Here is a 60,948-nt window from a genome sequence, read left to right on the forward strand (position 1 = left end):
TCAGGAAGGAATATATTCCTTCAAATATTAGTTAAGGGAAGTCCCAGAATGGCAATTGTATAGACTTGGAAAACAGTCAAAATTGGAGCAGAGAGATGGAGGGTTCTTCAGGAATTTGTCTAGAAAAAAGTGTAATAACTAGAAAAGAAATATGACTAAGTACTTGAAAAATTTTTTATTTATTTGATTTTTTTGTTTTAAGTTCTGGGGTATATGTGCAGGATGTGCAGGTTTGTGCAAAAATTTAATAATGTGCAGAATGCAGTTAGTGGGCTGTAAAAAAAAAAAGAAAGAAAAAACTCATCCAACTGAATTTAATGTTAAGTACATTCTCCACTGAATGGCTCAACTATGTAAACATTGTATGATGATGTTAATACTGCATATTCAACTTTAGAGGATCATTTTTAAAAATCTTGACAATGCCAAAACAAATGCAAAGCTGACATAGGTTGAGAGGTAGAAACAGTTGAGTAGAAATGAAACCAAGAGGTAAAGACTATTGTTGATAAACAAGAAATGAAGGTTCAAGTATGTTTTTTGAAGCTGTTGAGGTTACCAGTAGAAGGAATGAGAATAATGTTCACTATTTGGGGTGGAAAGGAAAGGGGCAGCGGGAGATATTTAAATAAAATAATCCCTAGCTATTATAACAATCAATAGAAAATGTCTACGTTTTTTAAATCAAGAAATAGCAGAGTAAGTGAACTGGGTTGAATAGTGTCCTCCAAAATTTATGTGTACCCAGAACCTCGGAGTGACTTTATTTGGGTCTTTATCTGCAGAGTCTTTGCCAATGTAAGTAAGTTAAAATGAGGGCCGGGCGCGCTGGCTCACGCCTGTAATCCCAGCACTTTGGGGGGCCGAGGCGGGCGGATCACGAGGTCAGGAGATTGAGACCATTCTGGCTAACATGGTGAAACCCCGTCTCTACTAAAAATACAAAAAATTAGTGGGGCGTGGTGGCGTGCGCCTGTAGTCCCAGCTACTCCAGAGGCTGAGGCAGGAGAATGGCGTGAACCCGAGAGGCGGAGCTTGCAGTGAGCTGAGATCATGCCGCTGCACTCCAGCCTGGGCGACGGTGGGAGATTCCGTCTTAAAAAAAAAAAAAAAAATCATGTTGGACTAGGGTGGGCCTTACATCCAGTGAATGATTTCCCCACAAGAAGACCCTGTGAAAACACAGACACACAGAAGACACACACAGAGGAAAGTCAGTCTGTAAAGATGGAGGCAGAAATTGGAGTGATGGAATTGGAGGGTAGGGAGAGGCAAACAAGGATATTTTTCCTTAGAGCCTTCAGTGGGGAGCATGACCTTGCCAAAACTTGATTTTTGGATTTACAGCTTCCAAAACTGTGAAAGAATGAATTTCTGTTATTTTAAACCTCCTGGTTTATGTAATTTGTCATAGCAGCCCTAGACAACTAATATAGTAATCATAAATATGTTTTTTAAATAGATATGAGAGTAACCACAAGAAGAAACAAAACCAGTTAAAAGTCACTGCTACTGGGAAGAGCATTTGTAAGGAGGGAGTGATAGAACAGATTTCTCTTATTTTTCTTCATCAAATTATCTGCACTTGAAATTGAATACTTCAATGTATTACTGAATTAGAAATTTTTTTAAAAGTAGCTAAATTAAAAAGTTTCCAGGTCAAACATAAGTGTGTGGATAATTAGGTAGGGAGTTTAGATGACTGAAAATAGGTCAAATTCAATGTGAACACAAAGATTTGAACTTCATATAGGACTACGTATCCCAAAGGGCACAATTGTGTGAGGTGATAGGTCTAGTAAAAGACTCAATAACTAAGTTGAATTGCTCTAAAGACTCGTTTTGTAATAATAAAAAGAACTGACCTTGATTTATGTTACTAAGCGTATAATGTGGTAATGTCTCCTCTCTAAGAAACAAATGAAAGGCCAAAGTTCTGAGATCTCCCTCCCTTATGATTCAGCTCTTTTACAGAGGAAATAAAAAGAATTGAAAGTAGGAGGAGAGTGCCTAGTGTTTAAGCACATGGAGGAATCAGCCTAAGTAATGTTCTTTTTGCCTTTGCTGGCTCCAAAAGAGTCTGTAGAGATTGTAGATGTCTCCTGTCTAGGAGTTTCCTCACCTTGATTTTGCTCCACCTCAGAACGTTTCCAATAATCGCAAACCCAAGTCAGTTTCAAATGGCTTTACATGAATCAGAAAGTGAATGACTGATATATACATGTGAGGTAGATACATGTATAAAAATTAGTAGCTGATGGGTGACAGAATCACTGACTAAGCCTGATTACCACCAGAGATTCTGATTCAATAGGTATGAGATGGAGGCAGAGAAGCTGTATTTTTTTTTAAATGTCATAAGCCATATACAAGTAACCAAAGAACAGATTTTAACTGTCGTTTTGTTTTTTTTTTGTTTGTTTGTTTGTTTTTTGAGACAGAGTCTCTCTCTATTGCCCAGGCTGGACTACAATGGTGCAATCTCAGCTCACTGCAACCTCCGCCTCCCCCGTTCAAGTGATTCTCCTGCCTCAGCCTCCCAAGTAGCTGGGATTACAGGTGCCTGCCACCATGTCCAGCTAATTTTTTCTATTTTTAGTAGAGACGGGGTTTCGCCATGTTGGCCAGGCTGGTATTGAACTCCTGACCTCAGGTGATCTGCCTGCCTTAGCCTCCCAAAGTGCTGGGATTACAGGTATGAGCCACCACGCCCGAACTTTAATTCAGTCTTTATCAGTCCTGCAACTCCAGGCAAGAGCTCTGCTTCAGTTCTCTCACTTTTGGAAAATCAGCCAATCCCTAAACTGCTCGCTTCCCCCAAGTGTGACATATTAATAAATTGGCTTTTGGCTTTGCTCAGAGGGACTGTGTTCTCCAAGCACGGTTTTCCCTTAGCAAGTAAGAAATTCAACTTTGTAATAGATACTATGAGAGGTGTAGTCACTTCCCCTGACAATCGTCAAATGATTCTGACCTCTGCCTTCATGTTTTTTCCAGAGTTGAAATGTAGTGCAGAATCACCTAGACAAATGGTCTCCAAGCCAAGCCCGTTTTCCTTTCCTGATTTTGATTCAATGGACTCACTTTACACTCCCATGTGGTAGCTGCCCAGGGTTGGTCTCAGCACCTATCTCTTTACATGGCAAACCTTGTGTTGGTACATGGAGAAATGAGAGAAATAAGGACAATATTCATAAATCAGGTCAAGTTTATTGAAGTAAATAAAAATGATCCCCAGAGTGTGTAATATAAGGGGTTATTTTCTGGAAAAATTCTATGAAACCATCACATTTACAAGGTATTGAAAGTTAAGCATTGAATACAAAATTCAAGGGATTTGTTGAAAGAAAATATTTTTTCTTAAAGCATAACTTAAAACCGTGCATTGTTTTGTAAGTAGAAAATGTCCTTAAAAGCATTTAGAGAAATTGGACTTTATCAAAATTAAAAACTTTTGCTCAGTGAAAGATCCTGTTAAAAGAATGAAAAGGCAAGCAACAGACTGGGAGAAAAAATATATTTGACAAAAGTCTTGTATCTAGAATATGTAATTTTGAAATGACTTTCAAAATTCAACATTAATTCAAAAAAACTCATTTAGAAAATGGGCAAAAGATAGGAATAAATGTTTCACCAAAAAGGATATACAGATGGCAAATAAGCACATGAAAAGATGTTCATCACTAGCCATTAGAAAAATGCACGTTAAAACCACAGTGAGATATCACCACACACCTATCGGAATGGTTAAAATCAAACAGTGGCCCACCAAATGCTGGTGAGATTGCAGAGTACCAGGATCATTCACGCATCACTGGCAGGACAGTACCAATGACATAGGCGTTCTGGAAAATAGTTTAGTAGTTTCTTTTAAAGCTGAAAGTGGATGTGCCATAGAGCCCAGCCATTTTCCTCATGGGTATATATCCTAGAGAAATGAAAACTTATTTTCACATAGAAACTGATACGTGAATGTTCAGCTTTATTTGTAATAGCCTAATACTGGAAACTACCCGAATGTTCTTCAATAGGTTAATGGTTATAGAAACTGTGGTACATCCGTATTATGGAATACTAATCAGCAATAAAAAGAAATGGTCTGTTGATACATATAATAATCTCTATGAACTTCTAGAAAATTATGCTGAATGAGAAAAGCCAATCTGAAAAAGTTACGTACTACATGGTTTACTCATATAATAATTGCTAAATGACATAATTACAGCTCTGTGCCCCAAAACAATGATTCGATCAGTGATGGACTGCATATATGATGGTGGTCCCATAAGATTATAATGGACTTGAAAAATTCCTGTCACCTACTGTCATCATAGCCATGGTATTGTCATAGTGCAATGCCTTTACTCACCTGTTTTTTGGTGATGGGGGTGTAAACAAACCTACTGCTCTGCCAATCCTATGAAAGTCTAGCACATACAATTACGTACAGTATATAATACTTGATAATGATAATAAAGAACTATGTTACTGCTTTCTGTATTTGCTACAGTATATTTTTGTGGTTATTTTAGAGTGTACTCCTTGTACCTATTTAAAAAAAGGTAACTGTAAAACTGCCTGAGGCAAGGCCTTCAGAAGTTATTCCAGAAGGTCTTGTTATCATAGGAGATGACAGCTCCATGCACGCTATCGTGTATTGTGTATTGGACAGTATGTTCTAGTCTTTCACATTCACTCACCACTCACTCATGACTTACCTAAGGCAACTTCCAGTCCTGCAAGTTCCATTTGTGGTAATTGACCTCTACAGGTGTACAATTTTTTATCTTTTATATCATATTTTCACTGTACCTTTTCTATGTTTAAATATATTTAGATGCACAAATACTTACCATTGTGTTACAACTGCCTACAGTATTCGGCACAGTAACATACTACACAGGTTTGTATCCTGGAAGTAATAGGCTGTACATATATAGCCTAGATGTGTAGAAAACTATAGCATCTAGGATTGTGTATGCACACTCTATGATGTTCACGCAATGACAAAATCTCCAAATGACACATTTCTCAGAACATATTCTCGTTTTAAGTGACATATGACTGTGTATAAAGAGAGAGAACAGATTAGTAGTTGCCAGGGTTTAAGGATGAGGGTGGTGGGTGTGGCTATAAAGGGTAACACAGGGGCGTTTTGTGGTGAAGGAACTGCTTTCTATCTTGACTGTAGTGATGGATGCATGAATCTACACACATGCTAAAAGTGCATAGAACCAAATACATACACACACAAGTGCATGTATAACTGGCAAAATCTGAATAAGCTCTATGGTTTGTACCAATGCGAATTTATAATAATATTGTACTATAGTTATGTAACATGTTAACACTGGGGTAAGGTTTATGCACCCGAAGGGCACACATGATCTTTCTGTCCATTTCTTTGCAACTTCCTGTGAATCGATAATTATTTTATTTTATTTTATTTTATTTAGACGGAGGAGTCTCGCTTTGTCGCCCAGGGTGGAGTGCAGTGGCATGATCTGAACTCACTGCAACCTCTGCCTCCTGGGTTCAAGTGATTCTTCTGCCTCAGCCTCCCAAGTAGCTGGGATTACAGGTGTGTGCCACCAGGCCCAGCTAAGTTTTTTTGTATTTTTAGTAGAGATGGGGTTTCACCATGTTGGCCAGACTGGTCTTGAACTCCTGACCTCAGGTGATCAGGTGGCCTTCCAAAGTGCTGGGATTACAGGCGTGAGCCACCCTGCCCGGTGTATAATCATTTTAAAATAAGAAGCTAAACATTAATGATGTAGCTCGTTTCAAAGTCTGAGAAGTCATTTATAATTATTGGAAATTAATTAATCCATGTTTAAAATGTATTGCTTTGGGCAGGTTATGATTCAGTAGCTTAAAAAAATAATCCATTACCTCTCAAAAAATACCACTCCGAAAAACTGAAAGATAGACATCAGCTGGTAGAGATCTTATAACATAGATCAAATATATTAGAAAATAAATTTTAAAAAAAATAAACAGTTCAAGGTAATAGTATAAAATAAAATATTATTATTTTTGTCTATCCAAAACTTAAAAGAAAATATTTTGATTTAGACATCTTGGTTGCCAAATATCTTCTCAGAAACCACTATCTGTTATTGTAGATTGTATCTTTGCAAATTCAAAATTTTACTTTAAGGCAGAGTCTCCCTCTGTCACCCAGGCTGGTGTGCAGTGGCACAATCTCGGCTCACTGCAACCTCTGCCTCCCAGGTTCAAGCGATTCTCCTGCCTCAGCCTCCCGAGTAGTTGGGACTACAGGCGCGTGCCACCACGCATGGCTAATTTTTTGTATCTTTAGTAGAGACAGGGTTTCACCATGTTAGCCAGGATGGTCTCTATGTCCTGACCTCATGATCTGCCCGCCTTGGCCTCCCAAAGTGCTGGGATTACAGGCGTGAGCCACCACACCCGGCCCAAAAATTTTAAATATTTTATTTTTTGTTTGATTTTTATTCCAATTTAGTTTTTTAAAAACATAGTTTAAAAAATAATTTTTATTAAAATTCAAAAATCAGGAAACTGCTGCTCTATCTAGTGCACGTAAAATATAATTTTTTTTTTTTTTTTTGAGACGGAGTCTTGCTCTGTCGCCCAGGCTGGAGTGCAGTGGTGCGATCTCGGCTCACTGCAAGCTCTGCCTCCTGGGTTCATGCCATTCTACTGCTTCAGCCTTCCGCGTAGCTGGGATTACAGGCGCCTGCCACCATGCCTGGCTAATTTTATATATATATATATATATATATATATATATATATATATATATATATATATATATATATTTTTAGTACAGACGGGGTTTCACCATGTTAGCCAAGATGGTCTCAATCTCCTGACCTCGTGATCCACCCGGATCAGCCTCCCAAAGTGCTGGGATTACAGGCGTGAGCCACCACGCCCAGCCAAAATATAATTTTTTTTTTTTTTGAGATGAAGTCTTGCTCTTGTTGCCCACGGTGGAGTGCAATGGCGCGATCTCAGCTCACTGCAACCTCCGCCTCCCCGGTTCAAGCGATTCTCCTGCCTCAGTCTCCCGAGTAGCTGGGATTACAGATGCCTGCCACTGTGGCCCGCTAATTTTTGTATTTTTAGTAGAGATGGTGTTCACCATGTTGGCCAGGATGGTCTCGAACTCCTGACCTCAGGGGATCTGCTCACCTTGGCCTCCCAAAGTGCTGGGATTACAGGCGTGAGCCACCGTGCCCAGCCTATAATTTTTTATTAAAATACTTGATTAATAATGTGAGAAATACATTTGCTATAATGAACAGGGTACAGCTGGGTTTAAATTTTATTTTTATGTACATGGAATTCTGTTGAAAGGAGAAATAAAAATGTCGGTTCTTATCACACAGACAGCATGAAGAAATGATACACATTTTTCTACTTCTCTTTGTGTTTTTGGTTAGAATTTCTAAACGCTTGTCTTTTCTTGGGCCAAATCAGAATTGCCTCGAAAAATTCCGTGCTGACAGATTTTCCAGCAGTGGCTTGAGTTTCAGTGTGGCAAGTGGAGTTGATTTCTGTTCTACAATTAAAATGTCACAGTTAAGAAAATTGATTAAAAAGGGAACACAAGGCCGGGCGCGGTGGCTCATGCCTGTAATCCCAGCACTTTGGGAGGGGGCGGATCACGAGGTCAGGAGATCAAGACCATCCTGGCTAACACGGTGAAACCCCATCTCTACTAAAAACACAGAAAATTAACGGGGTATGGTGGCGGGCGCCTGTAGTCCCAGCTACCCGGGAGGCTGAGGCAGGAGAATCGCTTGAACCCAGGAGGCGGAGGTTGCAGTGAGCTGAGATCACGCCACTGAACTCCAGCCTCGGTGACAGAGCGAGACTCTGTCTCAACAACAACAAAAAATATAGGAACACAAGCATGTCCTAAGGAATTCTTTGAGCCTAGTTGTTGTTTCTTATGTTTTAGTTTTCAAAATGAAACCAGATTAATGTATAAATTTGAAATTAGTTTTCCTATCTATGATATATTTTGTAATTATGAAAATTTTAGGGTGCCATACATTTATTTTAAACTGTTTATTTTCCAGCAGAATTTTTGGGTCCCAGTGTTTTGTAGACTTTATTTAGGATGCTCATCGTCCTCACGTCTCCTATCTGAAAGCACCAGCAATCATCTTAGTGTCAGCTTCTAGTTAAAATTTCCCCATAATCCACTCACCAGAATTTGTTGCATGACTTCTAGTCCTTCTCGGAGAATGCTGAATACCAAAAGCCATAAAGCTCACTGGTAAAACCATGCCTTTTTCTGTTTCTCTTCTTTAAAGAACTTTCTCCTCTGGTTGTTCTGTGTGCGCAAAACTTGTGTATCAGGTCTTATTCTCACTCAACCAGTATTTTTAAATATGCCTCAGTCATCTCGAACATAGTAATATAATGTACTAAAATTACTAAATTTATCGCTTAGGTTAATATTCCAGGCAACATGCAAATTGATATATTCACATGTACCTCAGGCCTGGAAAACAAGTTCCAGCTTAAACCTTAAAAAGAAATCTCATAAATTTTAATTGTACTTTCTATTAACATGTAATTAGCGTTCTTGATATTTCTGGAGCTGAAGGGGTATATGATTATGGATTTGCTATAGGGAGACTTGTGTGTTTTCACACAGATAAGCCATATGGCCAAGAAGCCATCGTGTACTGTTTACTGTATGTTAGAATCAGATGAATTTAATTGAAAAGCACAGTTATCTAGGAGCTTTGACAATTACTTGGAATTTATTTAGTGGCTCAACTCTGGCCTTCATAGATGTTACATAGCTATGGTAAATGTTTGCAATAAACTCAGCAGCATATATTTCTGGGTGATGAGGACAGCCCATTAGTGGAAGACTCAGGATCATTTTCTATGACAACTCTAGAAACTTAATCAGTTTCAGCCAATGCTTCCTTAAGAATGTGCTTATACCTCCTTGGCGTGGGAGATGCCTTTAGGTGTTGCATTCATAAATTTTTTAATAGTTATATATTTATGTTAATGTTTATTACAATTAACATAATTGTAAGCCCACGATTTCACATATATTATTTCTTAAGGTAAACAAAGAAAAAACTGTAAATTTACTTAAATAAAATATTACATAAATAAAACTACATAATATGGGCCGGGCGCGGTGGCTCACGCCTGTAATCCCAGCACTTTGGGAGGCCAAGATGGGTGGATCACGAGGTCAGGAGATCGAGACCATCCTGGCTAACACGGTGAAACCCCATCTCTACTAAAAAAACAAAAAAATTAGCCAGGTGTGGTGGTGGCAGGTGCCTATAGTCCCAGCTACGCAGGAGGCTGAGGCAGGAGAATGGCGTGAACCCAGGAGGCAGAGCTTGCAGTGAGCCGAGATCGCGCCACTGCACTTCAGCCTGGGCGACTGAGCGAGACTCTGTCTCAAAAAAAAAAACAAAAAAAAACAAAAAACTACATAATATGTTAACATTATATGAAAATGGCAAAAAATTTTGAACAACTTTTTTGAGGGAATGAATTTTGTGAAATGATGTTTAAGATGTGGAGAAGAGTGTTAACACTAGAAGGAGGCAGAAGAAAACAGAAAATATAGTAACGCTTATTACTATAGGTACCATTTTATTGATGGTTATCTCATTTAAACAACTTCAAACATATGAGGTAGGTATTATTATCATAATTTGCAGGTTATAAACTCTTAAGTAAGTAGTGGAGTCAGAATTCAAACACAAGTCTCTCTGCTTCCAAAGCCCATACATTTTTCTCCTCAAAGAAAGAGAAAATAGAGAATCAGGCCAAATAGACATTTAGGAAGCTGTGTTTGATTTCTGGGTCTGGTACTGACTGAATAGCTTATTAACAAATTGTTGCCTCCTATTTTTCATCTTTAATGGGCACAAGGACTGACCACTTGTAGTTTGCTTTGCAAATGCCAGAAGCCAATACCTGTAATATATACAGAGGTTTTCAAGTGAAAGATAAAGGCCGATTACTATATTATTATTTAAAAAATTTTAATTTAGCTCAGTAGTTCATCAGATCAAAGTATATTTAATAAAATATACAGGTGTTTCGGTGAAACCCCGTCTCTACTAAAAATACAAAAAAAATTAGCCAGGTGTGGCGGCAGGCGCCTGTAGTCCCAGCTACTCGGGAGGCTGAGGCAGAAGAATGGTGTGAACCTGGGAGGCAGAGCTTGCAGTTAGCCGAGATCGCGCCACTGCACTCCAGCCTGGGCGACAGAGAGACTTCGTCTCAAGAAAAAAAAAAAAAAAGGTGTTTTATAAAAATAAACAGATGTTTATGGGCGGTGTCATTCTAACTTTATTTTGTTGTTTTGATCAACAGTACGGTTCTTTGAACTTAATTGTAAGATTTATGTTGGGGAAAACTCAATAGCAACTAATCACAAAAACCTGGCAATAAACAGAAATGTGGATAAGGAGGAAAAGCAGTATCAATTTTAAAAATAACTCTTAATAAAGTCTAGTTCAAAACTCCTCTTCATTACTTCTCTCAGAAAAGAGCCATACATTTTCAGTACAATTGAGAGTCTTGATTTTTCAATATATTCATTATATTAGTCTGTTCTCAGTCTGTAATAAAGACATATTTGAGACTGGGTAACTTAATTGACTCACAGTTCAGCCTGGCTGGGTAGGCCTCAGGAAACTTACAATCATGGCAGAAAGGGGAAGCAAATATGTCCTTCTTCACATGGCGGCAGGAAGGAGAAGTGCAGAGCGAAGAGGAAGAAAGACCCTTATAAAACCATCAGATCTGGTGAGAACTCAATCACTGTCATGAGAACAGCATGAGGATAACTGTACCCATGATTCAATTACCTCCCACCAGGTCCCTTGCAGGACACATGGGGATTATGGAATTACAATTCAAGATGAGATTTGTGTGGGGACACAGGCAAACCATATCACTCATTATAAACATGCCAGTGAAATTGAGGTGTTCTTCCTCTTCTCCCTCAGGCCTCCAACAAGAACCATTCCACACATCCCCAAACACTTTCACATGCACCACACATACACATACCACAAATGCATAAAGAACATGTGCTCCTCACACACACCACACCTATACAACTCACACACACAAACCCCACACATACAACTCACACACACAAGCCCCACACATACAACTCACACATGCAGCAAACACACACACACATACACACACCACTGTACTGACACCAACACCATTTGTGCCACACAAATGTACACACCACTCCATACATACCACATCACACACCAAAGGCACTATACACATACACACACTACTCCACACACCACACCTTGAACAGGTACCACGCGTATACCACAGGCACCACACAAATGCACACACCACTCCCAATACACTCCCACACACACCACCACCATCCATATGTACAACCCCACACAGTCACGCCTTAGAAACCAGGAAATGAGAGAAATAAGATTGCTTATTGACATTTAAAATTTTAAACCTATGTTTAATAAATCAAAGTTGAAGTACACTAAATTGCCTTAAAGCTCTGTTTTCAAAATGCAGGAGAGTTTATGAGTAACCTGGGATGCTTACTAAAAATACAATAATGGCCCTGCCCCAAATTTGAAGTAGAATCCCCAGGGAAGAACTTGAAATCTGTGTGTTTAATGCACCTCTTAGGTAAACCTTTTTGAGAAAAGATGATTCCCTAGTAAGACTTGTTTGTCACATGAGCGGGGCAGGGATGGATTTTCCTGAAACTGATGACACTTCAGGCCCCCCAAGTCCTAGGCTCCTCATATTCAAAACATCTGTGAATAATATCTACATCATACGTTTGAAGAAGGTGTTCTCTCGGGTAGTAGGAGGGGACAGCAGCCTCTGTCCCAAACTTGGGGTAAGGGATCCCTTCTAAACGGAGTGAGGTCAGTCCTGGGGCTGAGGGCAGGGCTCCTGCTACCAGGGCTACCTCCACTTTCACCTCCATCAGCAGAAACCTGACCCTGGTCACGTGGAAATATGCTGTTGCTATTTGACCCCTAGGAAATTATCTGGACCAGAGACTGAAACACAGCTTGGAGGCTGCTAGGACCACTGCCTCCCTGCAGGACTGCTGTTCTTACTGGAGCAACTGCAGTAGCAGAGGGCCTTGCAGGTGACATCAGAGATATGGGCTTCTCCATGGGACCCTTGCCCTGCTATTTGTCCCCTAGTGCCTGAGGAAGAAACAAGGGAGGAAGAAACAGATGTGGCATTACAAAACAACTTGAGAAGCTAAACTTCTCTAAACCTCTATAAAAAAAGACAAAAGACTGAAATATCTTTCCATTCTCTCTATAGAAAAAATTGTAATTGTATGAATAAGGGATCAAAAAATGTAGTAAAAATATTACATAGTGCATTAAGCAGTTAATATTAATATTCATGCAAATATATGATTTCTCTTTATTTTGTGTTGCTTTTCGTATTAGTCTTCTACATTTGTAAATGTTAGTGATTTGTCATTCTAAATTAATGACCACTTTTATACCAAATTTTGTATTCATGTTTTTCAGAGAGATCCAAGTTATATAAACTTCAGTGCCAACCAAACCTGGATCTATCAATGGAATTATAGAAAATAAACAATCACACCAACATTGCCAAATTTTATTAATGAACTCATTATCTCAGGGAGATGCTGCTTTGCCCAGCTATGCCAGTTTCCTGCTTACTTCTCAGAGATACCAATTGTGTAGATTGAAACCTGTGTCTGTCAGTCAGAATCAGATTCCACTAAATATCTAAATCATATCCCACGATCATCAGCCACTTCCTGATGACTTGGCCTTCCATATAGATTTTTAAGAAGAGAGGATGTGCTGATCAGTTCTAGTTTCATTGGCTGACGTGTGCTGGCACATTAAGAACCTGGTTTATTTATCAGTCCCTTGTGATCTGTTAGTGTGAATCTATGCTTTGGAAAGTAAGTCACTCTGGGACAGGAAATCAAACTTTTAAACTAGAAAAACTACTGAGAGGCAGATGCTGGACCTTGCTGTATGCACCAGGGCAAACATTTCCTATGGAGAAGCGTTCATTATACCAACTGCTAAAGTCTCACATCTGAGTACCTCTCAGGGCATTGCTCTCTGCTAATGAAAGCTGCCTCATCCAAGTTTACAAATGCTCACTAGGGGTAGATAACATCCAACGACTGCTGAATGTGGGAGATTAGTGGAGGCTTGGCCTTTCTTGTCTAATCCAAAATAACTCTGAAGACCCATTCTTGCTTCATAGCTCCCTGTGAGATCTTGTGAGGCTTGTTGCTACTGCATTGAAATTCTATCCAATCCTGCCTCTCTCACTCCCTTATAGGTGTTTGTCCTAAGATCATTTCCCAATAAGATTACTGCAAGCAAATTTCTGTTTCTTAATCTTTTTCTTGAGAACCTTGACTAAAACTGTAATATACATTCATTATTTTTTACTTTGAAATGTGACTTGTCATTTAAATTAATGTTTGAGCTTCTGATTTCCATCTTGTCTTTATTAGTGATACCAACAAAATAATATGTCCCATTCATGCAGCCATAAAACTGCTAATCTGAAATCTAGTTACACAGTCCCTTAGGTTTAAAGTGTATGGTTAAAGGCACAAATGCATGAATGACTAGTAGAATCATCAATGACTAGTAGAATCATCAATGCCTGGTAGAATCATCAATGCCTGTTAACATATTGCAAGTGACATATTACCAAGTTTCTTGACTGACTGGTCTAAATAGTTTCTCTTATAGTTTATTTAGAAATTCTAGTTTAGACATTGAGATATTACATAAAATTTAACTCAAGGAAGGCCATTTTATATATATATATATATATATATATATTTTTTTTTTTTTTTTTTTTTTTTTTTTTTTTTGAGATGTAGTCTCACTCTGTCACTCAGGTTGGAGTGCAGTAGTGTGATCTTGGCTCACTGAAACCTCTGCTGCCCGGGTTCAAGCGATTCTCGTGCCCCAACCTCCCAGGTAGCTGGGACTACAGATGCGCACCACCATGCTTGGCTAATTTTTTTGTATATTTAGTAGAGACGGGGTTTCGCCGTGTTGGCCAGGCTGGTCTGGAACTCCTAACCTCAAATGATCCACCATCCTCGGCCTCTGAAAGTGCTAGGATTACAGGCATGAGCCACCGCGCCTGGCCAGGCTGTTGTATTTCAGTGTTCCTTTCAACCAAAAGCAGCAAGTACCTCTTGTGAAAACAAACATAGTGATGGCTTACAGTGGTGATGGCTTTTGGGGTTGTCAGATGTCCAATATATTTAGGAGGATTTATATGACTCAAAAAATCTAAAACTACTTCTACATTTGAATGAAAGAAATGAGAGAAATAATATTTCTGTGGTTTTGTAGATTAAAATCCAGGTTGTTTCTGCTTCATAAGCTAAGAAAACCTGTGAAAAGAAAACATTAAGTTATCTTCATCCAGGGCATAGATCACGCAGTTGCTAGCCAATTCCCTCTTACCTCTCTTATGTCAAAGTGATTTGTGGATTTTTTTCCAAAGACTCTGTTGTTAATCAAAGTGAGAATAATGCCATTTCTCCTTAGGCAAATTGTGTGTATTGCCAAACCTACTACTGCTTATTTTAATTTGTGGAAATCATAACTGACCCATTGTGTATGTGCCAGTTGAGAAATATGCTACATCTGACCTATTTATGGGACTGATTAGAGGCCAGAAAAAAGGCTCATGAAATTCCACTCTGAGGGCAAAATTTCTCTCAAAAAATTTTTTGAAACTCATCTCTATATTTAAATATGAGGGCCAGTTAGACATTGGCTGGAACAAAATTTTTCTTATCTTGAAAGTGTATTTTTAAGGAAGCAGTAGTAGATATTTTCAGTATGCTTTGTTTTGTGAAAAACTGGAATTATCAACTGTATAGAAGTAGAATTACTCTGGAATATTTAAATGGACAAGAAAAATTTCAAACAATATAAAATATATCAATCTTATTAAAGACAGCATATCCTGATGGGAGATAGAATTATAATTTGACTAAGAGATTACAAGGTAGTGAAACAATTTCAGTTTTCTTTAATTGTGGGAGACATGAAAATATCTTGTTATTCAAAGAAATGCTATGACATAATTAAAATACACATTATTATATACGTTAATGCACCAAAGCATTAAAATGTCAAAGTAATAGTCACACACACATAAGATTGTATATATCCCATTCTCCAAGATGTGTGGTACACTTCAAGGATAGGCTCCAGTCCATCAAAAATAGTGTGGCAAATCTGAAAATTATGTCATCTGAGATAAGCTTTCTTGAGGAAATTCATTCTTCAATGTCCCTTGATTCTAACTTAATGCTGGCACCTCATGTTATTGTCCTCAGTTTACTCATGGCTCTGCTTCCAATTTGAGGATTAGCTCTCTGGGTTCTTTTGGCAGTTCTTCTTGGACTGGTAGCATAACCATGCCTCCTTTGGGCTTCTCCCCAGGGATTTAGGCTTCTATTTCCTCCCTGCTCTATCTCTATACACCTGCACATACGTATCTGTGTGCTGGCCTTCATGGCAGCTTTAGTCGAGTAAGGTCCAGACTTACCCCATTTTTGTTTTAAACTCAGAGGGATGAACCAGAAAAATCATACTCCTTTCTCAATCCTGGGTCTACTTCCACTACTTATCTTCATTTCTCTTGTTTGGCTGTCTAAATGCATGTTTCTAAGGAGACATGGGGGAGGTGTGGAGAATATATTTGTATATTTATGTGTTTTGGAGGACCAATTATATAATTCAGTCATTTCAAAGAGAGATGTTATTCTGCCAGTTACCAGTTAGTTCCTACCCAACTTTTAAAACCCACTTAGGTCTTCTTAAACTGTTCAAATGTAAATAGTAGAGCATTAGGATCAGGAAAAGTATAGAAATATATCCAAGCAGAGGAGTTTGCTCGTTTTCAGAAGAATAAAATATGATTATCATTGTTGTACATATATATCTTGTTGGACACACTTTTTTTAATACCTATTTCATACATCAGAGGAAATGATATTTGATTTGCAAAAAAACACACCCATATGTCAATGAAAATGAAAATTCAGAGTCACAAATTTGGTCAAAGAGATACAGTAGTCAGTGCTTTTAAAGATTTTAAAAGTGGTCTTCAAGCAAAATCTGACACAAAAACTAAAAATGTGGAGCTGCTTTGATGGTGATCATGGTTGCGGGGTGGCAGGGGGATTGAGAGAAGACCTAATTGCCACCTCCAGTAATGGCAGCTAAGTCACCCCTTCAGAGAGCTGAATCCTCTTCAGATTGTCACTTGAAAACTGTATTAATCCAACCTTTTCATTTAACAGAAAAGGAATCTGAGGCATAGGGTTTAAGTGACATCACCAGAAATTCCCAGGTAATTTGTGGCAGAGACTTCTTAAATCCTACATTCCTCATTAACAGACTAGGAGTTCTTGCATCAAGACACATCAATATATGTACATATTGATCATAATATAAATATTGCATATTATTATGTACTATGATTTGTATGAATTTTATGGAGAAACAGTGTTTTCAAACTGTCTCTCAGTTTCCAAACAATTTGCAAACTGTTGATTTCTGAACCATATGAGTAATTTAAAGTAGCCTAGCCCATCCAGATATTTGATCAAAAATACTCCAGGATCTAGAGTCTCATTTACTGTAGTTCTGAATTAAATCATTCCATGGATGGTAAAGAAAATATAAATAGCTCCAAAGATCTTCTACATTTCTTCAAAGCTTAAGTTGGCTGCTGCTTGGCAATTTTAAGCTGATAAAGAATAAAGGCCACCCTATTTTAAGCTTTTTATCCAGTTAGCTGTTTGAAATGATTTCACAGTTCAGGCAGGGAGGCGAGCTGGGTAAACGTATCGTTCACAAATAAGTTCTGTAGAATCCAGTGTGGAAATGGAAGAAGGTAGAAGAATGTTTGGCCTTATGACAACTGTGGAATTTGAGTCAAAAATAAAAGTATGCTGGTAATTCCCCATTGCTCAGGGAGTGCCTGCCCAACCCTGGAAGTTATTTCTTTGTGTTCTGTTTTTAGAGGTTTCTAGCTCTGTTCTAAAAAAGAAAATATTGAATGCCATAGTAGGGCACTGAGTCCATCTTGAAGAAGAAGAAGAGCATAACTCTGTAATCTTTCTTGCTAGTCACTTCCAGTTGCTTTTTTTTGCCTCTGGGAAAAAAATGACAGATGCATGGATTTTCTTGCTTGTGGAATGGTTTCTTGCTTGCAGACTCCTTAAAGCAGAGAGGACACATTCATATTTGGGTTCCACGTTGTTGGTTCTCTGTGCAAATTAATTCTCAAGTCTAATAGCATATTCCCTTTATGATTTCTATGAAATCGTTATCCCTGCCTTGATTCACTGACTCATTTTATGCTATCAAGATGTAAACTCTTTGAGAAGAACATCCTCCTATCTGAGTATGCAGGTTTAATTTTACTGTCACAGCACACGTGTACAAAGTCAGATACAACCGGGAGAGTCATCGGCCCTCAAGATAGTCATTAGTCCATTGCAGGTAAGAGTAGGGCAAGATGGGAGGCAGTTGAAATTATTATTAGGGGTGAGGTATTGCATCACTGCAGACATTATAAAATGCTTCCTATGTGGAAGGGTGTAAACCTAAGGTGCAAAGTCCATGGACACTGAAAAGTGGCTGGGCTGGTTTAACAAGATGGGGCAGTGGGAGGAATGCACAGATTGTATTTAATCTCTCCTTTTATTTCCATTTCTCCCTAGATATCAACTCTTTCCTAACTATCCCAGTCCTTTCACCTTTAGGAATTTCCCTTTTATATTCTACCTGATAGACATTGGACTCCGGACGACCAATTCTCCCCTTTTATATCTTTAGTTAACTCTTACCTGCCCTGTCCTCTGCCAGGAAAGTATTAAACTATTTTGGGTTAAAGTGCTCAAGTGCAGCAGTGCTGAAGTATAAGCTGAATAGGCTTTAGAATCAGGCAGGCCTGGGTTCTATGATTTCCCTTGTATTTCCTATGTGGCTTTAGGCAAGTTATTTGAACTATCTGAGTTTCAAATTATCAGTAAAACATGGATAATAATGTATAGCTAATAGAGTCATTTTGAAGATTAAGTGAGATAAGATATGTAAAGGAGCTAGTATTCAAAAACTTAGTTTCTTTTTTTCCTTTCCATTTTACTACCAATACTATCCAAAATTTATAGATTATCAGAAGTTTTAAATATCTGAAGTATCTAATGGTGGAAATTTTGAACATGAAAGACATCAATGAAGTGATTTCCAAGGAAAATTCCTTTCTGAGAGCTTTTCAATGATGTATTTGAGTCTGTTTGTGTGTTAAGGAGTATGTGTAGGCACAGAGAGTATGTTGACTATCTTCTGATTAAGACTTCATTTTTCCATGCTTGCCTTTGCCCCAGGATGATGACTCATTTATAATCTTTATCACCTGGCTCCTGCACCCTCTGGCTTTTAATTAGGCTGAGCCTTTAGAGAACCACTGCGAAAGATCTAGATGTTTTTATTTCCCTTGATAGCTTATGGGAAGTTTGCCTAAGGTGGCACTGCTGCTTGAGGCAATCAAGGTTCCCATGTCCTCCTGCTTCCTGGTGTGCTGGAAAACAGAGGAAGGAAAGAGACTCTGCCAGATCCCCTAGGGCTGCTGTGCTCTCCTTGGAAGGTCGCTTACCCTTTCAAGGTGAACTTCTCCACATGGCTCTCTCCCAGTTTCAATAACTTCTTCCCTGTGTCCTTTTGGACTTAGGGGTGTTAACTCCTTACCAACTTAGCATTCTTACACTACCCATTGTGATTCTCCTACACCCACACCTCTGTAAATAGTCTTTTTGTAAATACATCCTACTCAAGTTATCCTGATTTGAGTGTGCTATCTGTTCTGTATTGGAATCCTGATTTATACACAACATAAACAGAGTGGAATCAAAGAAGAGGACTCATTCCTGTAATGCAAGTTAACAAGGTTAGTAAGTCAGGCTTCCAAAATTTATTATGTTTTCTAGGACATGTTTTGATTTGAGGTGTGTCTGAATAACAATCATCATTGTTTAAACCTCCTGTATGATCTTGCTGAATGCTTAATGAATGTTACTTGGAAGGCAGGATCCAAAATCATGGGAGAAAGATGAGAAAATAGCCACAGGAGGAAAACAGATGTATGGAGTGCACTTTCATGAAGATATTCAAATACAGTTGTTGAAATAAATTTGCATTTTTTTAAACAATTGTGCTCTTAATTATGATGAATTTCTCTTCAATTTTTCTGACCTCAGTGCTTTATCTGGGTTATAGAGTTTCCTTAAACCCCTTAGTCTGCATACTGGAAAAGTCGCACTTCAGACTACTGGAAACTAAACAAATAGTAGGAAGACATCATCTGCTAATTCTATGAGTCCTCTTCTTCCTGTTGCATCTGGCTCTTTTAGATTTGGTTTTGAAGAGACTTGATGAGGCAAGATTAGACAGAAGAAGAAATTTCATGAACATTTAGGAGCCCAGAATGATGGTGGCATTGATGTAAGGCCATACCAGGTGTGGTCTCTTTTTGGCCCAATCTTAAAAACCCAGCCTTCAGACAGAACTTATTTTTTTTAATATATATGAAAATGGAGTCCAAACAAGAAACTTTTATTAGGCTAAAGAAGAATTCTTATTTTTTAACTCTCTTGGCATTTTTATTTAACAAAAGACTAAAGAATGTGGCAAAGCAACATTGAAAATACCAATTTTTCCTCTTCCCAAGGCTTGTAAACTTTAATTTGAACTTTAAATACCTTTTCTACTTCATATTACTCATTTGACAGCAATTGTTTTAAGATACGGATTCGTCTTTCCTGGCCATCTTCTATTTGTTTAACATAATAATATACTTAAACCATGCATGTTTCACAGAGAATTGGCAAGATTTTAGATATCTGCCGTTTGATTGGTGCTGCATTAACCTAGAGTATAACAAGCCCGGTGATGGATGTACAAGTGTCTACACTCATTAAACTTTGTATTTGCAGAGCAAATAAGTGCAGTTATGACACATATGTGAACACAGACGGACAGAATTCGCTTTTTTACTGTGTGGCCAGTAATACAAAATAATTCAAAGAGAAAAGATTCGTTTCTACATGGCTCCTCAGAAATGTTTGTTTTATATTATAACATAATATGTGTTAAAACAGGATGATCTCAGCCACTGTTTTTTTTTAACTGAGTATTTATTTCCCAAAACTATTTGCTTACCTTCTCACAAAATAATTCTCAATCTTACATTTACTGGGGAAGAGCTAATTATTTCCTTTACTTGATTTAAGAAAAATCTTTTATGTAGACATATTATATCCTGATGTTTAAAAAATCCATTAACAAGGTCTTTAACAAGAACCTATATATTTTGGACTTCAGGTGGACATTTTGTAGTACACAGAAATTTGACTTAAATATTTGGTGTTAATCTGGGTTGTACTAGGAACAAAGTGATCCATGGGAAGGGGTATATCAGTTTTTGTTGTTGTTGTTGTTGTTGTTGTTTTAAACTTAAGCTCGTACTTTATAACAAGAGGATTTTCTGTCAGTTTAGTTTTGTTTTTTAAGACAGGGTCACTCTGTCACCCGGGAGTGCAGTGGCGTGATCATGGCTCATTGCAGTGACCTAGAAGCGATCCTCCCACCTCAGCCTCCTGAGTAGCTGGGACAGCAGGCATGCACCACCACACCTGGCTGATTTTTGTACTTTTTGTAGAGATGGGATTTTGCCTTGTTGCCTAGGCTGTTCTCAAACTCCTGAGCTCAAGCGATCCTCCCACCTAGGCCTCCCAAAGTGCTGGGATTGCAGGTGTGAGCCACTGTGCCTGGCCAAGAGTATTTTAAAAATCTTAATAATGATAACAAAGGAGGTGATACATTTCCTTGATAGTAATTCTTTTACGGATAAATGTTAACTGTAGAGTTCTTTATGGATCAATATTGGGATGACTCAGTTATCAATTTCTTTAACAACATATGCAATGGGAGCCCATTGTGGGGGCAAGTGAGAGATAAGACAATAAATCAGATAGCATGTGCTGTGTGAGTAGGCACAAAAGAAGATGGGATATGAGCATTTCTAAGTTAAACCTGCTGAAGAGCACAACTGCTCACAACTTAATAATTTAGGAATGGAACCATCAGAAAGTGAAGAGGCACGTAAAAGGAACAGAAGCACAGGCATCAGTACAGTACTGTTTGACAAAACATATCACAATTAATTGTCATGATGTTTGAAAAGCCTACTATTATTAATTCTGAAAATTAATAATGTACATATTAAACTATCTGAGGGTTGTAAAAAGGTATACCATGAAAATAAATTCTCTTGCTACCCCAATCCTGTATTCCCGTTTACTTTCTCAAAGATAACCATGGTTACAGTTTTTTTTTTCTTTCTTATGTTAAACATAATTTTTTCATTAGAATACCTTCCTCTGAGATATTTTTTGGTTGTATACTGAGCAGGGGGTCTAACTCTCAGGAGATCCCTCCTCATCAAAAGTTAGTGCTTGGTCACTCTAGAAACTCTAGGGAGGCAAGGTAAGATACCTTGTGTGAGAAGTCTCTAGAAGATAATGCTTCTAATGGTTCCGTTTCAAATCAAATGACCTTGGAAAAAGCTCTGAGGATCTTTTTCTTTCTGGAAAGGGACTAGGCTTTGAACTTGGATTTAGGACCAGTACTAACCTATAATCTTAATTTGGATCTCAAGGATTTATTGTGGTTTACATGCATAGTTCTGAATGCAGTTTAACTCTCAAGGCACATGTGGTTACAGGATAAGTACAGACAGAAGAGCATTATATCTCTGTCTGGCTTATTTTCCAGCTAAATTTGAATGACAACAGTCAGCACAAGTCTTGACTTGTTCTGCATTAGTTATTCTGTACAATGTATTCTCTTTGAGTAATAACTTCTTAAATAGTCAGAAATCTAGCATGATGTTTTTGATCAGTGTCCTTCAATTAGCTACTGTATGGCATGCTTAGTTGCATCATCCTTTCAGTCTGACCTTTGAGGTGATAGAAACTGACAGTAAAAGATCAGATCTGTTTCCTGCTCACAAACACCTTTAAATCTCCTTAGGTAAAAGCTGATCGGTTATTAGAAATTATAACAGATAACAAATTGTGAGTTACTAGTAACTGGCTTTCAGTTACAATTCCTGTGGTGTGGGGTGAGAAGGAAACTTCCTTTTCACTGTACACATTTGGACAACGAAATTGTCGAATTGCGGAATTGGACTTTGCAAATGTGTATGGTGAGTAGGAGTGAGTGACTTCCTTTTCATTGTACACATTTGCAAATTCCAATTCTGCAGTTCCACAATTTCATCGTGCAAATGTGTACAATGAAAAGGAAGTCTCCTACTCACTCTACACCACTAGCCTTCCGGCTCCTCCCAGGCCCAGCAACAACCACTGCTAATGGTTTCTTGTGCATTTTCCCAGAATTTTCTGTTTATGTAAAATATATGGATGACGTAATTCTACAAATATATAAGATAATTTCACGTAAACAGAAATGTATGTAACATGTATTATATACAGTGTCCTGTATCTTGCCATTTTTACTTAACATTTTATTTTGGAGATTTTTTTTGTCCATGTCACACTTGGATCTATTTCATTCTTTTTAGCAGTGGTATAATACTAATGTATTTACTTAACCAGTTTTTTAGCTATGGACATCCATATTTTATCTTAATATTTGATTTACAGATTCTGAAGAATACCTGCACTTCCATTTTTGCTTACATATTTATTTTCTCTGTGAAATTGCTGAAAGAGACGTGTGCAGTTAGAATTTTGACAGTCAATGTAGATATTGCCAAATTACCCTCCAAAGAAGCCTGCACCATTTTTACTCAAATCAGCAGTTATGATAAGGCCTATTTTTCCAGATTTATGCCAATATCATGTATTATCAATATTTTTCATCATTGTCATAGTAAAAGATAAAAAGTGTACTTCATTTCTGTTTTACAATCAAATATATATGGTCAATTTGTCTTTTTTCTGTTTGAGTTATTGTTGTTACTTTCCTATTTTTCTAGTGGGTTGATGGACTGTTGTATATTAAGAAAATTGAAACATATTTAAATGTGTTTTAAATAAACTCTCACAGTGTTTTTTTTTTTTTGCCCTTCTAATTAATTTTTTTGCCATGTAAAAATTTGTAATGTTTATGAAAGTAAGTCACTTAATGATTTCTTTTATAAATTCCTGGACTTTATGCCTTGTTTAGAAAGGTCTTTCCCATTCCAAGATCGTTTCCCCCAATTGCCCCATTGTTTTCATAGCATAGTTTTGGTTTCATATTTTATTTTAAAATATTTCATATTTTGGGAATTTATTTTTATGGAAAGGATTTAGTTTTTTTTCACCCACACATGACTCACTATTTTCAGTCTCACTATTGATGTACCTCACCTTTTCCAGCTGATTTGGAAAGTGACATTTATCATATGCTAAATTTTCATAAACATTTGGCTCTATTTGGGGATTGTACCCCTATGATCTCTTTGTTCTTGAAGAACTGCCATATTTTAATGCATGTTTTAACAACCAAAAGAACTAGTTCTCCATCACTACTCTTCTTTCTTTTATGTCTATTCTAGCATGCTTAGATTTTTTTTTTTTTTTTTTAAGACGGGGTCTCACTATGTTGCCTAGGCTGGAGTGTAGTGGTGCCATCTCAGCTCACTTCAGCCTTGACCTTCCTCCCACCTCCACCTCCCACAGGCTTGCACCACCTCACCTGGCTAATATTTTTGTATTTTTAGTAGACATGGGGTTTCGCTATGTTCCCCAGGCTGGTCTTGAACTCCTGAGCCCAAGTGATCCACCTGCCTTGCCCTTCCAAAGTGCTGGGATTACAGGTGTGAGCCACCACACCTAGCCATATTTTTGTCTCTTTATTTTCTATTTTCCCCATATAATTCTAATGAGGTTCCAAAATATAAAATTTCACTTATACTTTTGTTAGCAATCACATTGAATTTATGAAATAATTCATAAATAATTAATTCAGGGTGATCTACAGTCATTACAATATAGTGTCTTTAAATCCAAGAACAAGAAATATTTCTTATTTTTTTCTTATTAGGTAGGATTTTCAGGTTTTCTTTACCTAGGTTTTGTTTCAGAACATTTATTTGTTTATTTCTATTATTTTATACTTGTGTAGCTTTTGCAAAGGGTAACATTTCTTCTTTTGCATTACACTTTTAAAAAATATGTGTAGGAAAGCTATTGATTTTTCTGAAATAATTTTTGAAGTAGCCCCATTCATAAGTTCTCTTATGGCTTCTAATAATGTTTCTGTTGATTATTTTGTGTTTTTCAGGTAAATAGATTTGTTTTAGGTAATATGCATGATGCAAAAACTTTTGGGAAGTGACTTTGTTCTACAATTAATTGTAGTCATGACCAAGATTCCCATGGTCCTAATCTCTGTGTTGTTGTGTTGTTTTTGAGACAGGGTCTTGCTCTGTCACCGAGGCTGGAGTGCAGTGGCATGATCATGGCTCACTGAAGCTTTGAACTCCTGGGCTCAAGCCATCCCCCCACCTCAGCCTGCCTAATAGCTGGGACTATAGGTGTGTATCACCACACCTGGCTATTTTCTTTTTTTTTGAGACGGAGTTTCGCTCTTGTTGCCCAGGCTGGAGTGCAATGGTACGATCACGGCTCACCACAACCTCCACCTCCTAGGTTCAAGCAATTCTCTTGCCTCAGCCTCCTGAGTGGCTGGGATTACAGGCATGTGCCATCACACCCAGCTAATTTTGTATTTTTAGTAGAGACGGCGTTTCTCCATGTTGGTCAGGCTGGTCTTGAACTCCTGACCTCAGGTGATGCGCCCACCTCGGCCTCCCAAAGTGCTGGGATTACAGGGTTGAGCCACCACACCCGGCCCACACCTGGCTATTATTTTTATAATTTTCTAGAAATGAGGTCTCATATGTTGCTGAGGGTGGTCTTGAACTCCTGGGCCTAGGTGATCCTCCTGCCTCCAGCTCCCAAGGTATTTGTTGCACTGCCTCCATCCAGGGAAAAATTTTTATCAGGCATCTATATCCCAACCCATTGATGGTGATGGGAATGGAACGGCTCTGCCTAGAGACAAAGTTAAAATTCTTGTGCTACAGGTACTGTACAATTGGCCTCTAATAGTCAAAACAACCCCATGTGTATGTGCATGCAAGTACATATAGATAGATACATGTGTCTATATACCTATGCATATACACATGTATAAACTTTTACATGTGTATACATAGCACTTTTAAATTTAAATTTAAATTTTGAACAGATAATATATCCATATGGTTAAAAAAATTTTAAAGTACAAAAGATATACAAAATAAAAGTACAAAAAATCTCCTTTCCATCCCCGTTTCCAGATCCCAAATTTCTCTCATGGGAGTCAACCTATTTTATCGTTGTTATTTACCCTTAATTCTATGCACATACGGGCAAATACACACATTTTTTATTTTTCACACAAATGATGGTTTTCTCTACACACTATTTCTATACTTTATTTAGGGATAGAGGTCCATGAATAGGAAAGATAAAGATATAATACCAAAAACGTTTGCGATTCTTTTCCTGATGAACAAATCTGTTTTCTTCAGGTTTTATTCACTGTTACCCTCTGACCAGAGATGTCAGACAGAAATCCTAGGAGTTGGGACTGAAAGGCAAAGCAAAGGGATAGAGTCGCTTTGCTCCATCTGCCTGACTGACTTGGTTATCTAGCTAATCTGGTCCCTGTTCCCCTCTTCCCTTTGGATTTCTTCTATGGGGCTCCTCATTTCCCCATCGAGTCAAAACAATGATCCATCAGTCATGCACAGACATGTCTGGATCCAGCTGTGGGCTTTGCCATGTGTCTGTGCCAACTGGCATAAACGAGATGACCAGGACATGTTTATGAATGAATGTATGCATGCATTTTAAAAGAGCTCCCTGCTGATTCAGTCCCAAATCGCTGCAGGATGCAACTACAGGAATTCAAAAAGACCACCCCACTATCTTAAACCAGAATACCTCTGTCGTATGGAGCACCAGTTTTCTTTTAATTCCCTCCAACAATTATCTTGGTACATAATTTAGAAATAAACAGTCTTGTTTTAAAGTTTTATTTTATCTTTCATTGACGCATAATAATTATACACATTTGTGGGGCACAGTGTGATGTTTCAATACATGCATACAATGTATGATGATCAAATTAGGGTAATCAGCATATCCATCACCTCAAGCATGTATCATTCCCTTGTAGTAAAAACATTCAAAATCCTCTCTTCTAGCTATTTTGAAATATAAAATATATTATTGTTAACTATAGTCACCCTATTGTGTAACGGAACATTAGAATTTATTGTCTTTTTTTTTTAATCGCATAGCAAAGGAGTTTAGTTCTACTTCATAGTTGAAAAACAGAATAATTTGTGTATGATGGAGTAACAACGTTTTAGGGAGACATAAATAATTTAATTGAATTCCAGTGTGCAACATTATATGATTGAGAATACAGCGTTGGAATGCAACCTTTAAAGGCAAGGCATGATGGTGTACTTTTTTCTGCATTAAAAAAAGCACGCCTTTTAAAAAATAGCAGTTTATTAGGACATAATTTACATGCATATATTTTACAATTTAAAACATGCAATTCAATGGTTTTTAGTATACATATAGAATTGTGCAACCATCATCATAATCAAATCTTAGAAGGTTTTCATTGTCTTAAAAGAAAGCTTATACATTTTAGTAGCCACTTCTTACCAGATCCCCTACCACCCTTTCTACCCTGCTGCCTAGCCCTAGACAACCACTAATGTATTCTGTCTTTGTAGGACTGTCAGTTCTGGACATTCATATACATGGAATCATGTGACAACATATGGTCATTTGTAACTTTTATTTAGCATCTTTTTGACTTTGGTATATATTGCAGCATGTATTAATACTTGATTCTTTTTTGTTAAATAATATTTTATTTATTGTCAAATACTGTTAAATAATATTTTTATTTTTTGTTAAATAATATTTTATTTTGTGGATATGGATATACAATGCCACATTTGGCCATTCACCAGTTTTTGGACACTTGGACTGTTTCAACTTTTGACTATTAAGAATAATATTGCAGTAAACACTGGTGTATAAGTCTTTGTGTAAACATGTTTTCAAATTTTTTATTTTTTTTTGAGACAGAGTCTTGCTCTGTTGCCCAGGCTGGGGTGCAGTGGCATAATCTTGGCTCACTGCAGCCTCAACCTCCAGGGTTAAACCAATCCTCCCACCTCACCCTCCCAAGTAGCTGGGATTACAGATGTGCACCACCACACCTGGCTAATTTTTGTATTTTTAATAGAGACAGGGTTTCACCATGTTGGCCAGGCTGGTCTCGAACTCCCGACCTCAAGCAATCTGCCCACCTCGGCCTCCCAAAGTGTTGGGATTACAGGTGTGAGCCATCGTGCCCGCCCTTCAAAATTTTATTCAGCATGTTATCTAGGAGTTAAATTGCTGGGTCATGTAGTAACTCCATTTTTTAACATTTTTAGGAACTGACATACTGTTTTCCAAAGTGACTATCATTTTACAATCCCACCAGCAATGTGTGGGAGTTCCAACTTCTCCACATCTTCATGAAAAATTTACTGACTGTTTTTAAAATTATAAGCATTCTACTGGTTGTGGAGTGGTATCTTGTTTTGACTCACATTTCCCTAGAGATAATTCATGTTGAACATCTTTTTGTGTCCTTAGCCTTTTGAATATGTTTTTAAGAAATGCCTACTAAAATTATTTGTGAATTTTAATTGGGATGTTTGTCTTTTTATTACTAAGTTGTAAAAGGTCTTTATTTTTCTGGATACTAGGCCCTCATCAGATACATGATTTACAAACGTTTTCTCCCTTCTTTCCCTTTCTTCAGATATCATATGCAGCAAAAACATTTTTAAATTTGATGATGTCTAGTTTATCTATTTTTTTCCTTCTGTCACTTGTGCTTTTGATGTTGTTTGTAGTTTTATCTCTATGATTCCTTTTGAATTATTTTTTCTGAATGATGTGAAGTGTCCAATTTTTTTCGTTTGCATGTATGTATCTACACAATTTTAACACATGCAAATGAATATTCAACAAGTAAGTAATTGCCTTCTTTCTTTTTCCCTATAGCTTATTGGGGTACAGGTGGTGTTTGTTTCCATGAGTAAGTTCTTTAGTGGTGATTTGTGAGATTGTGGTGCACCCATCAACTGAGCAGTATACACTGCACCCTATTTGTAGTCTTTTATCCCTTGCCCCCCTCAACCTTCCCCCCAAGTCCTCAAAGTCCATTGTACCACTCTTATGCCTTTGTGTCCTCATAGCTTAGCTCCCACATATCAGTGAGAACATACAATGTTTGGTTTTCCATTCCTGAGTTACTTCACTTGGAATAACGGTCTCCAATTTCACCCAGGTCGATGCGAATGCTGTTAATTTATTCCTTTTCATGACTGAGTAGTATTCCATCATATATATACCACAGTTTCTTTATCCACCCATTGATTGATGGACGTTTGGGTTGGTTCCACAATTTTGCAAGTAATTGCCTTATCTTGAGATCATTTGAGGCCTTTAATTCTCTCTATAGGACTGTAGTTAGTTTGACATGGGATGGGTCAATAAAAGCTCTAAAAAAATTAGTATTTAGGCTTTATTGCCATTTTACATAATGTATTAAATTCATCCATTTAAAAAATCATTCTGAGAACAAGTTGTGGCATGTTTATTATGTAAAGTTGTAAAAAATGTAATGTCACAAACGGACTGAGAGTGCAGCAGACAGAAAAGCCTTTTCTTTCTCAGTCGTTTCTTTGGTTTAACACATAAAATAACTCATTTGGCTATTCCTATCTAGAGCTCAGAATTCAAAAAAGTTTATCTGCCTAAATGGCAATAAGAAACTTTTACGATGAACACTAGTCAGAGAGAAAATAAGTGTTATCATAACAGCATTGAGAAGATATGTTTGCTTAGTTGTTCTCATTTTTTTCTTCTGGTGTTATGATTTAAAGTCTTAAATTCAGGTAAAAAGAAGTAAGCCTTCTTAATATGGAGTTTGAAAATGGCTCAGTTTTGTGCTCACAGAAAGGACAATGAATCTTCTTATGGGACATACATATGTATTAAATGAATTTTAATATTTTTTCTTTCCATATTGAATAAAATTGATAGTGGAAATGGATTAAACTTAAGGTCCCAAATTTTGGCAAAGGAGGATGGTGACATTTACATGGTGCAAAGTTAACTACTGAATGAAACATTAAACACAGCTTAATGTATACAAGTTAAAGGTGGTTAATACAAATCATCAATGGCCAAACCATTGAAAATGACTTCAACAAACCATTTTTGGTAAAGCAATTCCATGTAAATGACTTTACATTTTAATACATTACATTTTGCCCTCACAGTCAATAGAATTTCTTTGAGTATTATGTATTCAAGTCCAATTATCTGCATGGAGTCCAGATGGCTATCCAGAGAACACAAAAGACATTGGGCCAACTTCAATGATCCATCATGGATCAACTTAGGCTTCTCTTGTCTACCATCCAGTCTTAAATAGATATTCTCTCAGTTATTGATGGCAACTACCCCAAAAGGTTTTGGTCCAGTACTTCAATAAACGTGAACAAAACACATCTATCTACCTATCATCTATCTAATCACCTAATTTTTTTATTTTATTTTTTTTTGGTAATGAGTCATGAAGTTTTCATCCTGCATTTACATCCATTATAACTATTGGGAGTGATTTTGCTATGATTTGCTTTCCTCAGCTGTCATGGAGGCAGGACAAGGTGGAGTTGGCAATTATGCTCAAAATACTAGGGGATAGGATGAAATTATGGCAGTGAGTGTGGACTTTAGCATGCTTGCTCTACTTTCTTTCAACATGGGGATTATTTTTAGATATTAAGCGCCCTTTTGCATGATGTTAACTTGTTCATTTAGGAGAAAAAGTATCAGGAAACTCCAGGGGTGGAATTAATCTTGATGAATCAGCGCTACTTATGAGAAGTAGTGAAGCTAAAAACCAGCAAAAAAATAGTTTAGCAAAATGACTTTTGAAATGATTAAAATTAATTATTATAGCCTCTGGCAAGAGTTTAGCTTGAAACCAAGGAGGCTTTCATGTTCTGTCCTTCAGTTCAATTCAGCTTACCAAGTATTTAAATCCAAATTCCCCATTCGATCCTACCTTTCCTTCTCTAGTACTGTCCTATTTTTCCTAGGTTAGCTGCCTGATGCTACCTGGGGACCATTCTCTCCCTGTTCAGCACTGCATGATGTTCTCTAAAAGTCTAAGAACCATTTCAGTGCTACTGCATGTGCTAACCCGTCTTACTTTGGTTGATCTCCAGTTGCTTACACTGATTTTCTTGGTCATGAACTGAATCTCGGGAAAGGTAACTCACAGCCAGGAAAGAGGGCAGGGTGGTGCCATGACAAGCCCTTGGAAGAATTATTTTAGGACAGGTAAGCCAACCTCTTTGCCAATGAGTAATGCCTGCTATATTTAGAGTTAAGTAACACACATCCTTGCTCAGAAATACTTTCTGAGAGCTCCAGTAAAGGGCTTTTAAATAAAATTCCTGAGAAACTTTTACTTTCATTTAAATAAGCCTTTATAAGAGCAGAAGTATTAAGGTTCATGTAAGAACAATACTGCTGCTTCTCGTTGAGAATCTATGACAGACAACGCCTATGCTACCTCTTATTTCCATGCTATTTTCTAATTCTAGGCAACTTTGCAAATCACTGTATTTTCTCCTAAAACACGCCTATATTTACCAATTATGTTAGTGATTAAAGTCTTAGAGGATAGAGTTTTTGAGGGCAGGACAGACTTACCATTGTAGATGTTGGACCAAGGTGTTCTAAAAGGTAATGGTATTTCTAGGTATATACTGGACTAGTTAATAATAGAGTCATCAAACTATAGAACTGGAAGGGAACTGATACATTTAGCTTCCTTATTTTCCAGATACAAAAAATAAGCCCAAGATTTGACCAAGTAACAGAGTAAAGCAAAATGTCAAACTTAGGCTTGTTGACTTGCAGCCCAAGCAAAATGGAAATGGAATGGTAGGTTCTGGGTTTCCCTTTTTCCTCCACATTTTGTGCTGACTCATACACCCACATTTTCTTAGAGAAACCTGTTCCCCCCTCTAGGCTAAGGAGAAGGTGCATGGTGATTGGGAGGGCTGTAAAATTAAGCTCATGGTTTTTCCCTAAGAAGATTTGGGGGAATCTACAGTGGTTGCATGTGAGAAGAGGATTGTTCAGTATAGCAAAATCTAGTGTTCATGGCTTAGATTCCTTTTTAAAAAATACAGTACTAGGGAAAACCTTAGCCATAATTAATTTCACAAGAGGTTTTTTTTTTTTTTTCCTGTTGCCTTTTTTGTTTTGTTTTAAGGCTAATACTGGTTTCACTTAGTATCTCCTATCACTCTAGTAACTAGCCTTTTGTTATAAGGCTAATTCTGGAGTCTTTACAAATCTAATATTTCTCTTAAGAAATTAGGAAATACTGTTATAGTAGAAACATTCTCTTAAATACTCAAGTAGAAAACAATATTTTATTAATTTGGAAAAATGTACACTACTCATGTGACGGGTACAGCAAAATCCTAGACTTCATCACTATACAATTCATCCGTGAAAACAAAAGCCATATGTACCCCTAAAGCTATTGAAATAACAGCATAAAAAAGAAAGTATTTGTGCCTAATTACATATGGAATATATCAACATAGGATCATTTAATCATTGCAAATGAAGCTAAAATTCACTGTGACCACATCCATAATCACTTCTCAGAAACGACAGCTATTATCAGTTTGGTGAGAATTCTTCCAGCACTTTTTGTAGGGTATATACATGCATATTTATATCTGTAAAATACATCAATTTTTTTCTTTGCTTATGTTTTACAATTAAGTTGTAGCACACCGTACATAGTTTTAGGCAGTTTGCTTTTTTCTTTTTTCTTCCAACATATTTCTTAGAGTTTTGTTGTTGTTGTTGTTGGTAATATAGTAGATATACCATGGTTTATTTAGCAATTCCTCTATTTATGAACACTTAGGTTATTTCCAACTCTTAACCATTATTAATATTGTTGCAGTTTACATCCCTATACAGGCCTCTTTGTTTTTATGTGCCAGTGTTACTCTGGGTATATACAGGAAGTTGTCAAGTCATAAACTGAGCACACTTTCTTAGTTTTACAGATACTAAAGATTTTTCCTCCTAGGTGGCTGTATCACAGAGTACATGTGTAAGAATGTCAGTTTTCCCTCATTCTGGGCCATTCTTAGTATTTAAAAAAATTTGTGTTAACAAATTTGTATTGCTTCTGATATAAACAAAATATTTTTACTATCTTACTATTATGCATAAAGTTTACTTCAGGTTTTAATAGAATAGGATATTCCCTATCACTTTTGGTTTGCTGAGACCTTTTTTATTTGAACGAATAGACTTTGAAACTGACTGAATTGTTTTTTTCTGCATCAACTTTGATGGTAAAAATAAATTCTCCTTAAATTTTTAATGTAACACATTATGGCAATAAATTTTCTTATGTGAAATCCTCTTTGCATTTCTTGAACAAACTATAAAGAGTCATAATATATTAATTTGCTATATATTGATATATTCAGTTTTATATACATTTTATTCAAGATTTTTGAATCTGTGTTCATAACATTCTTTATTTTATTTTACTTTACTTTAAGTTCTGGGGTACATGTGCTGAACGTGCAGGTTTGTTACATAGGTATACATGTGCCATGGTGGTTTGCTGTACTCATCAACCCATCATCTAGGTTTTAAGCCCTGCCTGGATTAGGTATTTGTCCTAATGCTCTCCCTCCCCTTGTCCCCCACCCCCTGACAGGCTTCAGTGTGTGATGTCCCCCTCCCTATGTCAATGTATTCTCACTGTTCAACTCCCACTTATGAGTGAGAACATGCGATGTTTGGTTTTCCATAACATTCTTTTCTTGTGTACTGATTATTCCTTGTCTGATTTTTATTTCAGTGTTAGGAAAGACTTCTGCAATGAAATATTGGGTAGCCTTTTCTTTTTATTCTGTAATTTAAAACAATTCCATAATAAAGGATTAATTTGTTTCTTGTAAATTTGGTGAAATTTGAGTAAAACTATGTGGGCATGGTGCTTATAAATCAATATTGCCTACTGAGTCAACTTCCGAAATAGCATAAGACCAATCTGTTTTTCTATTTTTTAAATCAATTTTGTTAATTTAATATTTTCTTAACTAAATTTTAATTTTATCTTATTTCCTTGGCATGAGGTTGTTTATAGCATTCTCGTATGATTTTATGGTGTTACTGCTTTCTCTGTATCTTCAAATGTTATATTTAATATATTTGTGTCCTGTCTGCTAACCTTGTCAGATCTGCCTATTTTGTTCTTCTTTTGAAAATAACAAAATTTATTTTTGTATATTCTTTTTACTGTTTTTGTTTCTTTTTATGTTTTAATAACTTTTCCAAAATCTATTAGTTGCATTTTATTAGGCACACATTTTCCACTCTCTCAGTTTGTTGTCTTTCTCATAGTGTTGGCTTTCCCTGCATGATTGGAAATTATTGGTTGGGGAGTTATCTTCTTCCCTATGATTCACTGTTAGACTGTCTAGTTGTCCCAGCACTATGTAGAGCAGGTACAATTTCCAAGTAGAGGTTGAGACTGAAAACCTGATCTACAATACATAAATTATTACTATTTGTTTTGCAATGCCACCATGGTGACATTTACTTATGTAAATTAGGGAGGTGTGACTCCATTGTAACTTTCTTGCTGTGACATGAAAACTAAATTTACAGAACAGAGACCACTGGTGGTGGAGAGAGTGGGATGGGACAGGGGAAGAGGGAATGGTAGTTTGTGAGAGTCTATAGACTGTTTCTTATAGTCTGTCTGTATCCAAGGCTGATGTGGTCTGTTGCATAAGGAATTACCAAATGTCATTTAGAGGTGAGACTTGAGACTAAGGTGGCTAAACGATCAGGGCAGTAACAATTAAGGAGAAAAAATTTAATTTAAGGAATGATAATAACTGGTGTTAATTTATGGAGTAAACTCTCAGGCAGTCCTGTATCAATGTAAATTGATAAAATCTTTAGGGACAATTTGGTGATTATGTATCAAATCCTTAAATATGTGAAAAGGTCAGGCAATTTATTTTAAGGAAATAACCAGATAAGTGCTCAAAGACGAGTGTCTGAAAATGCTTACGAAAGCTTTAGAACATTAATACAATTTTACTAAATAAAACATTCAATGGCTTATTTTGGTGTATAAATATGTCATTAAATGTTCCACCTTTGTAAATTCACAATTTTGAATTACCATATTACACACTCTGAAAAGCCTTGAAATTAAGACATTTTCACAATTCTTTTAACTTTTTTTGGTGCAGATCACTTGCCTTCTTCCCTCCCCATAATTTGGAACTCCTTGAAAGAATTTTCAGAAGTTTGAAAACAGAGTGTCAAATAATTAGTTTTAGATTCATTCAGTAAAACAATAATCAGTAATTAAGACATATTAACATAGAAAGTATTAGTAATATATTATTAACTACATATATTATGTGTTGTATATTACATATGTATACATATAATATAGTATAAAGCATATGTAGAATGATATCATTTTATAAACTGTATCTCCAAGTGACAAATTCATAAGAACAATCTGGAAGGATATATATTAAAAGGTTAATATGGTAAAGGAATTATGGGTGATTTTATTTTCTTTATTTTTACATTTATAATCTTAATATGTCAGTTGTCCAATGTGCCTGGGCAAACTAATGCAAAATATTAGTTTGTAGTCAGAAGATAACATTTTCACTGAAAGAACTGGAAGTATTGGAAGTATTTTCTTCATGGGCCCCAAATTTCATTATAATGAGAATTTTAAAATATTTTGAATGACAGTAGCATTACTGAAATAAGTGTATAACATATTAAAGTAGATATACTATACTTAAGATAGACTATACTCATGTATATGTAAAATGTTGATTTAAAAAAATCTAAACAAGCGCTATATTAATGTTTTGCTCCAAGCATACTTGAATTACTAACTAATCCCACATTCAAAACTAATGGCAAAAAGAAATTTACAGTATTCAAAAATATACATTACTTTACTTTGGCTGTGGATGAAAAGAAAAAAAAATTCTTCATGCTTAAATAGGTTAAATTGTTCCATTAAAGCAATTAAAATGCCATCATTAGCATTAGTTGTTTCTTTGCGTAGTTGACAAGCCTGGGTGAATTTGGTTTTGTTCAAAGTGCACAGCCACTAGCTCTGAGTGCAATGGAGTATTTTGCAGGCTTCCGCACAATCTTATTCTTTGATTCTATCTTTCTGTTCCATATCCTTCTCTTCCTTTTGTATTCCACAAAGATTATTCCACAAAGGAGTCCTTTGAAGTCAAAGGCAAAATAAGAATTTGGTATACTTTATTTCTCCACATCTGAGTTTTGTTTTCAAGACCTTTTTTCTCTGTCTAGATGAGTTTTGCTAGCAACTGAATGTTTTTTCAAGGCTCAGGTAGATATGTACTCCAGCAAATGGCTATAGGAAAGTAAACTGAAGATGATTCCTAAGCGATTTTCTGTAATGGAAGAATAAAGGGAGGGACAGTCATACATATGGTATTTTCATACACATATGGTATAGTTTTCAAATACGTTTTCTGTAAAATTAACAGAGGAAAGTTACTCAAATTATCATAAACATGTTTGCTGAAAAAAACTTATAGGCCAAGAGAAGGAAATATCCCTAAGGCCATTGACTTTTCGGTAAGATTTTCTTTTGTGCTAAAAATAGAAACTCCTCTTTTTCTTAGCAGATATGAGGCTTAGTAAACTCTTTTACCTTTGTTGAGCACTTATCATTTTGTCTTTCTTCCCAGGTAATTTCATTTTAGTCTATAGAAAGTCATCAAGTGCCTATTAAAAACTATTTTATTATTTGTCTATGTGTAAAATATAGAAGGTTGAGAAATCCTTAATTTTAATATGAAAGACTGTCTGAAATTAATACACATGACAAATAAAGATATATTGGTTATAATTAAGTGAATTGAAATCCCACTTATTTTGTTCTAAGGGTTCTTTTTTTTTCCATATTTTCCTTCTCTCCCTACATTAGGATAAAAAATGCTTTCTTTCAACATTTCTTTGAACATTTTCATTCATGTCCTTAAAGACATTCCTAATGTCTGGTCTAGGTGTATTGCTCTCCCGAACTCTTTGGCCTATTTGAACACTGTGTGTTGGAACAAAAATGCCATTTTGTGTGAGTTTTTTTTTTTTTAAACGATGATGCAGATGGTTTGAGTCGGCAAACACCCATCCATCAAACACCCGAGATTTTCACAAATTGTGTCAAAGCATCCAGCATTGATTTAATCCCCGAACAATTGTTCATTTGCCCCAAGCAGAGTATAGAATAAAAGTATTTATGCAAAATATACAAAACTTGGTATTTGAAATATTTTTTATTTTGCCAAGTATAAGACGGAAAAATTCTCCAGGGGATACACAGTAACTTTCTGGAGACTTGTAAGGTTTCCTTTTGAGTAAGTTTAGATCATTTGTCGTAGTGACACCATTCCTACATAAGAATTCACAGGTAGCTTATATACTCAAACTATACACAATACTCAAAAAATCAAAGGATTCTACATGAGTAAGTTATCAATCGGTACATTCATTACATCATATTAATGTGACATAAATGTTGTTATTGTTGAATATTTATAACTTTCCTGGTTATTTTCTAGAGAATAATTATAAGTAGTTCGTGATTAGCTGTTGTCTATTAGAGGCTACCTTCAAAGTTTATGTAAACTAAAAATAAAATTTAAAGCGCCCCCCTGCAATTATCTGAATGGACCTTTCCTCTCAGCCAGAGTTAACTCCAAAGTTATCCTGAAAAACTGGTTCAGGCCCTGGTTGGGAGTGGGGGTCTGAACATGCCTCATTATGCCCTCTTCCCTTTTGGAATTCAGAAAAAGCCAGCCAGCATTGAACATCAACACAGACCTTAAATCTGATAAGAAACTTTCATAATCTCTTCTCTCTGAAGCCTGCTACCTGGAGGTTTCATCTGCATGATAAAACTGTGGTTTCCACAGCTCCTTATTGTAACTCAAACATTCCATTCTATTGATAATAACTCTTTCAACCAATTGCCAATCAGAAAAATTTAAATCCCTGGAAGTCCCAGTCACCGCCAACTTCCTGCCGCCCTGCCCCACTTCCAATTGTCCTGCTTTTCTAGACCAAACCAATATATATCTTAAATGTATTTGATTGATGTCTCATGTCTCCCTAAAGTGTATAAAACTAGGCTGTGCCCTGACCACCTTGGGCACATGTTCTCAGGGTCTCCTGATGAGGCCTGTGTCATGGGCCATTGGTCACTCATAGTTGGCTCGGAATAAATCTCTTCAAATATTTTACAGAGTTTGACTTTCTTCAATGATAGTTAACAAAGTCTTGGGTAGATCTAACTGTGGCTCTCTAATAAACAAATTCTTACATCCTAAGATTTTTTTTTCTTTGTACTTCATAACAGCTTTGTCCTAGATCCAAGGATGATTTTAACGTAAATGTAACAGACAGAATATTTCTAATGGTATTTGCATGTAGTGTTTAAATGACCCTATATTGATTAATTCAATGAATAAATAAGTAGACATAAAAGGCAATAGCTAGGGAAGTTAAAAAAAAAAAAAACTAGTTCAAAAAAAATCCCTCTAATATATAAGAAATAATTCCAAGGAAATTTGCCTTCAACTAGATTATTTAAAATGCACATAAATTTTGCATTTTTATTACAAAGGTATTCCTAAAGTTTAATCCCCAAATTCAGAAAGCAGCATCCAAGTTCACATTCAATAAAACCTCCAGAGCAGAAGATTAAAAGCACTAATAGAGGACACTTTCACTACAGGGCTAGTACAATCACAAGATAGACTTCAGGACCCAAAGAGCCAGTGGCAGATGTCATGTTAATATTTGACCATCATCAAAGCCCGCATTGTTGTTCTCTCATCTTGGTATTCACATGGCTACATCAGTAGCACGATGTGTTTTTGAGTGCTTTTTTTTTCAGCAACATCTGTGGTGAAGGAAAATGCTATGTCTCCAAATTTGTCTTTGGGATATTGTTGCAGTATTAAATGCAGCAGGGTGTTGTTTTATAATATCAGGAAATGCACTAAGACCTTTTAAAAGAAAAATTAGCATGCCTCAATCAAGGGATGTGACTCCTTCTGTGAAAGTGTTTTATGCTATGTTTTTCTTTCAGTGATGTTATATCTCAGAAGTATTTCCATATTTAAAATATTTTCATGTATCTTTTCTCACTTAAAATATACATGAGAAATAGGTCACATTTTAAAATATGGCAGAAATGCAAAGCCTGTATTTCAAAGCTGAATGAAAGAGTAGAAAAAATATGCATTTATTTTGGTGCCAATATTAAAAATATGGCTATTCATATGCATGAACATTAGCTTTCTTTACATGGTCTTTACATCGAGTAGTTTCCAAAAATACTAGGTGCAAAGAAGGCTAAAAATTGAAATTATGAGTTATCTAATTACTGAAGGCAAAAGCCTTACAGTCGTACTTAAAATGGTTCTGAATTAATATAAACAAAATTTCTTGATGAAGGTAATGTTACTAGTGACCTTGCAGAAATGAAAACAATAATCAGAAACTACTATGAAAACTTCTATGCACACAAATTAAAATACCTAGAAGAGATGGATAAAATCTTAGACACATACACCATTCCAGGACTAAGCCAGGAAGAAATTGATTCCCTGAACAGATCAATAACGAGTTCCAAAACTGAATCAGTAATAAATAACCTAACAATCAAAAAAAACCTGGGACCTGATGGATTCACAGCTGAATTCCACCAGATGTACAAAGAGGCACTGGTACGATTCCTACAAAAACTAGTCAAAAAATTGAGGAGGGACTCCTCCCCAAGTCATTCTATGAGATCAGCATCATCAAAACCTGCCAGAAACAAAATTTTAAAAAAGGAGATTTCAGGCCAATTCCTTAATGAACATCGAAGCAAAAATCCTCAACAAAATATGGAAAACCAAACCCAGCAGTACCTCAAAAAGCTAATCCGTCATGATCAAGTATGCTTCATCCCTGGGATGCAAGGTCAGTTCAACATATGAACATCAATAAATGTGATTCATCACATAAACAGAACTAAAGACAAAAACCACATGACTATCTCAATAGATGCAGAAAAGGTTTTTGACAAAATTCAACACCCTTCATGTTAAAAATTCTCAGTAAACTAGGTATTGAAGGAACATACCTCAAAATAATGAGCCATCTATGACAAATCCACAGCCTATATTATACAGAATGGGCAAAAGCTGAAAGCATTCTTCTTGAAAACGTACACAAGACAAGGATGCTCCCTCTCACCAACTTCTATTCAACAAAGTATTGGAAGTCCTAGCCAGAGCAATCAGGTAAAATAAAAAATTAAAGGGCATTCAAATAGTAAGAGAGGAAGTCAAATGATCTCTGCCTGCAGATGACATAATTCTATATCTGGAATACCCCATAGTGTCGGCCCAAAAGCTCCTCCAGCTGATAAATAACTTCAGCCAAGTTGCAGGATACACAATCAATTTACAAAAATTACTAGCATTCCTGTACACTACCAACAGACAAACCAAGAGCCATATCAGAAAGGCAATCTCATTCACGGTTGCCACAAAAAGAATAAAATACCTAGGAATACAGCTAACTATGGAAATGAAATATTTCTGCAATGAGAGTTACAAAACGTTGCTCAAAAAGAAATCAGAGAAGTCACAAACAAATGGAAAAACATCTCATGCTCATGGACAGGAAGAATCAATATCATTAAAAGAGGTATACTGCCCAAAGCAACTTACAGAATCAATGCTATTCTTATCAAACTACCAATGACATTCTTCACAGAACTAGAAAAAAAAACTATACTAATATTTATATGGAACTAAAAAAGAGCCTGAATAGCCAAGGCCATCTTAAACAAAAAGAGCAAAAAGGCATCACATTACCTGACTTCTAACTATACTACAAGTCTACAGTAACTAAAACAGCATGGTACTGGTACAAAAACAGGCACGTGGACTGATGGAACAGAATAGAGAGCCCAGAAATAAGGCTACATATCTACAACCATCTGATCTTTGACAAAACTGACAAAAACAATCAATAGGGAAAAGATTCTGTATTCAATAAATGGTGCTGGGTTAACTGGCTAGCCATATGCAGCAGATTGAAGCTGGACCCCTACCTTACTCCATACACAAAAATTGACTGAAGACGGACTAAAGATTTAAATATAAAACCCCAAATTATAAAAATTCTGGGAGACTACCTAGGCAATACCATCCTGGACATAGGAACGGGCAAAGATTTCATGACAATGACCCCAAGAGCAATTGCAACAAAAGCAAAAATTGACAAATGTTATCTAATTAAACAAGAGCTTCTGCACAGCAAAAGAAACTATCAACAGAGTAAGCAAACAACCTACAGAATGGGAGTAAATATTTGCAAACTATGCATCTGACATAGGTCTAATATCCAGCATCTATAAGGAACTTAAATTTACAAGAGTAAAACAAACAAACAAACAAAAAAACTCAATTAAAAAGTGAGCAAATAACATGAACAGAAATTTCTCAAAAGAAGACATACATGTGGCAAACAAACATGAAAAAAAGCTCATTTTTCTCAATGATCATTGATCATTAGAGAAATGCAAATCAAAACTACAATGAGATACTATCTCACACCAGTCAGAATGGATGGCTACTATTAAAAAGTCAAAAACTAGCAGATGCTGATGAGGTTGCAGAGAAAAGGGGACACTTATGCACTGTTGTTGGCAGTGTGAATTAGTTTAACCATCTTGGAAAGCAATATGGTGATTCCTCAAAGAGCTAAAAGCAGAACTACCATTCAACCCAGCAATCCCATTACTGGGTATATACCCAGAGGAATATAAATTATTCTGCCATAAAGGCACATGCACGTGAATGTTCATTGCAGCACTATTCTCAATAGTAAAGACATGGAATCAACCTCAATGCCCATCAATGACAGATTAGATGAAGAAAATGTACATATACACCATGGAATACTATGCAGCCAAAAAAAAAGAACAGATCATGTATTCTGTGGGAACATGGATGGAGCTGGAGGCTATTATCCTTAGCAAACTAACACAGGAACAGAAAACCAAATGCCTAATGTTCTCACTTATAAGTAGGAGCTAAATGATAAGAACTTACGAACACAAAGAAGGAAACAGCAGACATTGAGTCTACTAGAGGAGGGAGGGTGGAGGGAGGGAGAGGAGCAGAAAAGATAACTATTGGGATAACTATTAATACTTGTGTGATAAAATAATATGTACAACAAACCCCAATAACACGAGTTTACTTATGTAACAAATCTTCACATGTACCCCCAAATCTAAAATAAAAAAATAACTACAAAGTTTCTTAATTGCAGAAAAAGTTCAACCACAATCTCTGGAAATATTCTCTTTCCTTTTCAAGGTAGCTATTATCTCAAACTTACTTTGTTTCCTTCTATACCTTTTTAGTCTCTGTGTGGTGCTTATTTATGAAATCTCAAAAGCTCTGCAAAAGAGGTCAGCTTGTGATAATTTTTCATTAGGTTAGGTTACTTGTATTTAAATTTTACCTGAAAAGTAGTCTTCTCTGAAACAATAAAGTAAATCTGTTTCAGCATATTAGGCCTTTGACGTAAAAAACTATTTTCTTCAGAAGAAAGAAAAGCCTGATAATTGCAATCACAACAATTTTCTTCTTCCTTAAACAAAACAAAAAAATAGAATGACATTCTATAAATTGTATTGGTTGGTGCAAAAGTAATTGCAGCTTTTGCCATTAAAAGTAATGTAAATTACTTAATTTACATTAAATTAAAGTAATAGACTCTATTTCTAGTGTAAAACTTCTATAAACTTACCATTTAAAAAATTTGAATGCCCCCTCTTCTCACAAAAGATTTGCAGTACAAAGAGGGAATCTGCCATCAAGTGGATCTTAAAAATGCATGTAAAATTTTAAATTCCTATTATCAAGTTATTCCCAAAGTCTGATCTCCAAATTCAGAAAACTCTCAGTTTTGGTTCCAAGTTCACATTTGATATGGTTTGAATTTGTGTCCCTGCCCAAGTCTCATGTCAAATTGTAATCTAATGTTGAGGTTGGGGCCTGGTGGGAGATGATTGCATCATGGTGACAGATTTCCCCCTTTGGGCCTGTTCTCGTGATAGAGTTGTCATGAGATCTGGTTGTCTAAAAGTGTTTGGCACCTTCCCCCTCATCCTCTTCCTCCTGTTCTGTCCATGTAAGATATACCTGTTTCCCCTTTGCTTTCCACTATGATAGTCAGTTTCCTGAGGCCTCCCCAGCCATGCTTCCTGTACAGCCTGTGAAACTATAAGCCAGTTAAATCTCTTTTCTTTATAAATTATCCAGTCTCAGGCATTTCTTTATAGTGGTCCAAGAACAGACTACTACAACATTCAATAAAATCTCCAGCACTGAAGATTAAAAGCATTAATGGAGGACACTTTCAGTACAGGGCCAGTGCAATCACTAGATAGGCTCCAGGACTCAAAGAGTCACTTTGTTATTTGCTTCTGTAATATTGTATAAAATTTTATAAAGTCATTCAGGAGAGAGGCTTTAAAATCATAATGTTTCCTAGAACGCATACTAACGCATGAGCACACTTGATCCTTAGTGATAAATATCTAGGAAAAAAAATTGCTTAAACACTTCTGTAATAAGTCATTTAGGAAGAATTTTGCAACAAAAAAAATTCCGTTTTCCCTGTATCCCCTGTTTTCCAGTATCCCCACTTTTTGCACATCTTCCAGAGGGAGATATCATTAGGTAGTGTTGACAATAAGGTCCAGATACTAAGTCTGATGGAGAGATACAGCAGAGAAGTCAATCATTCAAATGTGGTATTTTAGAAAGCAAAATAAAAACATAGAAATGTTTTATAAGAATATAAAGTGTAGATCTAATATAAATATATAAAGATACAGACACAGTATTGGTCATAAAAATACCATAGAATAGATACTAATGAAATATGCCTTATTCCATACAGAAAAATGTTTTGACACAATAGTTCAAGCTTGAATGGTGTAGCCAATTGGATAATGTGCATAGCCACTGAGAATAATAGAGTTTGGTTGCTTAGCCATTATGATAATATCTTATGTTTAAGTAGTGATTTTGTGGTTTTTCGGTTCTTTCATTTATTTTCTCAATAACATTATAAAATAGTTTTTATTTTCCTTTTGTAAATAGGAAAACAGACTCAGGGAGGTTACGTGTATTCTGTGAGGTTACTCACCAAGTAAATGTCAAGGACGTGCATGAACCCCAGGTTTGTCTATATACGAAACCTTTGCTGTTTCCTCTAAGTGATGCTACCTCAATCTTACAGTAAAATATTAACAGTCACTATTTATGTTTTGGTGATTAAATTATTGGCAGGGATTTGGATTCCTGGGAGGTGTATTTTCAGCCTTGTTATCTTTCTTTTCTCAGCCACAGTCATGTTTAGTTTTGTTTGCTCTTGTAATACTCCATATGTGGCAGTGGTGAATTTTAGTCATGGCTTTACTGCATGCCAGAGTGGAAGGTGGACTAGGAAGTTCATTCAAGGTTTCAGTTCCTGGGTTTAGATAGAGAGGGAAAAATGATCCATGTGACATAGAACTTCAAATCTGTGCTACCATAGCTTATAGTGACTCAGAATCCTAGCCCACTCCCAACCCTTATTCTATGGCTTGGAGGCATTCTATCAGCATTGCTTTTCAATAGTCACTGGGAAAGAATACAACTGGTTCTGCAAGTGGAAGGCTGAGGGTTGAAAGATGAAGACCCTTTATGTGAGAGGCAGCCTAATGCAGCAGTAGGAACTAACTTTGACTCTGGGTTTTACTTCTGGCTCTGCTGCTTTCTAGCTCTGTGACCTTGAAGTTACTTAATGCCTTAGTTTCTCCATCTATAAAATGGGGACGATAATAATAATACCTTCTCAGGCCATTGTCATGAATAGCTGAGCTATTATCTGTAGAGTGCTTACAATGGTGCCTGACACAGCAAGTGCTTCGTAAGTGTTGGTTATCATTTGACATGGAAGAATTTTTTCTGCACTTAACAACAACGTCTGACTCACACTTGTAATACCAGAACTTTGGGGAGCCAAGGTGGGTGGATCACTTGAGGCCAGGAGTTGAAGAACAGCCTGGCAAACATGGTGAAACACTGTCTATTCTAAAAATACAAAAATTAGCCGGATGTGTTGATGCTCACCTGTAATCCCAGCTACTTAGGAGGCTGAGGCGGGAGAATCTCAGAGGTTGCAGTGAGCTGAGATTGCGCCACGGCACTCCAGCCTGGGTGACAGAGCAAGCCTCCATCTCAGAAAAGAAAAATAAAAAATAAAGAAACCACAATGTCATAGCATATCTTTATGATGCCTGAAGACACAATGCTCAAAGGTATAATGAGAGCACACTTATGTTAAATATACTAGATTATTGCCCAGTGGAATAGGATTGTCATGTGTAAATCAGAGCTAAGTGTATGCATACAATCAGTGAGTATACCTAAGGCATATAATTTGCAGGGGCTGAAATAGTGCAGAGGAAGAGTTAGATGAATAGTATACATAATAAGTAGGTTATTAAAAGAAAACCTTTCCAGTTCAATACATCAATCAGCAGGTATTCATTTGTTTTAAGATTTAAATGAAATAATCTATGTGAAGGGGCTGGATCTGTATATAATATAGTTTAGCTCTTTTAAGTGAATTGCTTAATCTCGCATTTGGAGAGTAGGCTCACATAGTTTGTCTTAAAAGTTTATATAGTCACACTGAGCTAAATTATATTTTTTAATTTGTCTTTTAAAAATAAAAAATTAAAAAATTGTTATAAAAGGAATATATAGAAATTTGAAAAATAGAAAAGATTAAAAAGAACTTATCAAAAGCTTTACCTTCTATAGGCAATTACTGTTAATATTTTGATGCCTTTTCTACTTCCATCAAGAGGCTGAGGAGTCTCAAATCTGTGTCTCAGGCTAATACATCGATACAGAGTTTCTGTGTCATATTTCTTGCATCCTGGACTTTTCCATCTGCATGTCTCACAAACACCTCAACCCCTGCTTGCCCAGGACTGAAATCCATGCCATTTCTCCCAAATTGTTCTTCCTTCTTCCACGCCTAATGCTATTTTTCTGCTGTTTCCAAGATAGAAACTTTAGCATCATCCTAGATTTCTTTTTCACTCTTAAGCTACCCCATCACACATTCAATTGTTATAATATATTAGGTCTTGCCAATATCTCTGTAATCTATCTCATAGCTAGTCTGTCATTTCTGCTTCCAATATTTCTTGGTGGGGTTTTCCAGTAATCTTTTACCTAATTTCCCTTCCAATTAATGTACATTGTAACTACTTTAACTGTCTCCATGGGGTTAAGGTTCGCATTTTTTTTTTATGTTTGTAACTGTAATGCATCCCAGTGCCTGACCCATAGTATTATAGATACTAAATGTGCACACACATGCACACACACACACACACTTTGTTTTTAGTTAATAAAATAATGAAATTCCACTCACCATCACCAGCATTACTCTTCAAAATGTGAAACTGATTACATTGCTTCTTGGTTAAAATATTTTGCTGTCTTCCCGTTTGCATTACCAAAGATTTTCCAGAAAAACAGTGACGTGTAATTAGCCACCTGTGTTAGGCTGTTCTTGTGTTGCTATAAAGGAATACCTGAAGCTTGGTAACTTATAAAGAAAAGACGTTTAATTGGCTCACAGCTCTGCAGGCTTTGTAGGAAGCCTATAGGCTGTGCTGGGACCTGCTTGGCTTCTGGGGAGGCCTCAGGAAACTAATCATGGCAGAAGGCGAAGGAGGAGCTGATGTATCACAAGGTGAGACTGGGATCAAGAGGGGAGAGGGAGGGTGGCACACTTTTAAGCCATCATATCTCACAAGAAGTCACTCACTATTACAAGGCCAACACCAATCCTTGAGGGATTCATTCCCATGACCCAGACATCTCCCACCAGGCCCCACCTGCAACATTAGGGATTACATTTCAACATGAGATTTGAGTGGGGAGACATATCTAAACCATATCACCATCATGCAATTGCTCAGAGGATAATTTCAAACTCTTGGCATGGAATCTAAGGCCCTTCATGATTTGGTCTCTGTCAACTGAAGCCCCTGCCATTCTAAACTACTCACAGTTCCACTCGTGAGCCATGCGTCAGTACCCCTCTTAGTCGTAACACCTGATGTTTTCTCCACACCAAAAACTCCTGTCACCGTGACATATCTCTTAATCCTTTAAAACTTATTTCTTAATGCCAATGATTTAAAATTCTGCCTCCACGTGGAAGATTTTAGCCTCTACTTGTTTGTTTCTTTACTTTTCCATGTTCACATACCTAATAGAGAATTCGCAACACTATTGCAATGATGGCTCCATGGCTTTCTCTGGGACTTTCTTGAGAGCAGGTCTGTATCTTAGTCATCTTTTTATTTGCATCTCTAGTAAGAAGATAAGTCTTTAACAGGTACCTAGTTAATATTGTTGAATTTATTTGGGGGAAAATAAATGGATTGGTGATTTGTAAAGGTAGCACAAAAAAATTTTCTTAATTTTATTATTCTGCTTTTCTAAATTTTTTTTTTTTTTTTTGTGGTGGGGAGGGGTGGGGGAGTGGAACCCAGAACAAAATTTGAGTTTTTGACACTACAAAGAACCAACCATCTATCCCAAACTTCACAGAGTTTGAATTCCCAGTTTTGGAGTCTATCCTTTCAATCTCCAGAAACCTCTATTATTTCACAGAAATCATCTCTAAGGGTTAACATATTAGCATTGGTTAATCTATCACAAGAACAAAATCTCAAGGCAGTGAGGAGAACCTTAGGAAAAAAGAGAGTCATGAATAATAATAAAACTGTCAATTTCCCAAGTTGTTTTGGCCCGTGCACTAGCAACGTGATTTTTAAAAGTTTTCCATACACACATAAAGTAAAGAAAGTATTACTGTATGAAAGAACCATAGACTCAACTACCCAAGACAGTGATAAACAACATCTGAATGAGGTGAGGAATGCACAAGAGAAATTCTCCAAATATGGAAAGTACACAAATATACTAGTCAGCATTTATTTATCAAAACACGTATACTGGAAATTGAAGACATCAAGTCAAATATATTTAAAATATAGTGCAAATGGACTTAGTACATTGAAAAAATTAATCCTTTCACATTTTATTCTTAAAATTTTGTGTGCTTTTTCAATTCTTTTTGTTTTGTACTTCAGCTAATGTTTAATTGGTGCTAGCTTTCTGGTCTCTCTAAAAAAGTATAACTATAAAAATAATGTTTAAAGTTCCATCTCATTCAGACATTAAAAACGTATGTAAGTTATTCAGAGTTTATCCTTGGGTGGATGGTGAAAATATTTCTATGGATATTATGGCTTTCTAAATGAAGATTCTCTACATCCCTCATATCATAAAACAGGCTGCAAAGCCATGATAAGAAATAGGTTTCTTTTGGCAACTGAAGCCAGGAGCTGGAAAATAATTCTTGCATTATATTCTGGGCTGCTATGTCACACATTCAGACATCTCTCAGATGTCTACAATGCAAATTAATTAATTTTAAAAGGAGGAGATGACCCTGTTTCTTTTGCAAAGGATAAGCTTTAGGATGCATGAGAAAATTGAACAGAATTTTTCTCTTTGAAATCACTGACTCCTTTGAAGGTGATCTTTGGTGAATCATCTTAAGTCATATACTTTCATCCTAAGTCATGTACTTTCCTAAGAGAGTTTTTTGTTGTTATTGCTGAAGTATTCTCATTCCTCACACTTGGGAGGCAGCATAGGTTTGAAGGGGTAGCCAGTGTGATCCTAGATAGAGGACCTGGAGTAAGACTACTGGGTTCAGATTCATGGCAAGTTATCTAACCTCTCTGAGATTTTGTTTCCACAACTTTAAAATCCCAGTGTTTAATATTACCTGCCCAAATGCATTGTTGTGAAATTTGAATGGCATAATCCATGTAACCTGGCACTGAGAAGGCATTGAACAAATGCTGTCTATAACAATAGATGAATTTATTTCCTTCTTGGTTTTTCGATTTCTTTTGTTGTTATTAACAAGAATTTTGAGAAAAAAACACCAGAGCCTGATTTTTAAAAGTTGGTAATTTTGGCAGTACTTATGTGTTATGACTTTTATTACAAATATTAAAATCTTGATAAAGTTTGTTGTATTAGTAACTTTTAGTTTACTTGTATTTTGGCATTTTCCCACTATCTTCCTCTTCTCTCCCTCCTTCATCTTCTATTCATTTTCTTTTTTTGGGAACTATTAATATAAGGAGAAGTTTGAGGATGGGGGTGACTCTCTTCAGTAACTCTCCAATTTCCAATGTCTGTCTTTTCTATTGGTTATATTTTGTGCCAGGTTCACACATGTACAGTAAATTGACAATAAGGCTGTGCCATCTGATGTTGTGCTTTAGATAGTGTGTTGATCAGTAGATGGTCTGGCAGCCATAGCTATGTAAACACATGCTCGTCAACAACCAGGGCTGCATGAGAGGAAACAGTCGCTGGCTTGTGCAGTGGCATCCACGAGCAGCCCTCTTGTGCCATGCAAGGTGGCAGTGTGAAGCCCAACCTAATTGCTTCTCTTTTTTTCTCCCCCTGGAAATGTCACATCCCATAGCCTTTGTCCTGGTGTGATTACTACTTTGATCAGTCATTTTTTACATAGTGTGTTACTCTCTCAGAACCAGCTAATTCAGGGATATTTGTAATGCATTAATTAATTAACTAATTATCCTAAAGTATTAAAGTAACAATTTTCAGCAAATTATGGATTTGTGAACAAATAAACCTGAGAGGATTGTATTAGTTCATTCTTATAATGCTATAAAGAATTACCTGACACTGGTAATTTATAAAGAAAAGAGGTTTAATGGGCTTATGGTTCCACAGGCTGTAAAAGAAGCATGGATGGGGAGGCCTCAGGAAACTTACATTATGGTAGAGGGCAAAAGCGAAGCAAGCACATCTTCACATGGTGGCAGGAAAAAGAGAGAGAGCAAAGGCGGAAGGGCTGTGCATATTCAAACAATCAGATCTCATGAGAACTCACTATCACGAGAATAGCAAGGGAGACATTTGCCCCTATTATCCAATCACCTCCCACCAGGTCCCTTTCCCAACATTGGGAATTACAATTCAGCATGAGATTTTGATGCGGATGCAGAGCCGAACCAAATCATTCTGCCCCTGGCACCTCCAAAACCTCATGTCCTTCTCATATTTTGAAACACAATCATGCCTACCTAACAGTACCCCGAAGTCTTACCATATTCCAGCATTAACTCAAAGGCCCAAGTCCAAAGTCTCATCAGAGACAAGGCAAGTCCTTTCCACCTATGAACCTGTAAAATCAAGAAAAATTTAGTTACTTCAAAGATACAATGTGAGCACAGGCATTGGGTAAATGCTCCTGTTCCAAAAGGGAGAAACTGGCCAAATCATAGGGACTACAGGCCCCATGCAAGTCCGAAACTCATGGGGGCAGTCATTAAATATCAAAGCTCCAAAATAATCTCCTTCGACTCTATGTCTCACATCCAGGTCACACTGATGCAATGGGTGGGCTTCCAAGGTCTTGGGCAGCTATGCCCCTGTGGCTGTGTAGGGTATAGCTCCCATGGCTGCTTTCATGGGCTGGCGTTGAGTGCCTGTGGCTTTTTCAGGCACATGGTGCAAGCCGTCAGTGTATCTAACATCTTGGCATCTGGAGGATGGTGGCCCTCTTCTCACAACTCCACTAGGCAGTGCCCAGTGGGGATTCTGTATGGGGGCTTCAAGCCCACATTTCCCCTATGCACTGCCCTAGAAGAGGTTCTCCATGAGGGCTCTGCCCCTGCAGCAGGCTTCTGCCTGGACATCCAAGCATTTCCATATGTCTTTGAAATCTAGACAGAGAAACCCAAGCTTAAACTCTTGTCTTCTGCATGCATACCCACAGACCCAACACCACATGGAAGCTGCCAAGGCTTGGGGCTTGCACTGTCTGAAGCAATGGCCTGAGCTTTACTTTGGCCCCTTTTAGCCATGGTTGAAGCTGGAGCAAATGCAGTGCAGGGCACCATGTTCCAAGGCTGCACAGAACAGTAGGGCCCTGGGCCTGACATACAAAACCATTCCATCTTCCTAGGCCTCTAGGTCTGTGATGGAAGGAGCTGCCATGAAATTATCTGAAATGTCTTCAAGGCATCTTTCTCTATTGTCTTGGCTATTAACATTCAGTTCCTCTTGACTTATGCAAACTTCTGCAGCCATGTTGCATTTCTTCTCAGAATTTTTTTTTCTACCACATGGGTGGGCTGCAAAGTTTTCAAACTTTTATATGCTTTTTCTCTTTTAAATAAAAGTTCCAATATCAGACTATCTCTTTATCAAACTCATATGAAGTTAGGCTGTTAGAAGTGGCCAGGCTACCATTTTGAATACTTTGCTGCTTAGAAATTTCATCTGCCAGATACCTTAAATCATCACTTTCAAGTTCAAAGTTTCACCTATCTCTAGGGCAGAAGCAAAATGCCACCAGTCTCTTTGCTAAAGCATAGCAAGAGTGACCTTTACTCCAGTTCCCAATAAGTTCCTCATCTCCATCTGAGACCTCCTCATCCTGGACTTCATTATCCATATCGCTATCAGCATTGTGGTTAAAACCATTCAACAAGTCTCTGGGAAGTTCCAAACTTTCCCTCATCTTCCTATCCTCTTCTGATCCCTGCAAACTGTTTCAAACTTTGCCCATTACCCAGTTCCAAAGTTACTTCCACATTTCCAGGTATCTTTAAAGCAATACCCCACTCCTGGTACCAATTTTCTGCACTAATCTGTTCTCACACTGCTATAGAGAACTACCTGAGACTGGGTTATTTATTTTTAAAAAAGACATTTAATTGAGTCAGTTCTGCAGGCTGTACAGGAAGCATTGCTGGGGAGGTCTCAGGAAACTTACAATCATGGCAAAAGGGCAAAGAAGAAGCAAGCATGTCTTCACATGGTGGCAGGAGATAGAGAGCGAAGCAGGTAGTGGTATACTTTCAAAGAACCAGGTCTCCTGAGAACTCACTATCATGAGAACAGCAAGGGAGAAATCTGCTCCCATGATCCAATCACCTCCTTTCAGGTCTCTTTCCCAACATTGGAGATTACAATTCAACATGAGATTTGGATGGGGACACAGAGCCAAACCATACGAAGGATTATTCAAAATTATTCACCTTCCAAAATGTATAATATGGCATACTTAAATTATAATTCTGGTTTGGGTAACAACATACAACAATGATGATAAAGAAGTTAATTTATAAAGAAGAAATGATCTAGGTCAGAACAGCTCATCTTTTATTCACAGATATGTTTGTAGAGGCAATAAGAATTTGAAGTCCCATTAAAATATGGGTAAAAAAAAGTTTGCTTCTTTGTTTATGTATAAACTGGTAATATGAGGTTTGCCTCACATACTGGATTTAGGAGTCTCAGAAATCTCTAAGATCAGACATATAAATTTCATTTGTAAGGTGTAGTGTGTTAAATTTTATTTCTAGTAACTAATATCTATTTACTTTCTATAGGTATGTTTAATTTAGTTGTAATCAAAGAGCCAAACAATTTTTGAATTATCAAATATTTATTTATTTATTTATTTGCAATTTGCAGATTACCTTGACTAATTATTTTTCTGTGAACTTCATTGTGTCTAAGCTTATTCCTTCAGCCATTATTTGGTAAGAACTTCCACTGAGTTAAATTGAGGAACAAAAGCGGACACCAGTTTGTTTTTTCCTGACTACTGTATGACCTATTTTCTTTTGGAAAATGAAAAGCTTGTTTTATATATTTATATATTCATTTAGTCCTCCTGTAACCCATTTTTCAAAGCAACTCTGTGATTCTATATAGAGTTCCCCTCTTAGCATCCTCCTCTTACGACATAGGAGAAGGCATGCAACCAAGCAAAATAATCAAATGACTTTAGTGACTTTTTAAAGTTAGAGTTATGGGAGAAAGTCTCCTTTTATCTTGGGTCATGAACCTAAGAGGGGAGAACCTGGAACGTGCTAAGGCAATTATTCTAGCTGTATGAAGAAGGTTTCCAGGTTTCCTTAAGAAAGTAAAAATGTAAGATGTTAATGTGACTTTGATGTTTCAGATAGGCAATGCAATGTTTTTCTTGTGGTTGTTGGTGCCATTTTAATCACCACCCATGGAAAGGAAAAACTGTGATGTCCTCTGAATTCTGCTGCTAAGAATATCAACAAAGACAGCCATTCTCAAATTTTAAAGTGCCTTGTTCATTTATGAAATTGGAGAAATAGGAGAATTCAATATAGATTTATACTTCTGATGATTACCTATGTACTTGTGATAGTGTGTATATACAGATAATGCTTATATAATACCGAGTGTATAATACTTAAGCATATAATATGTAGTCTATATCGACCATATGTTTCATATAAATCTAATATTTAAAATACTTACATGGTGCCTATGTGACAGTCACTGCTCTAAACACTGTGCACACTTTGCAACATACACAATCACTCAAAGTGGGTCATACTACTAAGTAAAAACCTAATCTATAAAACTTCTAGACAAAAATAAATGGAAATAACAACTCTGTAAATTTCAGTTAGGCAAATATTTCTCAGATAAAATGCCAAAGTACTCTGCCAGACAAAGTAGATTTTTAAAATTAAAAATTTCTGCTCTGTGAAAGACACTGTTGAGAGATTAAAAGCTAAAACCTTAGAAATTGGAAAAAAAATTGTAAATCGCACATCTGATAAAACATTTATGTACAAATAATAAATATAAAAACTCGACACTCATAGGAAAACAAACAACAAAAAAGTTAAAAATTGGATAAAAGATTAGAACAAACACTTCAGCAAAGTAGACTTACAGATAGCAAAGAAGCATATGAAAATATTCTCAATGTTATTCCACATTAGGCAAATTCAAAGTACATAGATATGTTACTACCTATCCATTAGAATGGCTTTTAAATGAAGTAGCAACTCTAAGTAAGTACTGGTGAGGTTGCAGAATAACTAGGACTTTCATACATTGATGATAGAAATGCACAATGGCACAGCCACTTTGGGGAACAATTTGGCAGTTTCTTATAAAGATAGAAGAAACATTTACTTTTCCTGTGATCTAGAAATCCAACTTGGCACGACTCAAGTGAAATCAAAACCTGTGTTCACACAAAAACCTTGTAGACATGTTTATAGTAGCTTTATTTGCAGTCACCAAGACTAAGAACAATGCTAATGTCCTTTCACTGATGAAGACAGAAACAAATTATGGTGCACCCATACAATGGAATACTGCTCAGCAAAAAAAGGATGAAATACACACGCAACAAAATAGAAAACTCAAAATGCATTATACTATGTAAAAGAAGTCAGATTAAAAAGGCTGTGTATGGTTTGACTCCATTTATATGATATTCTTGTAGTAGACTTACCACTGGAACAGAGACCAGAGTTGTGAATGCCAAGGCTGGAAGTGGGTTGACTTTTAAAGGGAAATAAGCTACTTTGTGTTGGGGAAGAGATGAAATAACTGGTCTATACCTTGATCGTGACAGTGGGTATATGACTATACTTTTGTTCATACTCACAGAACTGGACACGGAAAGGATATAAATGTTATTGTAAGAAAATTAAAAATTAATTTTTTTAAAAAAGGTTAGGATGTGGGCCTCACCAAAGATTCATAGTCATAAAACGAAAATCTCATGTTGTTAAGCATCTTGACCCTTAAGGAATGAGAGGTGGGTAGCTTTTGGGAGTGCTGCTAATATTATTTCTGTTTGCCATAGTACTGTTGGAGAGATCACTTAGTGCCTATTTAGTGACTACATACTTATGATCTATTAACTTTTGTGTATGCATGCTTTATTTGATATTAACAGTGTATAAAAACAAAAAATTAAATCCTGAAAGCAATAAAAATTCTAAGCCTCAAATTATGAAGTATACATCCCAAATTTCTTAAAATATAGACTACATTAACAGTCCAAGAGAAAACACATCTGTGATTAGATTTTGAGCAACACACAGAGTTCTGCCAAAATGGCAACAACAGAAGTATGAACTTACTTTACTCACCTGAAATAAATGACAAAATAAAGGAATATGTTTGCATTTCTGAATTCCCAAGGACTTTACAATATGATGAGGGATAGAAAAAGGAGAAAATGAGAAAACATGCCATAGTTATAAGGAAGTAATTTTTGTTGTGTGGATGTGTTAGAGGGGCTTAAGGGGTTTTTCTGAAGGGAGTATGTGGGCTCCTGGAGTATCTAAACAGTGCTACACAGTGGCAAAACTGTCATAGTGGGGAGTTCTGCTCTTCTGCTTATCTCCTGTGATAAGAAAAGCAGATATCTTGTTCATCACGTACTATTGATTCCCTCAGCCTTCTGCTTCAGAAAGTGACTAGTGCTCCAAATAAGGCTGGAAGAGGTATAAATACCAGAAAGCACAGCCTCACCTCTCCTTCTTTTCTGTCTTCAGCTGCTAGTAAAGTTTGGGTAGGGTGCATGCATGGTTTTGGTGTATGCGTGATGGCAGGTGAAGGGAGGGGAATTCCTATTCTCATTATCTTTCTTACCAAGGGGTTGTCTTTATTTCCCAAATCCTTTCTTTCCTCTAGGGCTTATGATTCTCCAAATAAAAGGCAAGAATATTTTGCACACTTTTGGTTTATCTTCCTGTCATATTACCTTCCTAAGGCATTATACTAAGTGCATAAATAAAGAAAATAGTAGGGAAGTTACAGGTTGAAGAAAATGAAGATTAATATCTCAAAATATTATATACTCATAATTATAACCTACAAATAAATGTGCAGAAATGTAGCAAACCTACAAATAAATGTGCACATGGATGGCAAAATTAACTAATATATGAATAAGAAAGTAAATAAATATAATAATAATAAATAAAATATTAAATAATAATAAGTATAAAAGTATGCTTTTTCTAAGCTATGAAGGCATGAGAAAAATGTCAAAACTTGTAAGTTAATTTAAAAATGTTGTGTTCTCACAGTGAGGAAGACTTGACCAAATGCTGTCAGATTAACGTGAAAGACTAAATGTCCAAGAAAAATTAGAAAAGAGAAGTTTATATAGGAAGGAAGGGGGCTCACTCTCTATAATTTTTTAGAATTCTAATGATCACTGTAATAAAGTAGTAAAAATAGAGCTGAATATGTATCAGAACCTAATGACTGTTGAAAGTGACATGAATTAACTTAAAAATCCTACTAGGAAACTGGCAGGTGATGGAGAAAAAATAATGCAGTGTATTAGTCTATTCTCACACTCCTATAAAGAAATACCTGAGGTTGCTTCCAAGATGGCCGAATTGATGCAGAAGACAGGTGATTTCTGCATTTCCAACTGAGGTACCTGGTTCATCTCACTGGGACTTTTTGGACTGTGGGTGTAGCCCACAGAGAGTGAGCCGAGGCAGGGCGGGGCATCGCCTCATAAGGGAAGTGCAAGGGTTTGGGAGATTTCCCTTTCCTAGCCAAGGGAAGTCATGAGTGACTGTACCTGGAGGAGTGGTAAACTCCTGCCCAAATACTGTGCTTTTCCCACAGTCTTCGCAACTGGCAGACTAGGAGATCCCTTCCTGTGCCTGGCTTAGCAGGTCCCACGCCCACAGAGCCTTGCTTGCTGCCAGCCCATCAGTCTGAGATTGACCTGAGACGTGGGAGCTTGGCAGGGGGAGGGGCATCTGCCATTGCTGAGGCTTGAGTAGGCGGTTCTATGCTCACAGTGTAAACAAAACAGCAGGGAAGCTCTAACAGGGCAGAGCCCAGCGCAGCTAAGCAAAGCCTACTGCCTCTCTAGATTCCACCTCTGGCGGCAGGGCATATCTGAACAAAAGGCAGCAGACAGCTTCTCGAGACTTAAAAGTCCCTGCCTGACAGCTCTGAAGAGAGCAGTGGTTCTCCCAGCATGGCGTTCGAGCTCCTATAATAGACAGACTGCCTCCTCAAGTGGGTCCCTGACCCCCATGTAGAATGACTGGGAGACACCTCCCAGTAGGGTCTGACGTCTGTCCTCATACAGGCAGGTGCCCCTCTGGGACGAAGCTTCCAGAGGAAGGATCAGGCAGCAATATTTGCTGCTCTGCAGCCTCTGCTGGTGATACCCAGGCAAGCAGGGTCTGGAGTGGACCTCCAGCAAACTCCAACAGTCCTGCAGCTTGGGGGCCTGTCTGTTAGAAGGAAAACTAACAAAAAGAAAGGAATAGCATCAACACCAACAAAAATGACATCCACACCAAAACGCCATCCTTAGGTCACCAACATCAAAGACCAAAGGTAGATAAAACCACAAAGATGGGGAGAAACGAGAGCAGAAAAGCTGAACATTCCAACAACCAGAACGCTTCTTCTACTCCGAAGGAACACAACTCCTTGCCAGCAAGGGAACAAAACTGGATGGAAAATGAGTTTGATGAGTTGACAGAAGTAGGATTCAGAAGGTTGGTAATAACAAACTTCTCCGAGCTAAAGGAGCATGTTCTAACCCATCACAAGGAAGCTAAAAGCCTTGCAAAAAGGTTAGATGAATGGCTAACTAGAATAACCAGTGTAGAGAAGAGCTTAAATGACATGATGGAGCGGAAAACCACAGTATGAGAACTTCAAGAAGCATACACAAGCTTCAGTAGCCAACTCAGTCAAGCGGAAGAAAGGATATCAGTGATTGAAGATCAAATTAATGAAATAAAGCAAGAACACAAGATCAAAGGAAAAAGAATAAAAAGAAATAAACAAAGCCTCCAATAAATATGGAACTATGTGAAAAGACCAAATCTACATTTGATTGGTGTACCTGAAAGTGACAGGGAGAATGGAACCAACTTAGAAAACACTCTTCAGGATATTATCCAGGAGAACTTCCCCAACCTAACAAGGCAGGCCAACATTCAAATTCAGGAAATGCAGAGAACACCGCAAAGATACTCCTTGAAAAGAGCAACCCCAAGACACATAATTGTCAGATTCACCAAGGTTGAAATGAAGGAAAAATTGTTAAGGAAAGCCATAGACAAAGCTCAGGTTACCCACAAAGGGAAGCACATCAGACTAACAGCAGATCTCTCTGCAGAAACCCTATAAGCCAGAAGAGAGTGGTGGCCAATATTCAACCTTCTTAAAGAAAAGAATTTTCAACCCAGAATCTCATATCTGGCCAAACTACGCTTAACACATGAAGGAGAAATAAAATCCTTTACAGACAAGCAAATGCTGAGAGATTTGTCACCAACAGGCCTGCCTTACAAGAGCTCCTGAAGGAAGCACTAAACATGGATAGGAACAACCAGTACCAGCCACTGCAAAAACATGCCAAATTGTAAAGACCATCGACACTATGAAGAAACTGCATCAATTAATGGGTGAAATAACCAGCTAGCATCATAATGACAGGATCAAATTCACACATAACACTATTAGCCTTAAATGTAAATGGGCTAAATGCCCCAATTAAAAGACACAGACTGGCAAATTGGATAAAGAGTCAAGACCCATCAGTGTGCTGTATTCAGGAGACCCATCTCACATATGAGACACACATAGGCTCAAAATAAAGGGATGGAGGAAGACCTACCAAGCAAATGGAAAGCAAACATAAATAAATAAATAAAAAATAAAAATGCAGGGGTTGCAATTCTGGTCTCTGATAAAACAGACTTTAAACCAACAAATATCAGAAGAGACAAAGAAGGCCATTACATAATGGTAAAGGGATCAATTCATCAAGAAGAGCTAAGTATCCTAAATGTATTTGCACCCAATACAGGAGCACCCAGATTTGTAAAGCAAGTTCTTAGAGACCTACAAAAAGACTTATACTCCCAAACAATAATAATGGGAGACTTTAACGCCCCACTGTCAATATTAGACAGATCAATGAGACAGAAAATTAACAAGGTTATCCGGGACTTGAACTCAGCTCTGAACCAAGTGGACCTAATAGACATCTACAGAACTCGCCACCCCAAATCAACAGAATACACATTCTTCTCAACATCACGTTGCACTTATTCTAAAAGTGACCACATAATTGGAAGTAAAACACTCCTCAGCAAATGTGAAAGAACGGAAATCAAAACAAACTGTCTCTCAGACTACAGTGCAATCAAATTTGAACTCAGGATTAAGAATTTCACTCAAAACCGCACAACTCCATGGACTGAACAACCTACTCCTGAGTGACTACTGGGTAAATAGCAAAATGAAGGCAGAAGTAAAGATGTTCTTTGAGACAAATAAGAACAAAGACACAACGTACCAGAATCTCTGGGACACATTTAAAGCAGTATGTAGAGGGAAATTTATAGCACTAAATGCCCACAAGAGAAAGCAGGAAAAATCTAAAATCGACACCCTAACATCACAATTAAAAGAACTAGAGAAGCAAGAGCAAACAAATTCAAAAGCTAGCAGAAGAAGGCAAGAAATAACTAAGATCAGAGCAGAACTGAAAGAGATAGAGACACAAAAAACCCTTCAAAAAAGCAATTTATCCAGAAGCTGGTTTTCTGAAAAGATCAACAAAATAGATTGTTCGCTAGCAAGACTAATAAAGAAGAAAAGAGAGAAGAATCAAATAGACGCAATAAAAAATGATAAAGGAGATATCACCACTGATCCCACAGAAATACAAACTACCATCAGAGAATACTATAAACACCTCTATGCAAATAAACCAGAAAATCTAGAAGAAATGGATAAATTCCTGGAAATATACACCCTCCCAAGAGTAAACCAGGAAGAAGTGGAATCTCTGAACAGACCAATCACAGTTTCTGAAATTGAGGCAATAATTAATAGCCTACCAACCAAAAAAATCCAGGACCAAACGGATTCACAGCCGAATTCTATCAGAGGTACAGAGGAGCTGGTACCATTCCTTCTGAAACTATTCCAATCAATAGAAAAAGAGGGAATCCTCCCTAACTCATTTTATGAGGCCAGCATTATCCTAATACCAATGTCTGGTAGAGACACAACAAAAAAAGAGAATTGTAGGCCAATATCCCTGATGAACATCAATGTGAAAATCCTCAATAAAATGCTGGCAAACCGAATCCAGCAGCACATCAAAACATCCATCACGATCAAGTTGGCTTCATCCCTGGGATGCAAGGCTGGTTCAACATATGCAAATCAATAAATGTAATTCATTACATAAACAGAACCAATGACAAAAACCACATGATTATCTCAATAGTTGCAGAAAATGTCTTCGACAAAATTCAACAGCCTTTCACGCTAAAAACTCTCAATAAACTAGATATTGATAGAACGTATCTCAACATAATAAGAGCTGTTTATGGCAAACCCACAGCCAATATCATACTGAATGGGCAAAAACTGAAAGCATTCCGTTTGAAAACCGGCACAAGACAAAGATCCCGTCTCTCAACATTCCTATTCAACATAGTATTGGAAGTTCTGCTCAGGGAAATCAGGCAAGAGAAAGCAATAAAGAGTATTCAAATAGGAAGAGAGGAAGTCAAATTCTCTTGGTTGCAGATGACATGATTGTATATTTAGAAAACCCCACCGTTTCAGCCCAAAATCTCCTTAAGCTGATAAGCAACTTCAGCAAAGTCTCAGGATACAAAATCAATGTGCAAAAATCACAGGCATTCCTATATACCAATAACAGACAAACAGAGAGCCAAATCATGAGTGAACTCCCGTTCACAATTGCTAAGAGAATAAAATACCTAGGAATCCAACTTACAAGGGATGTGAAGGACCTCTTCAAGGAGAACTACAAACCACTGCTCAAGGAAATAAGAAAGGACACAAACAAATGGAAAAACTTTCCATGCTCATGGATAGGAAGAATCAATATCATGAAAATGACCTTACTGCCCAAATTAATTTATAGATTCAATGCAATCCCCATCAAGCTACCACTGACTTTCTTCACAGAATTTGAAAAAGCTCCTTTAAACTTCATATGGAACCAAAAAAGAGCCCGCATAACCAAGACAATCCTGGGCAAGAAGAACAAAGCTGGAGGCATCACACTTCCTGACTTCAAACTTTACGACAAGGCTGCAGTAACCAAAACAGCATGGTACTGGTACCAAAACAGATACATAGACCAACGGGACCGAACGGAGGCCTCAGAAATAACACCACACATCTACCACCATCTGATCTTTGATAAACCTGACAAAAACAAGCAATGGGGTAAGGACTCCCTATTTAATAAATGGTGTTGGGAAAACTGTCTAGCCATATACAGAAAACTGAAACTGGACCCCTCCCCTACACCTTGTACAAAAATCAACTCAAGATGGATCAAAGAATTAAACATAAGACCTAGGACCATAAGAATCCTAGAAGAAAACCTGGGCAATACCATTCAGGACAGAGGCATGGGCAAAGACTTCATGTCTAAAACACCAAAAGCAATGGCAACAAAAGCCAAAA

General features: G+C 36.9%; 2 annotated features.

Moving 5' to 3' along the window:
- Positions 37,003-37,596: an enhancer, noted in NCBI's record as "NANOG hESC enhancer chr7:12860349-12860942 (GRCh37/hg19 assembly coordinates)". NCBI's record gives its function as "activates a minimal SCP1, AML or CMV promoter by ChIP-STARR-seq in primed H9 embryonic stem cells {active_cell/tissue: H9 hESC(primed)}" and the evidence as "EXISTENCE:reporter gene assay evidence [ECO:0000049][PMID:30033119]".
- Positions 56,075-56,635: an enhancer, noted in NCBI's record as "H3K27ac-H3K4me1 hESC enhancer chr7:12879421-12879981 (GRCh37/hg19 assembly coordinates)". NCBI's record gives its function as "activates a minimal SCP1, AML or CMV promoter by ChIP-STARR-seq in naive H9 embryonic stem cells {active_cell/tissue: H9 hESC(naive)}" and the evidence as "EXISTENCE:reporter gene assay evidence [ECO:0000049][PMID:30033119]".

Source organism: Homo sapiens, chromosome 7 (assembly GCF_000001405.40).
Source record: "Homo sapiens chromosome 7, GRCh38.p14 Primary Assembly".
NCBI lineage: Eukaryota > Metazoa > Chordata > Mammalia > Primates > Hominidae > Homo > Homo sapiens.